Source organism: Manis pentadactyla, chromosome 3 (assembly GCF_030020395.1).
Source record: "Manis pentadactyla isolate mManPen7 chromosome 3, mManPen7.hap1, whole genome shotgun sequence".
Classification (NCBI taxonomy): Eukaryota; Metazoa; Chordata; class Mammalia; order Pholidota; family Manidae; genus Manis; species Manis pentadactyla.
This window is the reverse complement of record NC_080021.1, coordinates 130,175,824-130,247,912: the sequence shown is the minus strand read 5'-3', so window position 1 is coordinate 130,247,912 and position 72,089 is coordinate 130,175,824. Positions and strand designations below refer to the sequence as shown.

At 42.0% G+C, this 72,089-nt stretch overlaps 1 long non-coding RNA gene across 1 annotated transcript; it reads right to left on the bottom strand.

The window, feature by feature from the left end:
* Positions 1 to 20,368: 20,368 nt before the first annotated feature.
* On the bottom strand, positions 20,369 to 54,424 carry LOC130682950 (uncharacterized). Its single transcript, XR_008996427.1, has 2 exons — positions 54,314 to 54,424; positions 20,369 to 20,430 (listed from the first exon to the last, which is right to left on the bottom strand). It is a non-coding gene; the product is annotated as an uncharacterized LOC130682950 (long non-coding RNA).
* Positions 54,425 to 72,089: the final 17,665 nt, after the last annotated feature.

The window sequence follows — 72,089 nt, the reverse complement described above, 5'->3', positions numbered from 1 at the left end:
AACTTGGCTTCTAACACCTTTCTCCAATAAAAGGATCAGGGCTCATTGGAGAAATGGCTGATTCCAGGGCTGAGACAGGGAATATATAAGAAGAGCTTGGAGCATTCTGTACATAATTTTTTAAAACTGGGGCTTGGGAGAGAAGCATGGCAAGGAACCAGCCTGAAGGAGCTCCCACCAGTTGATGTTGGAACAATTTTAGCAACAAAGATAAACAATGATAGTACTTGATTATTCCCCAAAAGATAAAATAAATAGCTATGAGTTCATGTGTATATAAATAAATGATTGACTACATGAGTAAAGGGGGAGGGGAGGAACACATCTTCCTTATAGCCCATGAACACAGAAGGACCTAGGGAAAACGAAACCCCGTGGGAACGCCACAGTAACACAGCTGCAGGCAAGGGCACACTTGGAGGAGAAGCAGGAACACCAAGAGAGCCTCTGAGTGTCCACCCCAAATGTGTCCTGATTGCTGTGCTAGTAGTTCTTCAGCATTCCTCCCTCTGGGAGGCGACGCTGCATTGGCCTCCCCTGTGGAAAAGGAAAGTAGTGGCTTTACAGTGGAGAGACCTGGCAGACACCCCCCCACCAGGTGACCCAGGCGAACAGCACAGGTGACAAGGGATGGTGGCATCACATTCTGTGTGAAGTGGGGACACAAACCCATTGCCTCTGTGATATTCTCCCTGAAATCTGTGACTTCAGTGTCATCATCAGAAAACACCTGGCAGGCCCAATTTGAGGGAAGCCCAGTAACATTCTTGGCTGCTATTATTCAAGAGTCAAGGTCACGAGGAGCAGTCCCGGACTGGAGGACAATTAGGACGTAATGCTGTCTGCAGCATGGAATTGACATGGGATCCTTGTAGCGAGAAAAAAAGCCACTAGTGGGAAACCTGGGTTATCTGCAGAGTCTGCAGTTTAGTGAACAGTGTGGTGGTGTGTGCCTGCTCCTGCCCTTGACAGGTGCATCATGTATTGTGAGATGCTGGCTTAGAGGAAGTTGGGGGAGGACCAGGGATTCTTGGATATATCTTTGCAACTGCTCTGTAAACTTCAAATTACTTCAAAATAAAAAGTTAAATTACTAGAAAAGATGGAGCTGCTGGCCTTCTCGACCCTCAGACATCAAGTTTAAGCACAGCATGCCAACGCCCAGTGAGACCCAGACCGTCCAGTGGCAGGCAGCAGTATCTGCTGCTCCATAGTCTTTGGGGACACCAGGCGGCTCGTACGGGTGAAGGCCACCATCCTCCTCTGAGGCGGGGGTGGGGGGACAGAAAAGGAGGCTGAGGAGCAGGCTTGTTTGGATGCCTCAAAGCTGAGTCACGGCTGAACCAGGCTTCTTCTGCTGGTGAATTCCAACAGACCAAACAGCATATGGGTTATTCCTCTGTCTGGAGAAGAATCAGCCCAGACTGGAGACACCTGTAACTCAAGCTGATCACAGATCGGAACTGGCTGGTTCTGAACTGTGGCTGCCGTCTTCAGTTTGATCTCAGTGTCTTCCTCTTCGCCTCCCCTGATGCAGTCCCCGTGCCCAGCTGGAGTGACCTGCTGCCCAGTGGCAGGCGCCCCGGGAGGCTGTGTGCTGCAGGCAGGAGTCCTCACCTATCTGGACAGGAGACAGCTGCAGGGGAGGATGCGCAATCTCACCCTGGGGGGACGGCACTGTCATTTCTAAGATTGACCAGCAAGTGGAAGGCTGTGCAGAGGGGACTGCAGTAGGATTGGGGTCATGGGCTTTCGTGATCTTTAGAGAGAGCCCCTGATGAATCTCAGATTTAGCAAGATTCCCTCTTTTTACTTCCTTCCCAGAGATTTTTAATGTGTATATGATTGTGTGCGTGTGTGTACAGAGCATCGACATAGACACTAATGTCAAGGCCTGTACTAGAAAGAGCCCACGATAGTAATCAGAAAGACCTGGTTCTAGTCCTGGTTTTACCAAAAAACTGTCTGTGGATAAACACTGGAACCTTTTTGGGTCTCTATCCTCCCTCTTAGCCAAGGGGGTTGGACAATAATAACTTTTAGGCCTTTTTTCCTATTATCCTGGTGACTGATGAGGTAGGGTTAACCCACATGTTCTCATGTAAAATTTCTCAGAATCTCCAGGATGGGAGTTGCCTGAACACTTATAAAATGATTCCAGTTAATGTCAACAGCCATCCCTTTCATAAAACAGAACTGTGGATATATTTTGATCCAGCAGATCTGTTTACTGCTGTCAGACAATATCACATGAGTTTCAAAGAATATCGGTCCAAATCTAAATGATCAGCTATGGCCTCCTTTCTTTTCCAAGACAAGAGGCAGTCCTCTAACTGCAGCAGAACACAACAGGAAAATTTGCGTGACTTATTCAGCTGAAAATTAACTGCCTTTCTCTCCCAGGACAGGCAGTGGGAGGCTCTGCTCTCTGGTAACCACCCCACCAGTCCTGTTGACCAGGGCTCCAAGGGGATGAGCCCCCAAGGGTTGTGCTGCCCCCAGTGCCACATGGGCTGGGATGACATAAGTGGGGGAGCAGATATGGGGCATGGGACCCCCTCTGGGCATGCACGGCGGAGCCAGCCTGGCTGTCGAGCTGAAAGGCGTTGGGTGCAGAGTGGCAAGGCGGCCTGACAGAAATCTGTGCGAACTCGGCAGACACTTCCTTAGTGACCTGGTTCCCCGCACACAGTGTGAGCTTCAGCTGTTACCTAGGGGCTCTAGGGTGTTCTCTGACTTCAGACACCACTCAGCAAACCACATACCGACAAATTTAAGGAGAAACATTCCAAAGCCATTCATGGATTTAATTGCTCATAGAATGCAGATGGATTGGAGAGATTAAGAAGGAACATATGTGGGCAGAATAAACTTTGCATTAATAAACACAGCACATGGAAGAACTGTTTGAAGCATTGGGAATAAGCACACCAGCCCTGCCCTTAATCCCTTATCGCAGCAGCAGGCAGCCACGGGGCACCGTGCACTGCTGGTCCGGCAGAGGAAAGCCCAGGCCTGGCCGCCACGGGGCAGAAGGCCTGGAGGGGTGAGTGTGCTGCGCAGAGGAGCCTCTCTGCCGAGCACCCAGGGGTGGCTTTCACAGCCCGCCACACTGGCCATTCACTTGCGCTGGCCTCCTTCCTGTTGGCACATGGCCTTTCTAACCAGATGAAAGGAGGATCCAGTGAGCACAAGCCTGAATCAGGAATTCTGTAATCCCTGTGTTGTTCAGGTGTCAACTGAATATATATCAAATACCTACAGTATTTTGGGAAGGATACCCAACAATTTTGCCAACCAATTTGAAAATTCAAATGAAATTGGATATTTCTTAAAGAGATTTCTTTTCCTATTTTGCCTATGCCCCTCTCTGCTACCCCACGGCAACCACCAGTCTGTTCTCTGCATTTTCCTTTTTTTTGTTTGTTCATTTGTTTTGTGTTTTAGATTCCACATATAAATGGAATCATACAGTATTTGTCTTTGTCTGACTTATTTCTCTACCCTCCAGGTCCATCCATATTATGGCAAATGGCAGGATTTTTCATTTTTATGGCTAATAGTCCATTGTGTACATTATGTATATCCCCAGAAGTGGAATTGCTGGGTCATATGATCATTTCTGTTTTGAACTTTCTGAGAAACTTCTGTACTACTTTCCATAGTGACTGCACCAATTTACATTCCCACCAACAGTATACGAGGTTGCCCTCTTCCCCACATCCTTGCCAACACTTGTTATTTCTTGTTAATATTGATATTAGCCACTCTGATGGGTATGAGGTGATATCTCCTTGTGGTTTTGATTTGCATTTCCCTAATGATTAATGATGCTGAGCATCTTTTCATGTGTCTATTGGTCATCTGTATGTCTTCTTTGGAGAAGGTCCTCTGCCCATTTTTTAATTGGATTTTTTTTGGTGTTTCTTAAAGGTATTTAAATTGAAAAGTTAACTGGAGAAGTCTTGGAAAGCCAGAGGAAGTTATTATAATAGAGAAATAAAAAAGAAGAAAACAGTCATGTGAAAAATATAATTTAAAAAAAAACAGATTATTTTATTTTGATTCTTCTAAATTTTCAAGAAACAGATTTTTCTTATACTTCTTATAGCATATAAATTTATGTATTACATAACAAATTATTCAATTATGTATACACACATATACATGTAGGGAGAGAGAAAGAAATTTCCATGAGGCTATCATAATTTGGATTCCAGAAGTAGGTGAAGATAACACACAAAATCAAAATCTATAGGCAATCTCTATTTCTTAAAATATATGCAAAAATCCTAAACTAGATATAAAAACAACAACAAACAGAAGCACAGTGAAACAACCATGCTTAATGACCAAAGGGCTTATCCTGGGAACTCAAAGTAGTTCATCATTAGGAGTTTTATTAATGAAATCCAATATATCGAGATAAGAACATCTTAAAAATACCAAGTAAACATGGCAATGGATTAAATTTAACATCTATTGTTACTGTTTAAACAAGCTACCAAATATAGAATTTCAGAACATGAATTCTACCAAACTTTTGAAGAATTAACACCAATCATTCTAAATTCTTTTTAACAACTGAAGGGGAAGGAACACTCCCAGGCTCATTTAGTGAGGCCATCATTGCCCTGATACCAAAGCCCAAAAGGGATGCTAAAAGAAAATAAAACTACAAGCCAATATCCTTAAAGAGCATAGATGCAAAAATTTTCAACAAAATACTAGTGAGCTGAAGTCAGTAGTACATTAAAATGATTATGTGCTGTGATCAAGGGGAATTTATCCCTGGGATGCAAGGATGGCTCAACATATGCAAATCAATAAATCTGATACACTGCATTAATAGAAAGATACAAATCCTATATATCCTGTCAATAAATGTGGAAAAAGTATTTGGCAAAATACAACATCCTTTTATTATAAAAATTCCCCATGAGTTTGGTATGGAGGAAGCATATCTCAGCATGACGGGGGCTGTGTTTGACAGGCCCATCATACTCATTGGTGAAAGGCTGAAAGGTTTTCTTCTAAGAATAGGAACAAGACAGGAGTGCCCACTCTCTCACCACTCCTTTTCATCCATGTTCAGGACACCCTACACAGTATACTGGGCAGGAAAGAGACAGAGAATGCATCCAAATCAGAATGCAAGAAGTAAAATTGTCTTCGCAAATGATATGGTCTTATATATAGAAAATTCTAGAGATTCCACCAAAAGACAATTGAAACTAGTCAATGAATTCTGTAAAGTTCCAGGATAGTCTGTTCATACCTGAAAAAAGAAGAAAACAATCTCATTTATAATTGCATCAACAACAATAAAATACTTGAGAATAAATTTAACGAAGTAGGTGAAAGTTCTGTACACTGAAAAATATAAGACTTTGATGTAAAAAATTAAAGAAGACACAAAAGCGGAAAGATACCTCACATTCATGTATTTGAAGAATTAATATTGTTGAGAGGTCTATACTACCCAAAGTGATCTACAGATCCAGTGCAATCCCTATCATAATCCTCAGTGGCATTTTTCACAGAAATTAAAAAAAACAACTCTTAAGAGTGGTTGAACACACATCAAATACTTAAACAAGATGCCACAGCACCCATATGAATTTGTGACACCAGTGTGGCCTTCATTAACCCATCATCCATCTCTAGGGTCTAAGAGGTGAGAAAGTTGGGCAGGGAAGGAAGAATTATTCAGGAAGCTGTCATCATGCCACACTGCATCACCCACGACAGGGGGAGGGCCTCCCACCTTCATGCTCCTCTTCAGCAAGGTGATGGGGCCTTTAAGAAACCACCCCAAGGGACTGACCTGCCCCTCCTGGACTTGAGAGCCATGAGACTGTTTTATGAACCTCATCAGAAAAAAACCTAAAGGCAAGAGATTGTGGCTGATGATGCTCTGCCTCCTGGAAAGATGGAGATGCAACCTTTGGTGCAAGCTGCTCTTTCACTGATTTGGGGACTAGCCAGTGGGAAGGAGGTGGCGCAAAGGTCACAGAACCCGTCTACACCTGAGCCAGATCCCTGCAGCTCTCCAGTGTGAGAAAGGGCAGGGTGGCAAAGAAGACAATGTTAAATGCACTGATATTTGGAGTTTTGATTATTGCATTTGACTGACCAATGCAAATGAGATGAGATTGTTCTTATGAATAAAACATACCAGAAAGCCATGGCACCTATGCAAAATGTTAACTGAGAGGTAAGCAAAGAAGGCACAGGTTCACAGAGTGAATTTTGGAGGTAGGTTTAAGAAAGAATAAAACCTCTCTGAGATTGCCCTGAACAAGTCCTTTTCATTTTGTAAACTGAAGGGAGTTTCACCTCTTGTTTGCTTTGGATGGGGTTGAGACAGAGCTGAGAGAACCTGAGGGTCAGGTGGGGCTCAGGGCCCCTGATGCAGAGAGAGGATGCTTCCCAAGGAGCACCCTTGGTCAGGCGACCTCACAAGAGGGCAGATGGTGTCACTGAACTTCGGGGGGCTGGTGCATGGATGTCCAGGGAGCAGACCCATCAGCATCGTCATATCAGAGCCCTGGGGTATCCAAAGGCCCCCATATTTCAGAAGTCACTCTCTGGGCTGTGAAGTCTTCTCTTGACTCTTGGCAAGGAGAAGGAAGGTCAGAGGCTTGGAGACAAGGAATCAACACATTGGTAAGAAAATTAAAACTTTATTTTTCCATTTCTGGGAGATTTCTTTTTAAATTTTAACCAAAACAAATAAAGCATGCTCTCTCCTCCAGCCTAAATTCCATTACCTGCAGTTGAGAGATAATACCAGTTATCTAAAATAAAGGATGCTGCACATAGATTTCAAAAAGAAAACCGACACTTTCCCTGAAAGTATGATAGTTGAATGTGGCAGAAAAAAAGAGTAAATGTTGCCTTTTGGGGTATAAGAAATGAGAGGAAGCAGAGGATAAGAAGGAAAAATAGTGTGAGAGAAGTAGAGATGTTGAAGTCAATTATAGTGCTATCCCTTTAAAAACCTTTGGCAGAGACAAAAGTAGTCTCTTGTTTGTTATCATTGCTCAGTGGTAACAGACATTGGTGCTATTCTCAGTCTCTGAGATGTTTTATTTAATTCCATTCACTATGATAACTTTCTTCAGTCACTGTAACATTTGATGCAGTTAAGATGAGGGAGATAGATGCTGAGAATACATTTTTAGAAGGATCCATAGAAAATATGTGTATATATTCTATTCATCTATACATACATATTAATGTTAAATATACATAAAAAGAAAGCTAATAACATAAAAAAGGAAGAAGAAAACATATTAACCCAAAAGTTAATTACATTACTACAATTTAGTATTCAGTTTGACTCTGAGTTTCCTGACAGAGTACAAGAAAAAAATCTGGCAGGTGAATTACACACAGCTCATTATCAGAGAGAAGAATTCCAGTTATCCATGAAAGAAACTTAATTTTTAAGGTCCTAACTCTATGTTTGTATACTTTACACAATGTTATATGTGTATATAATAGTTGTACCCCAATTAAGCTCAATTAAGTTCAGTGGAAAAAAAGAAATCCAGAATAAAATAAAACCTCTGAACCTGATATAATCCATGAAATATTACATTTAATGCTAATTTTTTAAATTTTCATAAATTTATAACTTTAAGTTTATATAACTTTAAACTTCACATAAATGCAGCAATGAGCTACAGTCCAATGTGCTTATTTTAGTGTCTCTTTTCTTTTTTTTTAGTTTAACTAGCTTTTCCTCCTCTCCACAACCTCTACCAACAGTTAAACTGTACCTACGGTACATAGCTTGTATATTTCCTTAATTTGTATTTATGAAAGGACAGGAAGATTTAAGATCAATGTTGACTGTACAAAAATTGTGTCATATTACCCATAACTTATTCATGCAAGTTCCCCTAAATCAGCTGGTATAAATCTACCTTTGTTTTAAATGAATAAAAATACATAGCATAGTATGGTTTTGCCATAATTTTTAAACTTTCCTGAGTGATGGCATTTGCTCTGTTTCTATATTTGTCTCACAATGTACTCTTGGATGATTTAAATTATATGTTATACTTAAAAATATTTACTGTGTGCATATAATTATATGTTATATAATATATAAATATATACTTTTAATATGTAAAAATAGCTATTCAATATATATGTACATATACATTAACAGACAGGTATTTATTCATACAGAGGAGGTTCATCTCATTGGAGGTGATCCCTGGGTGTCGAATTGATGGACCAAAAAGTCTGTGCATTATAACGTTAGTATGCCAGATGGTTTTCCAAATGGCCGTAAGAGATCACGTGCATCAACCCTATTCTGTCCTCCCCACAGAGGCATTTCTACCCTGAGGAATTCTGGTTGTGTAAAATGATATGCCACTTGTTTTGTTTTGAATTTCTCTATTTGCTAAATGGTTAATCTAGTTACTATTTAAATAATACCAACTTTGTTGTGCAATTTTTCACACATTTTCAGATTTATTAGTTTCTTTTATTCCTCTGATCTGTCTTTTCCTATGCAGATTCAGAGTTTCTATTGCATATTCTCATAATTCCTGAATGTAATGCTTTTAAAAAATGTTTGCTAGGTGCTCTATATTCCCGCATACCTATTATTCCCTTTGAATCTCAAATCATTTTATTAAACTCCAAAAACAGTAACCAACAGAGTACGACATCTTGCTATGGACTGACTGTGTCCCCCCAAAATTCATGTTTTGAAGCCTTAACCCCCAGTATGCCTTATTTGGAAATGTGTCCTGTAAGAAAGTAATTAAATGAGCTTAAAAAATAAATTTAATTATAATGGTGGGGCCCTGATCCCCTAGGATTAGCATCCTTACAAAATGGCATGGCAGAGAACTCTCCCTCCCCCTCTGTGCCCACGCACAGCCCTGCATGTGAGGCCACGCGAGGAGGTGGCCACCTGCGTGCTGGGGAGAGAGATCTCGCCAGAAACCAAATCGGCTGGGACCTTGATCTTGGACTTTCAGACTCCAGAACTGTGAGAAACAAATTCCAGTTATTTAAGCTTCTGTTGTTTTGTTATGGAAGCCCAAACAGACACATCCCATCCCACATGTTCTTCTAAGACTCAACCTGCAGCCTTCCTTCTATCCCCTGGAAGGTGAGGTATGACTGCCTCTCTTGAGGTTGGGCTGGCTTTAGGAACTTGCTTGTAACCAGTAGGATGTGGTAGTGAGAATGTGACCAGACTCGATGGCCTGGAGACATTGTGGTTATGGCTGGGAGTCTCCCAGGGCTTGGCCAGAAAAAGCCACGCGCTTCAGCCTGGTTTTCTAGAATCTCTTGCTCTCCAGATGCTCCCCTCCAAGTGCTCTGTTTTGGAACACAGCCTCCATGCTGTGAGAAACCCAAGCCACAGGGAGACATCATGTGTAGGCCCCAGGGCCGAGAGCCCAAGCTGAATTCCATCCTTGAGCCATTCCAGTCCTTGCTCCAGGCACGGGAGAAAGCTTCCAGATGGCCCAGCTCACACTATTCCAGGTCTTCTCAGCTGAAGCCCCAGAGTGTGTCTGAAGTCTGGCCACAGAATCTGTGAGCACAGTGAAATGGGTGGTTCAGGTGGGTGTTGTCTGCAGTGCTCAACAACCGGAACATGACATGCCTTGCTGTAAAATCTCCCCAGCGGTGGTTGTCTGGCTGGCCCTGTAGATTCTCCTCCCTGTGACTTGTGAGATGGGGGAGAAGCCACAATGAAGAGGGGAGAACTCTTCCCATGGATCAGCTGAAGACGTCTGGGAGCCCAGAGCCTTGCCTGCTCACTGCACTCCTTTGTCCCCACTTTATTCTCAGTGACTGAAGATCCAAATTGCTGCCTTTAACCACAAGTGCCTCTGAACTTCTAACACTGGTTACTTATGTTCAAGGCTAGTTTAATCATCATAGCCATATTGAAACTGTCAAAATGATCTTAGTGCTCCATGCTGGTCATTTAGTTCTAGTGAGACCAGCTTGTGGTCATTCCCACCAGACAGAAGCCAGGGTGCCTGCTAGGGAGTGAACTCACCAAATGGAGAGACAGGTAAAGCATGAGTCGGTTTCCTGTCCCATTAGAAAACAGTGGCTCAGCTCAGACACACTCTTGAGACTAGTTCCTTGCCTCTTGGTGGGTTGGCGATGTGTAGTCAGGCCTCCAGGCGGGAAAGGTGGTGCTCTGCAGTCACACTGCATAGGACACAGGCATCCTGCATGGTTCCATGTATGTAAAACTCTGGGAAATGCAGAATTTCCTGGTGTCTGAGCACCAGTGACAGTGACTGAAGGCGTATTAGTGTTTGCCTGGGGATAGGGATGGGGTGAGCTTGGGAGGTTTCACTAGGAGCAAGGGGCAACTTTTGGGGGTGATGAATGTGTTCCTTATCTTGACTATAGTGAGGGCTTCACAGTTGTATATGTATGTCAGAACTTTTCCCAGTTGTATGTTCTAAATGTGCATTTATATGCATATTTATATATATGCAGCTTATTGTACGCGAGTTATGCCTCCATCAAGCTGTGTGAAAGCATCGCCATCATAGCCAAGACCATGCCAGTGGACTTTCTGCTAGTCCCTTTTCATAAAAGAAGTAAAAATAGTGCAGAAGTATTCCTACCCACCACCCCTTGCCTCTTCCCTCCCCTACCATGTCATTTCCCAGCAAACCCATCAAGATTATTCATTTTCTGTGTGTATTTGTGTGTATAAGCATTAAAATTATACATTTCTTCTGTGAACTCAGAATATTTGCATAAATATTATCACACTCGGAAAAAATCCTAATATGTTATCACTGAAAGGGAAAAAAACATTTCTCCTTTGCATCTTCTTTCCAACCTTGGTGCACAAGCCGCCACCCTTGGATTGCTTTTCATGCACCCCTGGACCAGGAGCATTATTGCTTAAATGCCATGTGTTCTCCTGTGTTGCATTCTTTGTTTTTCTATAGTACATTCTCAAGAAATATTATTTTCAGAAATGCTTATGGATGGGAAATAAATGTTCTTGCATGTCTGAAGGTTTTCTCATTTTGTACTTATGTTTAACTGATACTTTGGCTGGGAATAGAATTTGAAGTTCTAAATCATTTTCCCAAGAACTCAAGTATCTCCATCATCTTCTAAAAACTAGTGTTCCTGATGAAAACTCTTCTGCTAATCTTGGTCTGCTTCCATTGCCGTTCACTTGCGTTTGGGTTTCAGCAGCTTTTAGTATCTTTGTCCTTTTCTGAGTTTTCTGAAATTGCTTTTATTTTCTCTCTCATAGTTCTCATTTCTTTGTAGTGGGCAATTTCATCAATTTTTCTTTTAGTTAGTTCTATTAAATTGTTTTATGCAGGTACCATGATTTTAATTTAATGAATTTATTCTATTTTCTGATTTTTCTCCTTCTGAACAGTAATCTTAATTTATGGATGCCATTTCTTCTCCCCTAACTCTTCTAGAGATTTAAAAGTATCTCTTCTTTTTTCTGGGTCACCTGTTTTCTCTCAGGACGGTTCTCTTTGCTTATCCTGCTCTGTTCTCCCCCTGCCCTACCCCCATTTTTCTTTCTTTTCCCCCTTTGGAGTATTTGTAAATAAAACATAGAGCTGAATACTTCAGGCAGTTCCCAAGGAGTTCCTTTACCATTATTCCTTTTGGGCCTTGCCCCGGGATTTGAGGCCTTCTAGCAAGCCTGAGTATGGGTGAGACATGCCGCCTGGCAGGTTTCTTTAAGGATATAAATCATGGTAAGGGGATTGGCTGGCATCCCCAAGCCTCAGATGCTGAAAGAAAGACCCTACCTTGGGGCACCTTCTATTTTAGAGCCTTGTCCCCTCCTACGTGGGTATTTCTGCCTTTAGTCTGGGAGTAAATACAGGTTCTGGGGAAGATTGGGAAAAACCTAACATGATCCTTACCATGAGTCTCAGCACTGCAGTGAATTCATCCCACTTGATAGATTTCAATTCCAGGATCATGCCCCAGATAAACCACATGCATTAAAATCTATTCTTGGGCCTAATGCTGCGGGAACCCAAACTAAGTCAATCTCCTAAATTCAATACTTGATCCCAGAATCTGTAGATTTCCTTTCTTTGATTCATCAAATTATGTGCTTGTAAATATTTTACCTATATCTTTGCATTTTTATGGGAAATTAGAATTTGTAGACTTCAGCACTGCCAGAACTACCATCTATTTTGTGACATCTTTAAATGTAGAAAATGTTTACTTAGCTTGAACTATGACCTTCCTTCTTGAATCTTGCATGCATTAACTCTAAACCTTCCCTCCACAGCGGATCCAGAGAAATAATTCCATGATCTTCTAGAGTCCAGTTACCTTTGACTTCTGGACAACTCTGGCTATTATGGAAGATTTCCCCTCTAAACCCCATTTACCAGCTAATGAAATGGTGTGCAGCATTCTGCCTATTCATCCAGTTAATTAAATGATGAGTGACAGAGTATCTATTTGATTACCAAGCAGTTTAGGAGAATACAAAATCCATAATCATGGTCCATGTCATTATAAAGTTCAGAGTCAGAAATACACACAAACAACAACCATGGTGTGTGAGATACAAGTTATGAGAAGATAGCAGAGTGCTGTGACAGCTCCAGGGAGGGACACAGTCCCCGTTAGAGCACAGGGAGGGCTCCTGAATGCAGAGGTGCAGAGTAGAGCTCTGCTCATTAAAGGGAGCAGGTCTTTCCCATCTCATCTGCCAGATCTATGGTTTTCAAAGAATTTTTAAAAGGAAGCAGAACACATTCTTTGAAGAGAATCTTGGGATGTCAAGTACATACAACCCAAGACATTCTGGACTCCACAGAGCAGAGTTGAGTGTCACTGTTCACTACAACAACTGGGACACCATCACCTCCTCCCCTGACCCAGATGCCCCCAACAAGGATGACCTGCAGCATGGCGACACGCTGAGGGGCCTGCCCCACAGTGAGTTTGTGGGACACAGACACCAATCCATAAGGTAGAGAATATCCTTCCTGCCACCCACTCTCATAGGCTGCACCATTCTAAAATACTAACAAAGAGCTGTAACAGCTGGTACCAAAATGCCCTTTTGAAAGGGACTGTATTTCCTTTCAAAGTTGCATGCACAACTAATGTGGGTCAGAGAAAGAACGAGCTGGCAAGAAACAGGAAAGCAGAGCTTGCTGAATTATTCTCCTTAGGAACATGAGATTTTGAAAATACATTTAAAATTTTATTTATTACTCTCGAGATGTTGGGGACAGAGAAGTCAGAATTGGGAAGAAAGAAAGGTGAGTTGCTGCTCTGGAGGCAAAAAAATCCCAGTTGGCTGCAATGGCAAAGAGACTGTATTTTTGAAGGAGCACAGATGTATAATATTAAGTTTTAAATTGTTTGTAAAGAATACTGGTGCAGGCAGTGGTAGCCAGAGTCAGCTCGTACTGGGTCATAAAAGCCTATTGTTGAATTGCTGTTACTTTTATTAACTGGTCATTAAACCAAGCAATTATTCATGATTAAATGACAGAAACTCCCAATAAAATAAAACATATTAGAAACAAAGTTAACAAATACTCAAAACTTACCACTTCCTAATTACTTTGCCACACTGTACATCTATGCTCTTAAGGTGAGCTTCATCTATGGCATATATGGGTTGCAAATACTGTATGATACTATAAGAAAGAATCATGTAGTGGCATAGTACACAGTGATTGCTTCCGGACTCAGCTTGGTGATGTCATGTTGGTAGCTTGAAGTATTTACACCACAGGATTTGGCAGAGGCTTCCAACCAGGGCATATTTTATTGGAGAGCAGGTTGTTAAACTTGTACCAGCACACTAGTGGGTCAAGGGCACATTGCCTGGAAGCAGCTGCTTAGAGTCCTTGATAGGTCACATACCAGCTGTGTGACCTGACCAGTTACTCAATCTCCTTCTGCTTCACTTTTCTCATGTGGTTGTTCTGAGAATTAAATGAATCAAAACATGTAAAGCACTTCGAACATTATCTGACAAATAGTGCCTAATGCAATTGTTACCCATTGTTGTGTTGTATTGGTATTGTGCTATTTTTATTTATGTAATAATAATACACATCTCCTATATAAATGCTTGACATCTTCCTAAACCCTCAGAAACACACAAAATCCTGGCTTTCCTCCAGGGAAGTCAAAGCCTACATTTCCCCCATTCACCCAATCTACACACACAGTTAAAGAATAGCTGCCAGCTGGGCACATAACTTCTACACAAAGATGACATTGCCCATCCAAACATTGAAACATTTGTTGTTCTAAACAATGTTTTCAAACCCAAAGTGTCACGGAACAGCAGCTTATAGCCTTTCTTAAAAGACAGCTGAGTGGCAGTTTTGCTGCTTGTGTCTTCATCCTCTCCTCCTCAATGGTAGCTGGATATGGACACAGTGGAAGGATCTGCAGCAGCTATTTTGAACGCTGAGGTGACTTTGTGAATGCAGGCTCCCCAATGAACAGCAATAAGGAAATTGTCTGGATCTCCTCGGACTCCACAGAGCAGTCTCTGCACCAGCCCTTTCCTGGGAAAGAGAACTAAGTGTCAGTGTTGTTGCTGTCCTTCTGCAGAGGGCATTCCTTGAGCCAGCAGACCTTTTCAGAAATCCAGAATCTCATTCTCCCTCAGGTCTGCTGAATGCTGAGAAATAAAATCTGCATTTAACACAGTTATCAGGGGGTTCTTCTGTACACTACAGTTTTAGAAGTGCAGGTTAAGCCACTATTATTTTGGCCATTCTAACTCTAAGCTGAGCCCTTAACTCTTAACTGTTTTTGCCCTTGTGGGACCAAATCTGTGTAGAGGAACCAGTGGAAAGGGAGGGTGCCTATCTGGGCTCTCAGGCTAAAATGGACAGTGAGATGCGGTGTGACAAAGAAAATGGATCAGGAGCAAGAAACTGGAAGCTGTGCCACTGGCAGGTACAAAGCTCGTGTCGGGGAGGCGGCTGCTGGCTTTTGCACGAGCCTTGGGTGGAGGATTGCCCCAGTCTTACCACCAGTCTGCCAGGAGACACCTGAGCAGGAGAGTGACCGTCTCACACCCTCGGAAGCAGCAGGCTGCCCACCCCCCCGCCCCCGGGGCCTGGATCTGGAAGCGCAATCGCGAAGGTTCAGCTGCTGCCTCTGGAGCAGCCGGAGCTGTCAGATCGGAGGAAACTCTGTGCTCATGTTCCGTCTTCTCTCAAGGCTGTTACATTCCTTTCCAGGTCACCCCCACCTTTTTATTCCCATCTCTATGTAGCAACAAACTGGCCTCTCCACTCTCTTTCTGACTCTTCAAGAAACGGTCCTGCTGCCATCTCGGTGTCTGTCTTGTCTTCCACAGAGTTCTGTCCCTCCAGCCAACATGCACATCGACTCCCTTTACTCTTTGGATTCCAGGGTTTCACAAGAGAAAAGTACGAAAGGGAAACCCCACTGGTTCCCATTATGCTAACTCTCGCTTGGGGGTGTTTTCAAGTGCAGCCTCTATTATTCCAGTACAGTGTGGACAGCAGACCGGGAGGTGACAGCCTCGGGACAGACAGTCTGCTCCTCACGGGTCCAAGGGACCGGGACAGGCCGTGCCATGAGGGACCACTCCGAGCTGGCGCAGCAGCATCAGGGTCGCTCAGGAGGCAGCGGCAGCGGCAGCGAGGGGAACGTGCAGACAAGAGCCTGTGCTGTGATCTTTCTGGGAAAACAGCTGAGGCCTAGTAAGCCTGCCGAGCAGATTTTGGGTCGGCTCCTGTGAATGGTCTCGTACAGCCTGCGCCACCTTGTCTGGGACCCACCCCGGGCTGACGAGGCCAGAGGAGTGCAGGCCGGGGCTGGAGGAGCCTCACCAGGGGTGTGCGCCCCCACGGGTGAGCCGGCACAGGAAGGGCGTGCCCCTGGGGGGGTGTTTGCTGTCTCAGGAGCCATTGGCCCTCGGAGGGGCGGTCCCGCCCTGGCCAGCCAGACCCCAGGAGCCAGAGCAGCAAGGATACAGGAAATAAGAAATAGAGTAAACCCAGGAAGGCTTAGAGGAGATGACAATTTGGCCTCAAAGAGGAGGATTTGCTTAAGAGGTAGAGAGAAAATTCTAAGCCGAATAAACACACAAATGCCTATGTTGGGGAAGATAGTAGTGAGGCTGGGAAGAAGGTGTCGGCTGCCTGCTCAGCGCTGCTGCCGAGCCTCTACCGCGTGGTGACCAGGGGCAGAGGCCCTGCTGGGAGGCTGAGCCTGAGACCTTCACAGCCTGCTGAGCTGCGGAAATGAACGGGGCACGGGGTGGGCTGGTGGGGGGTGTCCGGCTTCAGACTCAGGTGCCGTGACATCATGAGGGGTCTCCTGGCCTAAGGCTCAGAGGGTTCTGTGGGTCTCTGACATCTGTGGCTGAAAGCTGAGGGCAGGCAACAGCAAGGAACAGTCTCGGGCTGGTCCAAGCTGAGCAGAACGAAGCTGAAGGACGGAGGGAAGAGCTGAATCGTCATAGTTTAAAGAGATCATTGTGGCAGTAATGCATGAGATGGCCTGAAAGGAAAGAGAATAAAGACAAAATACTTAAAATAACATGAGTGGATGAGCATCCCGATGGTAAAAATAAAAAAGAATAGGGAAGTCTGGGGCTGGTATATAGATGGGCCACTCTGAATGGTGACACTGGGTAAGAAGGGGTACCAGCTGGAGCCCCTCGATAGGGACAGAGCTGGGACCTCGGGGGTGACCCACAGAGCAGGCTCTGCAGACAGCCACCCCCAGAAATCAGACGCCGCTCAGGCTGGGCCTCCAGGCATGTGGACATGCTCGCCCTGTGCACACAGGCAGGAGGGGACCATGCAGGGTGTCTGCTCGGGAGAAGGAAGGAGGCATTTGTGGCATGTGAGAGCCCACGTCGTCTGGGGGCGGGCAAGCTGCTGGATAAGTGAGCGCGGATCCTCACTGTTCCCAAAGGGCGCTTACAACATCGCATTTTTACCGGTGGCCACATTCAATTATTGCTATTGTGTTTATTCATGATTTAAGTATGAAGAAACCGAGGATGGAAGAGCTGGAGTTAAATTTCCTTGTGGCCCCACAGCCACCCCATACCGACGGAACTGGTGGCAGAGCATTCACTACGATCAATGTGCACCATGGTTTTAGGGCATCTGAAAGTTGCTCTTAATCTGGCCTCAAAATCTTTGCCTACAGTTTACATGGTCTGAAAAGCTCTTCCTGCATTAGCCAGGACTCCTTTTACTCCAGAATTTATAAATAGCACTGACAATTTTTACCAGGATGGAACATAGAACAGAACAGATAATCTCTGTAAGCATGGGGATTAACTTTTGTTTTTTTGTTTTTTAATCTTCAGAGCAGCTCTAGATCAAGTTTTTGTGAAGTTATGGCACCAGATTTCAGAGAAGAGGAGAAAGGTCGTCGCCAGGTGGCCCTTCGGTTCTTCTCAGAGGTGCAGTGGTGCGGGGACTTTCTGCCTTGGTGGGATGCACGCTGGTCTGACCGTGCATCAGGTCTGGCCCTTGCTCAAGCATCAGGAGAGCTCGTCCAAGGAGTCCTGTGACCCACCTGCTCTGAGCATCAGCTGTGCATGAGCAGTGACAGCCAACAGCCACAGCTTGGGCAGAGAGTGCGAAGCCCTGAGAGAGAGTGAGAGACAAAGTGTCCATGGGGAACTAGGGACCAAGGGCCCTTTTCTAGATGAACTGTTCAAATTGTATTATTATTTCAGAATATAAAATGGATGACTCTAGGCATAGGTTTTTAAAATATCAGCTCCCGAACAGCTTCCCAAGACCACTGGCTTCCACTGGGCCTTGCTCCCTGGCCCTGCAGGGCCTCCCTGCCTGGCTGCCCCAGCCCGGCCCACTCAGTCCATGTGGGGTCTCCCCGCGGGCGACCTTCCCAGGGCGGCTCCAGCCCTCCCCCGTGGCTGCAGCTGCCTGAGACTTGTGTCTGCAAAACCATCCTCACCAGGGCTGCCATAAGGCCCGAGGCTTCCAGATCCCAGAGTTTTCTGTTGGGTGACCCTGATGGCTCTGCTGTCACCTGCCTGGCTTGTGGGTCAGCTTCTGCCTGGTTTAATGTGCCTGAAGAAGGGCTTAGTTCTCAGGTGTTTGTTACCAGATTTGCCAGTGTTTTCTAGGTCAGCTGGATAATGGACCTCATCCACGGGCTGATTGTTACTGCTTTGTGTTTGAGGGCCTATTATGAGTTTCCTGGGGCTGCCATAACAAAGGACCACTGGGTGGCTTGAAACACAGAAATTAATTTCTCAGAGTTCTGGAGGCCAGAGTCTGAAATACAGCTGTCAGCAGGGCCATGCTCCCTCTTAAGTCTCTGGGTTGGAGGGTCCTTCCTGCCTCTTCCAGCTTCTGGTGACCCCAAGTGGTCCTTGGCTTGCGACTGTGTCACTCCAGCCTCTGACTATCATCACATGGCCGTCTGCTCCCTGTGTGTCTGTGTCTTCAAATAATGTGCCTGTGTGTGTAGGCATACACATGTGTATGTGCACAAGTACCTATGTGTGTGCATGTGCAGGCATGTGCATGTGCACGTGCACATGTGTGTATGTGTGTTATGTTTGCGTGTGTCTGTGTAGACAGCTCTGTATATCTGGGCATGTGTGAATGAGTTTGTCTGTGCATGTGTGCATGTTTGTGTGTATATAGTTCTGACTCTGAGCAACACAGGGTGTGGGGAGAAGGTGAGGAGCAGGATGGAGAGGAGGCGTCCCAGTGCTTCCTGCCAGGGGAGGGCGTTGCTGGTCTCCAGATGGCTGAGCCTGGCCTAATGCAAATTCATGGGCTAACTGCTTTGAGTGGGGTTCCAAGGCCCCAAATCCTGGTCTGGAAGGAGAAGACTGAGATGTAGAGCTGGAGTTCTGTGCCCAGGGACTCACGGGATGTCAGGAACCTCCGAGGCACAGAGGAGAAAGGTACCCCCTGACCATCTCAGCAGCAGTCCAGTGGCAGACATGGAGGACTGAGACATGGGCTCTCCATCCTACGTGATGTTTGCTTACTGGTCTGACTGGTGCTGGTAAAATGAATAAATCAGGTGGCTGTGACTCTGGGGAGGGTTTCCTAATAAAACACAGGCTGCCCAGTTTAAATTCGAATTTTAGGTAAAAAATTAGTATAATTATATCCCAAACACTGCCTGAGACATACCTATACTAAGACATTGTTCAGTGTCTCTCTGAAATTCCTCCTTAACTGGCAATCCTGTACTTCCATTTGCTAAGTCCAGCTGCCCTACCTGCGAGGCTCCATGGGGCATGAGGAGGCGGCCAGTGAGGGTGGGCTACTCCCATCCTTGTACCCCTTACCCAGCATCCATGCAGACCACCAGGGGTGAAGCCAATTCCTCTGTGCTGTCCAGGTGTCTGGGGCTTTAGCAGGGTGAGAACGGAGAGGGAGAGAAAAGGAAGCCCACTGAGCCCAGGCCCGTTCCTAGGGAGCCATGCAGCACCCCTGGGGTCCTGGCACAGGGTCATCCCATGCCCAGCTGGGGAAAGGGGTACCTCGTTGTGTGCCTAGGAGGGATGGCTGAGTACTTTGTCAGAGCTCACACCATTAGTAAGTGAAGGCAAGGAAAGAACCCAGGTCTCTTGCAACAAACATCACCTACTGGGTCATGTGCCCTATAGGCAAATCCTCCAAGTTTGCCCAGCTTGGAGACCAGCCAGGTCCCTAGCCCCTGCCTGGCTTCTCCACCCCAGTCATCAGTTGGGCAATGTCACAATTGTAAACGGGATGCAGAGAGTATCTGCCCTCGCTGGGGAGGTGTGCACTGTGGGAAGGGTACCCCATTGGGAAAATGTAGAATTCTTGCCTGGAAAAGTGATAGCTGGCTGGGAGGCAAAACAAAAGAATTGTCTGAAGACTTGATACTTAAGTCAAATGTCACAACTGAATACAAGTTACCCAGACAGCCTTGTGCTCAGCGCTTCCCTGTGAACCAGCAGGGATGGTGTACGGGGCATGAAGTGCCTACTCCTCAGTACACCACTCCTGACTCAGACACCACTGAGCCCCACAGTGCCCTTCTGTTTCTGCAGCTCACCTCCAAAGGGGGCTTCTTCCTTCAGGAACACTGCCTGCTGTGCAACCAGGTGTGGAGGGAGGGAAGCAATGGGAACAATTCACCGTGGCTTTGTCCTGAAGCACTTTCCTGTAGGCAGAACTTCCAGGCCACACTGATGACACAAATGTTTACTGAGGTATATTCTGTGCCATCATTTACCCTAAAGCACCTTGGGATAAAAAGATAAAGACAGACATGGTCCTTGTGCGGTGCACAGCACAGTAGGAGCAAAAATCTTCTAATCTTATCAGAAGAATTAGAACGCATGTGGGGAGGTTGCTTCCCCACGTTCACCAGAACCCTGACCTGGCATGGACCTGGCAGCAGAAGCTGATGCAGTTAACCCTGAGGAGGAAAGATAAATGTTGCATGAGAGGGGAAAAGGTTTGATGCCATCAATCTTTTTTTTTATTAATTTTATTTTGGTATCATTAATCTACAATTACAATTACATGAAGGACATTATGTTTACTAGGTTCCCCCCTTCACCAAGTCCCCCCCACATACCCGTTCACAGTCACTGTCCATCAACACAGTAAGATGCTGTAAAATCACTACTTGTCTTCTCTGTGTTGCACAGCCCTCCCCATGCTCCCCATGCACTATACATGTTAATCGTAATGCCCCCTTTCTTTTTTCCCGCCGTTATCCCTCCCTTCCCACCCGTCCTCCCCAGTCCCTTTCCCTTTGGTAACTGTTAGTCCATTCTTGGGTTCTGTGCTTCTGCTGCTGTTATGTTCCTTCAGTTTTCTTTTGTTCTTATACTCCACATATGAGTGAAATCATTTGGTACTTGTCTTTCTCCACCTGGCTTATTTCACTGAGCATAATACCCTCTAGCTCCATCCATGTTGTTGCAAGTGGTAGGATATGTTTTTTTCTTATAGCTGAGTAATATTCCATTGTGTATATGTACCACATCTTCTTTATCCATTCATTTACTGATGGACATTTAGGTTGCTTCCATATTTTGGCTATTATAAATAGTGCTGCAATAAACATAGGGGTGCATCTTTCTTTTTCAAACTGGAGTGCAGCATTCTTGGGGTAAATTCCTAGAAGTGGAATTCCTGGGTCAAATGGTATTTCTATTTTGAGCATTTTAAGGAACCTCCATACTGCTTTCCACAATGGTTGAACTAACTTACATTCCCACCAGCAGTGTAGGAGGGTTCCCCTTTCTCCACAACCTCGCCAACATTTGTTGTTATTTGTCTTTTGGATGGTAGCCATCCTTACTGGTGTGAGATGATTCTCATTGTGGTTTTATTTATTTATTTATTTATTTATTGGTGCCAAAGTATTTTTTATTTTATATTTATTTCTGTACAGCAAAGGAAACCATCAATAAAACAAAAAGGCCACCTACATACAGTATGGGAGAATATATTCATAAATGATATATCCAGTAACATACAAACATCCAAAATAACAAAGAACTCCTACAATTCAATCAAAAAATGTTTTAAATAGCCCAATTAAAAAATGGACAGAGACTTTTTTTAAATTTATTTCCATTTATTGGCATGAATGTTTTTATCATCTCATACACCTTTTTTTTTTGAGAGGGCATCTCTCATATTTATTGATCAAATTGTTGTTAACAACAATAAAATTCTGTCTAGGGGAGTCAATGCTCAATGCACAATCATTAATCCACCTCAAGCCTAATTCTCATCAGTTTCCAATCTTCTGAAGCACAACGAACAAGTTTTTACATGGTGAACAAATTCTTACATAGTGAATAAGTTCTGACATGGTGAACAGTAGAAGGGCAGCCATCACAGAAACTTTCGGTTTTGATCACACATTATGAACTACAAACAATCAGGTCAGATATGAATATTCGTTTGATTTTTATACTTGATTTATATGTGAATCCCACATTTCTTCCTTATTATTATTATTATTTTTTTTTTATTTTTAATAAAATGCTGAAGTGGTAGGTAGAAGCAAGATAAAGGTAGAAAACATAGTTTAGTGCTGTAAGAAAGCAAATGTAGATGATCAGGTGTGTGCCTATAGGCTAAGTATTAATCCAAGCTAGACAAGGGCAACAAAACATCCACGGATGCAGAAGATTTCTCTCAAAACAGGGAGGGTGAGGTTCTAAGCCTCACCTCTGTTGATCCCCAATTTCTCACCTGATGGCCCCCCTGCGACTGTGCCTGTCTTAGGTTGTTCCTCCCTTGAGGAATCTTACCCGTCTCTGGCTAACCAGTCATCTTCTGGGGCCATACAGGGAAATGTAAAGTTGGTACGTGAGAGAGAAGCCATATTGTTTGAAAAGGTTAGCTTTTTACTTCTTTGCATATTTATGCCCTGTGGCTTCTATGCCCAGCATTTGTCTTGAGGTATCTTTACCACTTGGAAGAATTATGATACTCGGTAAATTCGATATGAGGCACGAATTCTATTTAAGGGCTGTAATTAGGAAGGAAGAAGAAAAGCTATAGAAGTAGCAGGCGGAAGAAAACATGGGAAGATTGGTTATTTCTTTGACATATCTTCTTGTAGAGTAACATAAGCATGTATAGGTTTTAACAAACTACTAATTAAATTGCGCACACACATTAAAATAATAGGAATACAGTTACATAACCAAAGCAGACCTACAATTACCAGCCATCTCCAGTGAAACAAAGAAAACCAGTTAGGCACCCTAAGCATTTGTGAAAACTTATCTATGATATGATGGATATTGTCTAACTGAATTTGAATAGTTTGAGAAAAATCAGACAAATTAAAACAACACATTCCTGGGAACCGTTCACATTCCATATGTTCTTTTAACAGTAGATAGTCTGTAGTCTCAAGATTTTGGAGGACTGAAACTTGCACTTCTCCTAATTCTTGGTTGAGTTCCAACAGTATAGATCCAGTCAAATTTGTTATTTTACTGTATGCACAGACCATATCTCCTTCTTCATTCCAATGGCAATTCCAGAAACCAGTGGGATGAATGCAGCTACAACTGCAACAGCGCCAGGATGTTTGTTGATGTTTTTTAATGACCATCTTCTGGAATGACTCTTCCAGAGTATGTTGATGTTGGAACTTCTTCTTCATATCGTATCTTATTTCGTTTTCTGGGTAGCCAAGTTAGGCTTTGATCCTCTGTATAAACACAAACAGACCCTTTGCCCACACTTTGATATGCCCTTTATACCATTGTGAAGAACTTATTGGAGGTCACCACACAAGAACTTTTTTTTTTAAGAGAAAGGAATATTATCAGAAAAATGTACTTCCATAGCTGATCATCTTACACCCTTTAATTGATCAAAATTAAGGATATTTAAAGCATGCATTAATCATTGATTTACACTTAATATTATCCTATCAGGGAGTAATCCCCCTTTCTTTTTTTTTTTTGTTATCATTAATCTACAATTACATGAAGAATATTATGTTTACTAGGCTCTCCCCTATACCAGGTCCCCCCCATAAACCCCTTTACAGTCACTGTCCATCAGCATAGCAAAATGTTGTAGAATCCCTACTTGCCTTCTCTGAGTTGTACAGCCCTCCCTTTTCTCCTACCCCCCCATTCATACTAATCTTAATACCCCCCTACTTCTCCCCCCCTTATCCCTCCCTACCCACCCATCCTCCCCAGTCCCTTTCCCTTTGGTACCTGTTAGTCCATTCTTGAGTTCTGTGATTCTGCTGCTGTTTTGTTCCTTCAGTTTTTCCTTTGTTCTTATATTCCACAGATAAGTGAAATCATTTGGTATTTCTCTTTCTCCACTTGACTTGTTTCACTGAACATAATACCCTCCAGCTCCATCCATGTTGCTGCAAATGTTTGGATTTGCCCTTTTCTTATGGCTGAGGAGTATTCCATTGTGTATATGTACCACATCTTCTTTATCCATTCATCTTTATTGATGGACATTTAGGTTGCTTCCAATTCTTGGCTATTGTAAATAGTGCTGCGATAAACATAGGGGTGCATCTGTCTTTCTCAAACTTGATTGCTGCGTTCTTAGGGTAAATTCCTAGGAGTGGAATTCCTGGGTCAAATGGTAAGTCTGTTTTGAGCATTTTGATGTACCTCCATACTGCTTTCCACAATGGTTGAACTAACTTACATTCCCACCAGCAGTGTAGGAGGGTTCCCCTTTCTCCACAGCCTCGCCAACATTTGTTGTTATTTGTCTTTTGGATGGTAGCCATCCTTACTGGTGTGAGGTGATATCTCATTGTAGTTTTAATTTGCATTTCTCTGATAATTAGCGATGTGGAACATCTTTTCATATGTCTGTTGGCCATCTTTATTTCTTTTTTGGAGAACTGTCCGTTCAGTTCCTATGCCCATTTTTTAAGTGGATTGTTTGTTTTTTGTTTGTTGAGGTGGGTGAGCTCTTTATATATTTTGGACGTCAAGCCTTTATCGGATCTGTCATTTTCAAATATATTCTCCCATACTGTAGGGTTCCTTTTTGTTCTATTGATGTTGTTTTGCTGTACAGAAGCTTTTCAGCTTAATATAGTCCCACTTGTTCATGTTTGCTGTTGTTTTCCTTTCCCGGGGAGATATGTTCAAGAAGAGGTCACTCATGTTTATGTCTAAGAGGTTTTTGCCTATGTTTTCTTCCAGGAGTTTAATGGTTTCATGGCTTACATTCAGGTCTTTGATCCATTTTGAGTTTACTTTTGTATATGGGGTTAGACAACGGTCCAGTTTCATTCCCCTACATGTAGCTGTCCAGTTTTGCCAGCACCACCTGTTGAAGAGACTGTCATTTCGCCATTGTATATCCATGGCTCCTTTATCAAATATTAATTGACCATATATGTTTGGGTTAATGTCTGGAGTCTCTAATCTGTTCCACTGGTCTGTGGCTCTGTTCTTGTGCCAGTACCAAATTGTCTTGATTACTATGGCTTTGTAGTAGAGCTTGAAGTTGGGGAGTGAGATCCCCCCTACTTTATTCTTCTTTCTCAGGATTGCTTTGGCTATTCGGGGTCTTTGGTGTTTCCATATGAATTTTTTGAATTATTTGTTCCAGTTCATTGAAGAATGTTGCTGGTAATTTGATAGGGATTGCTTCAAATATGTATATTGCTTTGGGCAGGATGGCCATTTTGATGATATTAATTCTTCCTAGCCACGAGCATGGGATGAGTTTCCATTTGTTAGTGTCCCCTTTAATTTCTCTTAAGAGTGACTTGTAGTTTTCAGGGTATAGGTCTTTCACTTCTTTGGTTAGGTTTATTCCTAGGTATTTTATTATTTTTGATGCAGTTGTGAACGGAATTGTTTTCCTGATTTCCCTTCTATTGGTTCACTGTTAGTGTATAGGAAAGCTACAGATTTCTGTGTGTTAATTTTGTATCCTGCAACTTTGCTGTATTCTGATATCAGTTCTAGTAGTTTTAGAGTGGAGTCTTTAGGGTTTTTTATGTACAATATCATATCATCTGCAAATAGTGACAGTTTAACTTCTTCTTTACCAATCTGGATTCCTTGTATTTCTTTATTTTGTCTGATTGCCGTGGCTAGGACCTCCAGTACTATGTTAAATAACAGTGGGGAGAGTGGGCATCCCTGTCTAGTTTCTGATCGCACAGGAAAAGCTTTCAGCTTCTCGCTGTTCAGTATAATGTTGGCTGTGGGTTTATCATATATGGCCTTTATTATGTTGAGGTACTTGCCCTCTATTCCCATTTTACTGAGAGTTTTTATCATGAATGGATGTTGAATTTTGTCAAATGCTTTTTCAGCATCTATGGAGATGATCATGTGGTTTTTGTCTTTCTTTTTGTTGATGTGGTGGATGATGTTGATGGACTTTCGAATGTTGTCCCATTCTTGCATCCTTGGGATGAATCCCACTTGGTCATGGTGTACGATCCTTTTGATGTATTTTTGAATTCAGTTTGCTAATATTTTGTTGAGTATTTTTGCATCTATATTCATCAGGGATATTGGTCTGTAGTTTTCTTTTTTGGTGGGGTCTTTGCCTGGTTTTGGTATTAGGGTGATGTTGGCTTCATAGAATTCAGTTTGGGAGTATTCCCTCCTCTTCTATTTTTTGGAAAACTTTAAGGAGAATGGGTATTATGTCTTCTCTGTATGTCTGATAAAATTCTGAGGTAAATCCATCTGGCCCGGGGGTTTTGTTCTTTGGTAGTTTTTTGATTACTGCTTCAATTTCGTTGCCCGTAATTGGTCTTTTTAGATTTTCTGTTTCTTTCTGTGTCAGTCTTGGAAGGTTGTATTTTTCTAGGAAGTTGTCCATTTCTCCTAGGTTTCCCAGCTTGTTAGCATATAGGTTTTCATAGTACTCTCTAATAATTCTTTGTATTTCTGTGGGGTCTGTCGTGATCTTTCCTTTCTCGTTTCTGATTCTGTTGATGTGTGTTGACTCTCTTTTCCTCTTAATAAATCTGGCTAGAGGCTTTTCTATTTTGTTTATTTTCTCAAAGAATCAGCTCTTGGTTTCATTGAATTTTGCTATTGTTTTATTCTTCTCAATTTTATTTATTTCTTCTCTGATCTTTATTATGTCCCTCCTTCTGCTGACCTTAGGCCTCATTTGTTCTTCTTTTTCCAATTTTGATAATTGTGACATTAGACCATTCATTTGGGATTGTTCTTCATTCTTTAAATATGCCTGGATTGCTATATACTTTCCTCTTAAGACTGCTTTTGCTGTATCCCACAGTAGTTGGGGCTTTGTGTGGTTGTTGTCATTTGTTTCCATATATTGCTGGATCTCCATTTTAATCTGGTCATTGATCCATTGATTATTTAGGAGCATGTTGTTAAGCCTCCATGTGTTTTGTGAGCCTTTTTGCTTTCTTGGTACAATTTATTTCCAGTTTTATGCCTTTGTGGTCTGAAAAGTTGGTTGGTAGGATTTCAATCTTTTGGAATTTACTGAGGTTCTTTTTGTGGCCTAGTATGTGGTCTATTCTGGAGAATGTTCCATGTGCACTTGAGAAGAATGTGTATCCTGTTGCTTTTGGATGTAGAGTTCTGTAGATGTCTATTAAGTCCATCTGTTCTAGTGTGTTGTTCAGTGCCTCTGTGCCCTTACTTATTTTCTGTCTGGTGTATCTGTCCTTTGGATTGAGTGCTGCGTTGAAGTCTCCCAAAATCAATGCATTGCATTCTATTTCTTCCTTTAATTCTGTTAGTATTTGTTTCACATATGTTGGTGCTCGCTCCTGTATTGGGTACAAATATATTTATAATGGTTATATCCTCTTGTTGGACTGAGCCCTTTATCATTATGTAATGTCCTTCTTTATCTTTTGTTACCTTCTTTATTTTGAAATCTATTTTGTCTGATACTAGTATTGCAACACCTGCTTTTTTCTCTCTGTTGTTTGCCTGAAATATGTTTTTCCATCCCTTGACTTTAAGTCTGTGCATGTCTTTGAGTTTGAGGTGAGTCTCTTGTAAGCAGCATATGGATGGGTCTCACTTTTTAATCCATTCTATTACTCTGTGTCTTTTGATTGGTGCATTCAGTCCATTTACATTTAGGGTGATTATTGAAAGGTATGTACTTATTACCATTGCAGGCTTTAAGTTTGTGGTTACCAAAGGTTCAAGGTTAGCTTCTTTACTATCTTACTGTCTAACTTAACTCACTTATTGAGATATTATAAACACAGTCTGATGATTCTTTATTTCTCTCCCTTCTTATTCCTCCTCCTGCCTTCTTCATATGCTGGGTGTTTTGTTCTGTGCTCTTTTTAGGAGTGCTCCCATCTAGAGCAGTCCCTGTAAGATGCCCTGTAGAGGTGGTTTGTGGGAGGCAAATTCCCTCAACTTTTGCTTGTCTGGGAATTGCTTAATCCCTCCTTCATATTTAAATGATAATCGTGCTGGATACAGTATTCTTGGTTCAAGGCCCTTCTGTTTCATTGCATTAAGTATATCATGCCATTCTCTTCTGGCCTGTAAGGTTTCTGTTGAGAAGTCTGATGATAGTCTCATGGGTTTTCCTTTGTAGGTGACCTTTTTTTTCTCTCTGGCTGCCTTTAATACTTTTTCCTTGTCTTTGATCTTTGCCATTTTAATTATTATGTGTCTTGGTGTTGCCCTCCTTGGATCCCTTGTCATGGGAGTTCTGTGTACCTCTGTGGTCTGAGAGGCCATTTCCTCCCCTAGTTTGGGGAAGTTTTCAGCAATTATTTCTTCAAAGACACTTTCTAACCCTTTTTCTCTCTCTTCTTTTTCTGGTACCCCTATAATGCAGATATTGTTCTGTTTTGATCGTCACACAGTTCTCTTAAAATTCTTTCATTCCTGGAGATCCTTTTTTTCTCTCTCTGCATCAGCTTCTCTGCATTCCTGTTCTCTGTTTTCTAGTCCATTAATGGTCTGTTGCATCTCGTCCATTCTGCTTTGAAATCCTTCCAGAGATTGTTTTATTTCTGTATTCTCCCTCCTTAGTTCTTGCATATTTCTCTGCAAGTCCATCGGCATGCTTATGACTTTTGTTTTGAATTCTTTTTCAGGAAGACTGGTTAAATCTATCTCCCTAGTTTCCTTCTCAGGGGAAGATGTAGATGTCGAAGCTGTCTGGGTTAGTCTTGTCTGGATCAAATTTTTTTGCCTTTTCATGTTGATAGATGCAGTGGTATGCTATTGACGCATCTGTCAGCTGGGAGGGCCTAGACTTTTTCCAATTGCTTCTGGCCTTTCTTTACTTGGACAACTGCGACCCCTAGTGGCTTGTGTTGGGCAATTGCGTGTAGACTGGGTCTCTGTATCTTGCCCGGCCGGTATGGAGGAAGCTACCTTGTTGTGGGTGTGGCCAGCCTCAGGCTGCTGCTCTGCTATGGCGGAGTCCCGAAGGGGTAATGGACGGGGGGCTGTTTGGCTGTTCACCTCCGTGAGGGGTCTCAGAGCTGTTGCCCAGGGGGTTAGTGTGCCTGGATTTCCCTGGAATTTCCAGCTGCTAGACTGTGACCCGGGATGCTTCCGTCCAGCTGTGGGGTCCCTGTCCCTTTAAGACTTTCAAAAAGCACTCACTTTTCTTTGTCCCAGGAGCACCGGCTGCAGGACCCACTCACAGGTCTTACTGTCCTGCTTCCCTAGTTTCCGGCACCCCACGCATGCACTGTGTGTCTGTGCTCTGGTGTGGATGGCTAGGGCTGGGTGTTTAGCAGTCCTGGGCTCCTTCTCCCTCCCTGCTCTGACTCCTCTCCTCCTGCTGGGAGCTGGGGTGAGGGGCCTCGGGTCCCGCTGGGCTGCGCCTTGTATCTTACTCCTTTCACCAGGTGCTGGATTCTCGCAGGTGTGGATGTAGTCTGGCTGTTGTCCTGTGTCTTCTGGTCTCTTTTTAGGGATAGTTGTATTTGTTGTATTTTCAAAAATATGTATGTTTTTGGGAGGAGATTCCCACTGTCCTATTCATGTCTTCCTCAGTCCAATTTTGAGTTAGGTCTTCTTGACACATTTCACAGCTCCATGATACTGCTGCACCAAGGGCACAGACCTGGGGTCAGCAGATGGAGCTCAGGCAGCCATGCAGCCTCTCCCGGCATTCACAGCAGGGTCTGGCTGGACAGGAGGGAGAAGAAGCAGGGACAGCAGGCAGGTGGGCTGGCATGCTGACATGGGGCCACAGACCATGGCAGGGAAGGAAGCCAAAGATCCACATGAGCATTTTTAGAAAGATCTGGTCCTTGGTGGTAATGATGTATGAAACTTGAAAACAAACACCAAAAACACAATCTATGGCATCTCTCATCTGGTGGTAAAGGTCCAGACTTGGAAAGGGTGAAGGGTCCAAACACTTTGACAAGGAAAGGTACAGGGATAGTGGGACTGTCTGGGTCAGACACGGCTGGTGGCGGCCACCCTAGGGGATGCAGGTGCTGGCTTCAAGCGGGCTAACCCTCTGATGGCTAACTGCATCCCCTCAAGTTCATATGTTGAAGTCCTCACCCCCAGGACCTCAGAGTGTGACTCTGTTAAGAGACCAGATCTTAAGAAGGTAATTAAGGTTAATCAAGGCCATGTGGGTGGCCCCTAATCCACTGTGTCTTTGTGTCCTTGTGAGAAGAGGAGTTAGGACACAGACACACACAGATGGAAGACTGTGTGAGGACACAGGGAGAGGATGGCCATCTACACACCCAGGAGAGAGGCCACAAGAGAAACCCTCCAGCCTACGTGTTGGTCTCAGACTCCCAGCCTCCAGTCCTCTGAGAAAACATGTTTCTGTCGTTTAAGCTTCCCGGTCTGTGGTGCTTTGTCATGGCAGCCCTAGCAGGCTGACCTCCCTCTCATTCCCGCTGGAGGCCAGCATGACACCAAGCTGGGTTTGTAAAAGTACATCTTTAAGATTTTATTTTAGTTCAGAATATCAGGTTTTTAAATTTGATTAGCAAAAAAGTTTTTTACCCTTTGTTACATAACCAATTAATTATTGATGAAATGGAAGTAAGTAAATCCCAACAAATATTTTCCAGGTAAAGTAAATAATAAAATTCCCCTTAGGAGGTAGGAGGAGAAATAGAAGCTGGAAAAAATTCACTGTCATTTGGGAACATCACCTTGAGCAGATCAAGCTCTCTTAGTGATTACAATCTCTTCTCCAACACAACTTAATGTATGCTGTTGGTTTAATTAATGCTGCCTCACTCTTATAAATAGATTCCTCAGTCCCAAGGTTCACTCATTTCTTTGCATTGTGATATCCAGCTAAAGAAACAAATACCCTAATGAAAATATATTCATGTATTAAGTTTTGGTATGTTGGACAATGTTGCATCCCCCAGTTCTTCCGCTCTGTACCATCTTTTGAAACTGCTTTGAGAAACTGCAATCCCAGCATTACAAGATTTTTTCTTGGTTGCAAAATGAGCTTATTTAGCTTCTGTTATTGGGAAGATGGAGTAGATGTTTGTTTCCCTATTCCTCCCATGACATACAACTAAACACCCTGACCTTCTATAAACAACATCCTAAGAAGATTCTGGGGATGGAGAGAAGAAGGCAGTCCACCTGGGGACCTTGGGAGGCAAGCATCAACATGTTGGAAGTTCCTGGGTTTTCTTTTTCTTCAAATAACTCTGAATTAAAGCTGAAGAATGTGTACACAAAAATACCTCAACCAAATTCTGCTTTCTCTAATCAAACAGGGCACAGACTAGCAAAATAGAAACCTTTAAATAATAAATGATCTCCTCTTAGCCAAACACCACTAAAAACTGTGGCCAACCCCCATCCATGCCAGCAAAAGCTAAGTGGGAAGGCTTATCTTCCATCCCCTCTGGGGATCCCAAAACACACTGCCTCTACTTCCTCCACCAAAGCAGTGTCATTGAAAGCCAAATAAAATAGGATGTTTAAATAAAATTCAAATTCTCATGCCACAGGCCCCAAATTTCCAGGTTTGAATTAAAAGTTACTCATCATAGGAAGATTTCAAACTAAAAGAAAAAAGGTAACTAGTAGATCCTAGTGCCAAGGTAACAGGAATGTTAAAATTATCTGTCAAAGACTTTAAAAGTATCATCATAAAATATTCTTCAGGAAGGAACTGTACACATGCTTGAAACACATAAAATATTTGAAATTCTCAGTAAAAAAATAGAAGGTATAAAGAAGAACCTAATGAATTCTTAAAATTGGAAAACATAATAACCATAATAAAAAAATAAATGGCAGGGGGTGGAGCCAAGATGGCGGCGTGAGTAGAGCAGTGGAAATCTCCTCCCAAAACCACATATATCTATGAAAATATAACAAAGACAACTCTTCCTAGAATAGAGACCAGAGGACACAGGACAATATCCAGACCACATCCACACCTGTGATAACCCAGCGCCTCGCGAAGGGGGTAAGATACAAGCTCCGGCCCGGCGGGACATGAGCGCCCCTCCCCTCAGCTCCCAGTGGGAGCAGAGCAGGCAGAGCAGGAGGGAGAGGGAGCCCAGGACTGCCGAACACCCAGCCCCAGCCATCCGGACCAGAGCGCAGACACAGTGCGTGCACAGGGCCCTGGATTCTAGGGAAACAGGGCAGCAAGACCGGTGAGCAGATGCCTGAGGATGGCGCCGGAGAATAAAGAAAAACAAGCAGTCATTATTTATTTATTTATTTTATTTTTTAAGTTTTTTTTTTTTTTGTGGTCGTTGTTTTGTTTTGGCAGCTGCTTTTTGGAAGTCATAAAGGGGCAAGGCGGGACACTTAATGCAGAGGTAGGGAATCCAGAGATCTCTGGGCACCCTAATCCCCTGGGCTAAAGGGAGCACAGAGGCCCCTTACGGAGATAAACAGTCTCCTGGCCGCTCCCCCTCCAATGCGACTCCACTACTTTGGAGCAGCAGCCCAAGCCAGGCCACACCCACAGCAACAGCAGAGACAAACTCCATAGCAGCCGGGCAGAAAGCAGATGCCCTGTCTGTGCCAGCTGCCCAGCACAAGCCACTAGAGGTCGCTGTTCTCGCAGGAGAGTAGGGCCACAAACCAACAAGAAGGGAAGTTCTTCCAGCCGTCACTCGTCCCAGCTCTGCAAACTATTCCTCTCACCATGAAAAGACAAAATTACAGGCAAACCAAGATAACAGAGACTCCAGAGAAGGAGACAGACCTAACCAGTCTTCCTGACAAAGAATTCAAAATAAAAATCATAAACATTCTGACAGAGATGCAGAGAAATACGCAAGAGATATGGGACGAAGTCCGGAGAGAGATCACAGATGCCAGAAAGGAGATCACAGAAATGAAACAAACTCTGGAAGGGTTTATAAGCAGAATGGATAAGATGCAAGAGGCCATTGATGGAATTGAAACCAGAGAACAGGAACGCATAGAAGCTGACATAGAGAGAGACAAAAGGATCTCCAGGAATGAAACAATTATTAAGAGAATTGTGTGACCAATCCAAAAGGAACAATATCCGTATTATAGGGGTACCAGAAGAAGAAGAGAGAGGAAAAGGGATGGAAAGTATCTTGGAAGAAATAATTGCTGAAAACTTCCCCAAACTGGGGGAGGAAATAATCGAACAGACCACGGAAATACACAGAACCCCCAACAGAAAGGATCCAAGGAGGACAACACCAAGACACATAATAATTAAATGGCAAAGATCAAGGACAAGGAAAGAGTTTTAAAGGCAGCTAGAGAGAAAAAGGTCACCTAAAAAGGAAAAACCATCAGGCTAACATCAGACTTCTCGACAGAAACCCTACAGGCCAGAAGAGAATGGCATGATATATTTAATGCAATGAAACAGAAGGGCCTTGAACCAAAGATACTGGATCCAGCACAACTATCATTTAAATATGACGGCGGCATTAAACAATTCCCAGACAAGCAAAAGCTGAGGGAATTTGCTTCCCACAAACCACCTCTACAGGACATCTTACAGGGACTGCTCTAGAAGAGAGCACTCCTAGAAAGAACACAGAACAAAACACCCAGCATATGAAGAATGGAGGAGGAGGAATAAGAAGTAGAGAAGAAAAGAATCTCCAGACAGTGTATATAGCAGCTCAGTAAGCGAACTAAGTTAGGCAGTAAGATACTAAAGAGGCTAACTTTGAACCTTTGGTAACCACGAATTTAAAGCCTGCAATGGCAATAAGTACATATCTTTCAATAGTCACCCTAAATATAAATGGACTGAAGGTACCAATCAAAAGACACAGAGTAATAGAATGGATTAAAAAGCAAGACCCATCTATATGCTGCTTACAAAAAACTCACCTCAAACCCAAAGACATGTACAGACTAAAAGTCAAGGGATGGAAAAACATATTTCAGGAAAACAACAGCGAGAAGAAAGCAGGGGTTGCAGTACTAATATCAGACAAAATAGACTTAAAGACAAAGAAAGTAACAAGAGATAAAGAAGGACACTACATAATGATAAAGGGCTCAGTCAAACAAGAGGATATAACCATTCTAAATATATATGCACCCAAGACAGGAGCACCAGCATATGTGAAACGAATACTAACAGAACTAAAGTGGGATATAGACTGCAATGCATTCATTCTAGGAGACTTCAACACACCACTCACCCCAAAGGATAGATCCACTGGGCAGAAAATAAGTAAGGACACGGAAGCACTGAACAACACAGTAGAGCAGATGGACCTAATAGACATCTATAGAATTCTACATCCAAAAGCAGCGGGATATACATTCTTCTCAAGTGCACATGGAACATTCTCCAGAATAGACCACATACTAGGCCACAAAAAGAGCCTCAGAAAATTCCAAAAGATTGAAATCCTACCAACCAACTTTTCAGACCACAAAGGCATAAAACTAGAAATAAGCTGTACAAAGAAAGCAAAGAGGCTCACAAAACACATGGAGGCTTAACAACACGCTCCTAAATAATCAATGGATCAATGACCAAATCAAAATGGAGATCCAGCAATATATGGAAACAAATGACAACAACAACACTAAGCCCCAACTTCTGTGGGACACAGCAAAAGCAGTCATAAGAGGAAAGTATATAGCAATCCAAGCATATTTAAAAAAGGAAGAGCAATCCCAAATGAATGGTCTAATGTCACAATTATCGAAATTGGAAAAAGAAGAACAGATGAGGCCTAAGGTCAGCAGAAGGAGGGACATAATAAAGATCAGAGAAGAAATAAATAAAATTGAGAAGAATAAAACAATAGCAAAAATCAATGAAACCAAGAGCTGGTTCTTCGAGAAAATAAACAAAATAGATAAGCCTCTAGCCAGACTTATTAAGAAGAAAAGAGAGTCAACACAAATCAACAGTATCAGAAACGAGAAAGGAAAAATCACGACGGACCCCACGGAAATGCAAAGGATTATTGGAGAGTACTATGAAAACCTATATGCTAACAAGCTGGGAAACCTAGGAGAAATGGACAACTTCCTAGAAAAATATAACCTTCCAAGATTGACCCAGGAAGAAACAGAAAATCTAAACAGACCAATTACCAGTAACGAAATTGAAGCGGTAATCAAAAAACTACCAAAGAACAAAACCCCCAGGCCAGATGGATTTACCTTAGAATTTTATCAGACATACAGGGAAGACATAATAACCATTCTCCTTAAAGTTTTCCAAAAAATAGAGGAGGAGGGGATACTCCCAAACTCATTCTATGAAGCTAACATCACCCTAATACCAAAACCAGGCAAAGACCCCACCAAAAAAGAAAACTACAGACCAATATCCCTGATGAACGTAGATGCAAAAATACTCAACAAAATATTAGCAAACCGAATTCAAAAATACATCAAAAGGATCATACACCATGACCAAGTGGGATTCATCCCAGGGATGCAAGGAGGGTACAACATTCGAAAGTCCATCAACATCATCCACCACATCAACAAAAAGAAAGACAAAAACCACATGATCATCTCCATAGATGCTGAAAAAGCATTTGACAAAGTTCAACATCCATTCATGTTAAAAACTCTCAGCAAAATGGGAATAGAGGGCAAGTACCTCAACATAATAAAGGCCATCTATGATAAACCCACAGCCAACACTATATTGAACAGCGAGAAGCTGAAAGCATTTCCTCTGAGATTGGGAACTAGACAGGGATGCCCACTCTCTCCACTGTTATTTAACATAGTACTGGAGGTCCTAGCCACGGCAATCAGACAAAACAAAGAAATACAAGGAATCCAGATTGGTAAAGAAGAAGTTAAACTGTCACTATTTGCAGATGACATGATACTGTACATAAAAAACCCTAAAGACTCCACCCCAAAACTACTAGAACTGATATCGGAATACAGCAAAGTTGCAGGATACAAAATCAACACACAGAAATCTGTGGCTTTCCTATATACTAACAATGAACCAACAGAAAGAGAAATCAGGAAAACAACTCCATTCACAATTGCATCAAAAAAAATAAAATACCTAGGAATAAACCTAACCAAAGAAGTGAAAGACTTATACTCTGAAAACTACAAGTCACTCTTAAGAGAAATTAAAGGGGACACTAACAGATGGAAACGCATCCCATGCTCGTGGCTAGGAAGAATTAATATCGTCAAAATGGCCATCCTGCCCAAAGCAATATACAGATTTGATGCAATCCCTATGAAACTACCAGCAACATTCTTCAATGAACTGGAACAAATAATTCAAAAATTCATATGGAAACACCAAAGACCCCGAATAGCCAAAGCAATCCTGAGAAAGAAGAATAAAGTAGGGGGGATCTCACTCCCCAACTTCAAGCTCTACTACAAAGCCATAGTAATCAAGACAATTTGGTACTGGCACAAGAGCAGAGCCACAGACCAATGGAACAGACTAGAGAATCCAGACATTAACCCAGACATATATGGTCAATTAATATTTGATAAAGGAGCCATGGACATACAATGGCGAAATGACAGTCTCTTCAACAGGTTGTGCTGGCAAAACTGGACAGCTACATGTAGGAGAATGAAACTGTACCATTGTCTAACCCCATATACAAAAGTAAACTCAAAATGGATCATAGACATGAATGTAAGCCATGAAACCATTAAACTCCTGGAAGAAAACATAGGCAAAAACCTCTTAGACATAAACATGAGTGACCTCTTCTTGAACATATCTCCCCGGGCAAGGAAAACAACAGCAAAAATGAGTAAGTGGGACTATATTAAGCTGAAAAGCTTCTGTACAGCAAAAGACACCATCAATAGAACAAGAAGGATCCCTACAGTATGGGAGAATATATTTGAAAACTGACACATCCGATAAAGGCTTGACGTCCAGAATATATAAAGAGCTCACACGCCTCAACAAACAAAAAACAAATAACCCAATTAAAAAATGGGCAGAGGAACTGAACAGACAGTTCTCCAAAAAAGAAATACAGATGGCCAACAGACACATGAAAAGATGCTCCACATCGCTAATTATCAGAGAAATGCAAATTAAAACTACAATGAGGTATCACCTCACACCAGTAAGGATGGCTGCCATCCAAAAGACAAACAACAACAAATGTTGGCGAGGCTGTGGAGAAAGGGGAACCCTCCTACACTGCTGGTGGGAATGTAAGTTAGTTCAACCATTGTGGAAAGCAGTATGGAGGTACATCAAAATGCTCAAAACAGACTTACCATTTGACCCAGGAATTCCACTCCTAGGAATTTACCCTAAGAATGCAGCAATCAAGTTTGAGAAAGACAGATGCACCCCTATGTTTATTGCAGCACTATTTACAATAGCCAAGAATTGGAAGCAACCTAAATGTCCATCAATAGATGAATGGATAAAGAAGATGTGGTACATATACACAATGGAATACTACTCAGCCATAAGAAAATGGCAAATCCAATCATTTGCAGCAACATGGATGGAGCTGGAGGGTATTATGCTCAGTGAAACAAGCCAAGCGGAGAAAGAGAAATACCAAATGATTTCACTTATCTGTGGAATATAAGAACAATGGAAAAACTGAAGGAACAAAACAGCAGCAGAATCACAGAACTCAAGAATGGACTAACAGGTACGAAAGGGAAAGGGACTGGGGAGGATGGGTGGGTAGGGAGGGATAAGGGGGGGAGAAGTAGGGGGGTATTAAGATTAACATGCATGGGGGGGTAGGAGAAAAGGGAGGGCTATACAACACAGAGAAGGCAAGTAGTGATTCTACAACATTTTGCTATGCTGATGGACAGTGACTGTAAAGAGGTTTATAGGGGAGACCTGGTATAGGGGAGAGCCTAGTAAACATAATATTCATCATGTAAGTGTAGATTAGTGATACCAAAAACAAAGCTAAAAAAAAAAAAAGGGCAGTTCCTGTGTGGTAACCTCCAACGAGTTCTACACAAGGGTATAAAGGGCATATAAAAGTGTAGGCAAAGGGTCTGTTTGTGTTTATACAGAGGATCAAAGCCTAATTGGGCTACCCCGAAAATGAACTAAGATACAATATGAGAAAGAACTTCCAACATCTGCACTCTCTGGAAGACTCATGCCAGAAGATGATCATCAAAAAACCCCAAAAAAGATCCACGCACTGCTACAGCTGTAGATGCACTCATCCCACCAGTTCCTGGACTTGCCATGGGAATGAGGAAGGAGATATCTAAGCTGACCTGTGCATACAGTAAAACAACAAATTTGACTGGATCTATACTGTTGGAACTCAACCAAGAATTTGGAGAAGTGCAAATTGTAGCGCTCCAAAGTCTTACAACTACAGACTATTTACTGTTAAAAGAACATATGGCATGTGAACAGTCCCCAGGAATGGGTTGTTTTAATTTGTCTGATTTCTCTCAGACTGTTCAAGTTCAGTTGGACAATATCCACCATATCATAGATAAGTTTTCACAAATGCCTAAGGTGCCTAACTGGTTTTCTTGGTTTCACTGGAGATGGCTGGTAATTACAGATATGCTTTGGTTATGTAACTATACTCCTATTATGTTAATGTGTGTGCGCAATTTAAGTAGTAGCTTAAAACCTATACATGCTGAAGTTACTCTACAAGAAGATATGTCAAAGAAATAATCAATCTTCCCATGTTTTCTTCCGCCTGCTACTTCTATAGCTTTTCTTCTTCCTTCCTAATTACAACCCTTAAATAGAATTCGTGCCTCATATCAAATTTACCGAGTATCATAATTCTTCCAAGTGGTAAAGATACCTCAAGACAAATGCTGGGCATAGAAGCCACAGGGCATAAATATGCAAAGAAGTAAAAAGCTAACCTTTTCAAACAATAAGGCTTCCCTCTCACTTACCAACTTCACATTTCCCTGTATGGCCCCGGAAGATGACTGGTTAGCCAGAGACGGGTAAGATTTCTCAAGGGAGGAACAACCTAAGACAGGCACAGTTGCAGGGGGGCCATCAGGTGAGAAATTGGGGATCAACAGAGGTGAGGCTTACAACCTCACCCCCACTGTTCTGAGAGAAATCTTCTGCATACGTGGATGTTTTATTGCCCTGGTCTAGCTTGGATTAACACATAGTCTACAGGCACACACCTGATCATCTACATTTGCTCTCTTACAACACTAAACTATGTTTTCTACCTTTATCTTGTATCTACCTACCACTTCAGCATTTTATTAAAAATAATAATAATAAAGAGAGAAATGTGGTATCCACATATAAATCAAGTATAAAAACCAAATGAGTATTCATATTTGAACTGACTGTTTATAGTTCATAATGCATGAGCAAAACCGAAAGTTTCTGTGATGACTGCCCTTGTACTGTTCACTATGTAACTTATTCATTATGTAAGAATTTGTTCTCCATGTAAGAACTTGTTTGTTATGCCTCAGAAGATTGGAGACTGACGAAAATTAGGCTTGGGGTGGATTAATGATTGTGCATTGAGCATTGACTCCCCTATACAGAATTTTATTGTCGTTAACAACCATTTGATCAATAAATATGAGAGATGCCCTCACAACAACAACAACAAAAAAAAAAGGACAGACTTCCAATGGTAAAATAAATAAGTAACCGGGATGTAATGTATAGCATAAGGAATATAGTCAAGATATTGTAACAGCTTGGTAGGGTGATAGCTGGAACCTAGAATTATGTATATAAATGTTTTACCACTGTGTTGTACACTTGAAACTAATGTAATGTAATACTGTGTGTCAACTACCCTTCAATAAAAAATAATTATTTAAAAAAAAAAAAAGAAGCACTCTATAAAAAAAAAAAAAAAACCTTCAATAGCTTACCAGTACCCACAGAATAAATTCCAGTACAAGATATTTTTGCATCCTGACTTTAGTCTCTATCTTGTAGCCTCACCAGTGGCCATTCCAGCTCCCTACATACCCCACAATCCAGCTTTGCTGCCTTTATTATTAGTTCAGAGTGTGCCTCCTAACCTCACATTCACTCACCTTCCCCACCCATTGAATCTCCTGCAAAGCCTTTCTGTCCTCTATTGTTACACGGAAAAACTGGTCACTTCCTCTTTATGCTCCCACAGTATTCTGTTAATGATAATACAGATGCATGTATCACATTGTTTATCCATTCATACATATATTTAAGCACTGCTACAATATGTAAAGCACTCTGATAAGTGTTGGGGACCTAAAGGTGAATTGATTTTGTTCTTAACTCTCCCTGCCTACTCTGCTGGAATATCTGGTGAAGAATATCGCATTTTTTTAAAATTATTTGTTTACATGTCTCATTTTGGTCATCTACTTCAGCCTAATAGCATTCTTGACCCACAATAGTTGTTTTAATAAATATTTGCTGAATGAAAAAAAAAAATAAAACATATGGGATGTGAACAGTTCCCAGGAATGGGCTATTTTAATTTGTCTGATTTCTCTCAGATTGTTCAGGTACAGTTGGACAATATCCATCATATCATAGACAAATTTTCACAAATGCCTAGGGTACCTACCTGGTTTTCTTGGCCTCACTGGAGATGACTGGTAATTATAGATCTGCTTTGGTTATGTAACTGTATTCCAATTATGTTAATGTGTGTGTGCAATTTAATTAGTAGTTTAAAAACTATACATGCTTAAATTACTCTACAAGAAGATATAACAGGGAGGGGGCGGAAGATGGCGGCGTGAGTAGAGCAGCGGAAATCTCCTCCCAAAACAACATATATCTATGAAAATATAACAAAGACAACCCTTCCTAGAATAAAGACCAGAGGACACAGGACAATATCCAGACCACATCCGCACCTGAGAGAACCCAGCGCCTCGCGAAGGGGGTAAGATACAAGCCCCGGCCCCGCGGGAGCCGAGCGCCCCTCCCCCCAGCTCCCGGCGGGAGAAGAGCAGGCAGAGCGGGAGGGAGACGGAGCCCAGGGCTGCCGAACACCCAGCCCCAGCCATCCGGGCCAGAGTGCAGGGCCCTCGATACTGGGAAAACAGGGCAGCAAGAACAGTGAGCAGGCACTGGAGGCTGGGCGACAGAGGACATAAGAAAAGCGCGCGACCATTTTTTTTTTTGCTTTTTTGCTGCTTTGTTTTGGCGAGCGCTTTTTGGAAGTCTTAAAGGGACAGGGACCCCAATATTAGGGAAACAGGGCAGAAAGACCGGTGAGCAGAGGCCTGAGGCTGGCACCGGAGAATAAAGAAAAACGAACGACCACCTTTTCTTTTTTTTAATTAAAAAATTTTTTTTTTTTTTTAATTAAAAAAAATTTTTTTTCTTGTTTTTTTTTGTGGTCGTTGTTTTGTTTTGGCGGGTGCTTTTTGGAAGTCTTGAAGGGGCAGGGCGGGCCACTTAGTCCAGAGGTAGGGAATCCGGGATCTCTGGGCACCCTAACCCCTGGGCTGCAGGGAGCAGGGAGGCCCCTTACGGAGATAAATAGCCTCCCAGCAGCTCCTGCTCCAACGCGACTCCACCATTTTGGAGTAGCTGCCCGAGCCAGGCCACGCCCACAGCAACAGCGGAGATTAACTCCATAGCAGCCGGGCAGGAAGCAGAAGCCCTGTCTGCGCGCAGCTGCGCAGCACAAGCCACTAGAGGCCGCTGTTCTCCCAGGAGAGGAGGGCCACAAACCAACAAGAAAGGAAGTCCTTCCAGCCGTCACTCGTCCTAGTTTTGCAGACTATTCCTATCACCATGAAAAGGCAAAGCTACAGGCAGACAAAGATCACAGAGACAACACCAGAGAAGGAGACAGACCTAACCAGTCTTCCTGACAAAGAATTCAAAATAAGAATCATAAACATGCTGACAGAGATGCAGAGAAATACGCAAGAAAAATGGGATGAAGTCCGGAAAGAGATCACAGATGCCAGAAAGGAGATCGCAGAAATGAAACAAACTCTGGAAGGGTTTATAAGCAGAATGGATAGAATGCAAGAGGCCATTGATGGAATTGAAATCAGAGAACAGGAACGCATGGAAGCTGACATAGAGAGAGACAAAAGGATCTCCAGGAATGAAACAATATTAAGAGAACTGTGTGACCAATCTAAAAGGAGCAATATCCGTATTATAGGGGTCCCAGAAGAAGAAGAGAGAGGCAAAGAGATGGAAAGTATCTTAGAAGAAATAATTGCTGAAAACTTCCCCACACTGGGGGAGGAAGTAATCAAACAGACCACGGAAATACACAGAACCCCCAACAGAAAGGATCCAAGAAGGGCAACACCAAGACACATAATAATCAAAATGGCAAAGATCAAGGACAAGGAAAGAGTGTTAAAGGCAGCTAGAGAGAAAAAGGTCACCTATAAAGGGAAACCCATCAGGCTAACGTCAGATTTCTCAACAGAAACCCTACAGGCCAGAAGAGAATGGCATGATATATTTAATACAATGAAACAGAAGGGCCTTGAACCAAGGATACTGTATCCAGCACGACTATCATTCAAATATGACGGTGGGATTAAACAATTCCCAGACAAACAAAAGCTGAGGGAATTTGCTTTCCACAAACCACCTCTACAGAACATCTTACAGGGACTGCTCTAGATGGGAGCACTCCTAGAAGGAGCACAGCACAAAACACCCAACATATGAAGAATCGAGGAGGAGGAACAAGAAGGGAGAGAAGAAAAGAATCTCCAGACAGTGTATATAACAGCTCAATAAGCGAGCTAAGTTAGGCAGTAAGATACTAAAGAGGCTAACCTTGAACCTTTGGTAACCACGAATTTAAAGCCTGCAATGGCAATAAGTACATATCTTTCAATAGTCACCCTAAATGTTAATGGGTTGAATGCACCAATCAAAAGACACAGAGTAACAGAATGGATAAAAAAGCAAGACCCATCTATATGCTGCTTACAAGAAACTCACCTCAAACCCAAAGACATGTACAGACTAAAAGTCAAGGGATGGAAAAACATATTTCAAGCAAACAACAGTGAGAAGAAAGCAGGGGTTGCAGTACTAATATCAGACAAAATAGACTTCAAAACAAAGAAAGTAACAAGAGATAAAGAAGGACACTACATAATGATAAAGGGCTCAGTCAAACAAGAGGATATAACCATTCTAAATATATATGCACCCAAGACAGGAGCACCAGCATATGTGAAACAAATACTAACAGAACTAAAGGGGAATATAGACTGCAATGCATTCATTCTAGGAGACTTCAACACACCACTCACCCCAAAGGATAGATCCACTGGGCAGAAAATAAGTAAGGACACGGAAGCACTGAACAACACAGTAGAGCAGATGGACCTAATAGACATCTATAGAACTCTACATCCAAAAGCAGCGGGATATACATTCTTCTCAAGTGCACATGGAACATTCTCCAGAATAGACCACATACTAGGCCACAAAAAGAGCCTCAGAAAATTCCAAAAGATTGAAATCTTACCAACCAACTTTTCAGACCACAAAGGCATAAAACTAGAAATAAACTGTACAAAGAAAGCAAAGAGGCTCACAAACACATGGAGGCTTAACAACACGCTCCTAAATAATCAATGGATCAATGACCAAATCAAAATGGAGATCCAGCAATATATGGAAACAAATGACAACAACAACACTAAGCCCCAACTTCTGTGGGACACAGCAAAAGCAGTCATAAGAGGAAAGTATATAGCAATCCAAGCATATTTAAAAAAGGAAGAGCAATCCCAAATGAATGGTCTAATGTCACAATTATCGAAATTGGAAAAAGAAGAACAGATGAGGCCTAAGGTCAGCAGAAGGAGGGACATAATAAAGATCAGAGAAGAAATAAATAAAATTGAGAAGAATAAAACAATAGCAAAAATCAATGAAAACAAGAGCTGGTTCTTCGAGAAAATAAACAAAATAGATAAGCCTCTAGCCAGACTTATTAAGAAGAAAAGAGAGTCAACACAAATCAACAGTATCAGAAACGAGAAAGGAAAAATCACGACGGACCCCACGGAAATGCAAAGAATTATTGGAGAATACTATGAAAACCTATATGCTAACAAGCTGGGAAACCTAGGAGAAATGGACAACTTCCTAGAAAAATATAACCTTCCAAGATTGACCCAGGAAGAAACAGAAAATCTAAACAGACCAATTACCAGCAACGAAATTGAAGAGGTAATCAAAAAACTACCAAAGAACAAAACCCCCGGGCCAGATGGATTTACCTCGGAATTTTATCAGACATACAGGGAAGACATAATACCCATTCTCCTTAAAGTTTTCCAAAAAATAGAGGAGGAGGGGATACTCCCAAACTCATTCTATGAAGCTAACATCACCCTAATACCAAAACCAGGCAAAGACCCCACCAAAAAAGAAAACTACAGACCAATATCCCTGATGAACGTAGATGCAAAAATACTCAACAAAATATTAGCAAACCGAATTCAAAAATACATCAAAAGGATCATACACCATGACCAAGTGGGATTCATTCCAGGGATGCAAGGATGGTACAACATTCGAAAGTCCATCAACATCATCCACCACATCAACAAAAAGAAAGACAAAAACCACATGATCATCTCCATAGATGCTGAAAAAGCATTTGACAAAGTTCAACATCCATTCATGTTAAAAACTCTCAGCAAAATGGGAATAGAGGGCAAGTACCTCAACATAATAAAGGCCATCTATGATAAACCCACAGCCAACATTATATTGAACAGCGAGAAGCTGAAAGCATTTCCTCTGAGATCGGGAACTAGACAGGGATGCCCACTCTCTCCACTGTTATTTAACATAGTACTGGAGGTCCTAGCCACGGCAATCAGACAAAATAAAGAAATACAAGGAATCCAGATTGGTAAAGAAGAAGTTAAACTGTCACTATTTGCAGATGACATGATACTGTACATAAAAAACCCTAAAGACTCCACCCCAAAACTACTAGAACTGATATCGGAATACAGCAAAGTTGCAGGATACAAAATCAACACACAGAAATCTGTGGCTTTCCTATATACTAACAATGAACCAACAGAGAGAGAAATCAGGAAAACAACTCCATTCACAATTGCATCAAAAAAAATAAAATACCTAGGAATAAACCTAACCAAAGAAGTGAAAGACTTATACTCTGAAAACTACAAGTCACTCTTAAGAGAAATTAAAGGGGACACTAACAGATGGAAACTCATCCCATGCTCGTGGCTAGGAAGAATTAATATCGTTAAAATGGCCATCCTGCCCAAAGCAATATACAGATTTGATGCAATCCCTATGAAACTACCAGCAACATTCTTCAATGAACTGGAACAAATAATTCAAAAATTCATATGGAAACACCAAAGACCCCGAATAGCCAAAGCAATCCTGAGAAAGAAGAATAAAGTAGGGGGGATCTCACTCCCCAACTTCAAGCTCTACTATAAAGCCATAGTAATCAAGACAATTTGGTACTGGCACAAGAGCAGAGCCACAGACCAATGGAACAGACTAGAGAATCCAGACATTAAGCCAGACATATATGGTCAATTAATATTTGATAAAGGAGCCATGGACATACAATGGCCAAATGACAGTCTCTTCAACAGGGGGTGCTGGCAAAACTGGACAGCTACATGTAGGAGAATGAAACTGGACCATTGTCTAACCCCATATACAAAAGTAAACTCAAAATGGATCAAAGACCTGAATGTAAGCCATGAAACCATTAAACTCTTGGAAGAAAACATAGGCGAAAACCTCTTAGACATAAACATGAGTGACCTCTTCTTGAACATATCTCCCCGGGCAAGGAAAACAACAGCAAAAATGAGTAAGTGGGACTATATTAAGCTGAAAAGCTTCTGTACAGCAAAAGACACCATCAATAGAACAAGAAGGATCCCTACAGTATGGGAGAATATATTTGAAAATGACACATCCGATAAAGGCTTGACGTCCAGAATATATAAGGAGCTCTCACGCCTCAACAAACAAAAAACAAATAACCCAATTAAAAAATGGGCAGAGGAACTGAACAGACAGTTCTCCAAAAAAGAAATACAGATGGCCAACAGACACATGAAAAGATGCTCCACATCGCTAATTATCAGAGAAATGCAAATTAAAACTACAATGAGGTATCACCTCACACCAGTAAGGATGGCTGCCATCCAAAAGACAAACAACAACAAATGTTGGCGAGGCTGTGGAGAAAGGGGAACCCTCCTACACTGCTGGTGGGAATGTAAGTTAGTTCAACCATTGTGGAAAGCAGTATGGAGGTACATCAAAATGCTCAAAACAGACTTACCATTTGACCCAGGAATTCCACTCCTAGGAATTTACCCTAAGAATGCAGCAATCAAGTTTGAGAAAGACAGATGCACCCCTATGTTTATTGCAGCACTATTTACAATAGCCAAGAATTGGAAGCAACCTAAATGTCCATCAATAGATGAATGGATAAAGAAGATGTGGTACATATACACAATGGAATACTACTCAGCTATAAGAAAAGGGCAAATCCAATCATTTGCAGCAACATGGATGGAGCTGGAGGGTATTATGCTCAGTGAAACAAGCCAAGCAGAGAAAGAGAAATACCAAATGATTTCACTTATCTGTGGAATATAAGAACAAAGGAAAAACTGAAGGAACAAAACAGCAGCAGAATCACAGAACTCAAGAATGGACTAACAGGTACCAAAGGGAAAGGGACTGGGGAGGATGGGTGGGTAGGGAGGGATAAGGGGGGGAGAAGTAGGGGGGCATTAAGATTAACATGCATGGGGGGGTAGGAGAAAAGGGAGGGCTGTACAACACAGAGAAGGCAAGTAGTGATTCTACAACATTTTGCTATGCTGATGGACAGTGACTGTAAAGGGGTTTATAGGGGAGACCTGGTATAGGGGAGAGCCTAGTAAACATAATATTCGTCATGTAAGTGTAGATTAGTGATAGCAAAAAAAAAAAGGGCAGTTCCTGTGTGGTAACCTCCAACGAGTTCTACACAAGGGTATAAAGGGCATATAAAAGTGTAGGCAAAGGGTCTGTTTGTGTTTATACAGAGGATCAAAGCCTAATTGGGCTGCCCCGAAAATGAACTAAGATACGATATGAAAAAGAACTTCCAACATCTGCACCCTCTGGAAGACTCATGCCAGAAGATGATCATCAAAAAACCCCAACAAAGATCCACGCACTGCTACAGCTGTAGATGCACTCATCCCACCAGTTCCTGGACCTGCCATGGGAATGAGGAAGGAGATATCTAAGCTGGCCTGTGCATACAGTAAAACAACAAAATTGGACTGGATCTATACTGTTGGAACTCAACCAAGAATTTGGAGAAGTGCAAATTGTAGCGCTCCAAAGTCTTACAACTACGAACTATTTATTGTTAAAAGAACATATGGCATGTGAACAGTCCCCAGGAATGGGTTGTTTTAATTTGTCTGATTTCTCTCAGACTGTTCAAGTTCATTTGGACAATATCCACCATATCATAGATAAGTTTTCACAAATGCTTAAGGTGCCTAACTGGTTTTCTTGGTTTCACTGGAGATGGCTGGTAATTACAGGTATGCTTTGGTTATGTAACTATACTCCTATTATGTTAATGTGTGTGTGCAATTTAAGTAGTAGCTTAAAACCTATACATGCTGAAGTTACTCTACAAGAAGATATATCAAAGAAATAATCAATCTTCCCATGTTTTCTTCCGCCTGCTACTTCTATAGCTTTTCTTCTTCCTTCCTAATTACAACCCTTAAATAGAATTCGTGCCTCATATCAAATTTACCGAGTATCATAATTCTTCCAAGTGGTAAAGATACCTCAAGACAAATGCTGGGCACAGAAGCCACAGGGCATAAATATGCAAAGAAGTAAAAAGCTAACTTTTTCAAACAATAAGGCTTCTCTCTCACTTACCAACTTCACATTTCCCTGTATGGCCCCGGAAGATGACTGGTTAGCCAGAGACGGGTAAGATTCCTCAAGGGAGGAACAACCTAAGACAGGCACAGTCGCAGGGGGGCCATCAGGTGAGAAATTGGGGATCAACAGAGGTGAGGCTTAGAACCTCACACCCCCGTTCTGAGAGAAATCTTCTGCATACGTGGATGTTTTATTGCCCTGGTCTAGCTTGGATTAACACATAGTCTACAGGCACACACCTGATCATCTACATGTGCTCTCTTACAACACTAAACTATGTTTTCTACCTTTATCTTGTATCTACCTACCACTTCAGCATTTTATTAAAAATAATAATAATAAAGAGAGAAATGTGGTATCCACATATAAATCAAGTATAAAAACCAAATCAGTATTCATATTTGAACTGACTGTTTATAGTTCATAATGCATGAGCAAAACCGAAAGTTTCTGTGATGACTGCCCTTGTACTGTTCACTATGTAACTTATTCATTATGTAAGAATTTGTTCTACATGTAAAAACTTGTTTGTTATGCCTCAGAAGATTGGAGACTGACAAAAATTAGGCTTGGGGTGGAATAATGATTGTGCATTGAGCATTGACTCCCCTATACAGAATTTTATTGTCGTTAACAACCATTTGATCAATAAATATGAGAGATGCCCTCACAAAAAAAAAAAAGGACAGACTTCCAATGGTAAAATAAATTAGTAACCGGGATGTAATGTATAGCATAAGGAATATAGTCAAGATATTGTAACAGCCTGGTAGGGTGATAGCTGGAACCTAGAATTATGTATATAAATGTTCTACCACTGTGTTGTACACTTGAAACTCATGTAATGTAATACTGTGTGTCAACTACCCTTCAATAAAAAATAATTATTATAAAAAAATAAAAAAAAAAAAAAAAAAAAAGAAGATATAACAAAGAAATAATCAATCTTCCCATGTTTTCTTCTGTCTGCTACCTCTAAAGATTTTCTTCTTCCTTCCTAATTACAACCCTTAAATAGAATTCGTGCCTCATATAGAATTTACTGAGTATCATAATTCCTCCAAGTGCTAAAGATACCTCAAGACAAATGCTGGGCATAGAAGCCACAGGACATAAATCTGCAAAGAAGTAAAAAGCTAACCTTTTCAAACAATATGGCTTCTCTCTCACTTAGCAACTTTACATCTACCTGTATGGCCCCGGAAGATGACTGGTTAGCCAGAGACGGGTAAGATTCCTAAGGGAGGAACAACCTAAGACAAGCACAGTTGCAGGGAGGCCATCAGGTGAGAAATTGGGGATCAACAGAGGTGAGGTTTAGAACCTCTCCCCCCGTTTTGAGAGAAATCTTCTGCATCCGTGGATGTTTTATTGCCCTTGTATAGCTTGGATTAACACAGTCTACAGGCACACACCTGATGATCTACATTTGCTCTCTTACAACACTAAACTAAGTTTTCTACCTTTATCCTACATCTACCTACCACTTCAGCATTTTATTAAAAATAATAATAATAATAATGATAATAAAGGGAGAAATGTGGGATCCACATATAAATCAAGTATAAAAATCAAACGAATATTCATATTTGACCTGATTGTTCATAGTTCATAATGCGTGATCAAAACCAAAAGTTTCTGTGATGACTGCCCTTGCACTGTTCACCATGTAAGAACTTATTCACTATGTAAGAATTTGTTCACCATGTAAGAACTTATTCGTTATACTTTAGAAGATTGGAGACTGTTGAGAAGTAGGCATGAGGTTGATTAATGATTGTGCATTGAGTCCCCTATACAGAATTTTATTGTTGTTAACAACCATTTGATCAATAAATATAAGATATGCCCTCTGAAAAAAAATAATAAAATAAAAAAATAAATGGCAGCACAGTAGCAGAATGGAGGCAACAAAAGAAAGAATCAGTGAGTGGAAAATAGAGCAATAGAAATAGCTCAATTTGAGCAAGAGAGAAAAATACAGGTAGTCAAAAATAAGCAGAGTCTCAGGACTTGTGGGACTATTGCAAAATATCTAACATTTGTACTATTTAAGCACTGGAAGGAGAGGAGAAAAAATATAGAACTGTCAAGGTAATCAAAGAAATGATGGCTGAAAATTTCCTTTATTGGAAAAAAATATACCACCAATATACATACAGATTTGAGAATCTGAAAGAATCCAAGCAGTATACACTCAAAGAAATCCAAGCCAAGACACATAATAGTCAAATATATGAAAAATAAAAATAAAGAACACATGTTGAAAGCAGTGAGAAAGAAATGACACCTCACCAATAGTGAAAAACAATTTTTATGATAATGGATTCCTCATCAGAAACCATAGAGACCAAAAGGAAGTCGCACAATGTTTTTCAACTGCTGGAAGAAAAGAATTGTCAACCCAGAATCCTACCTTCTATTTATGAATCCTGTACAAGAACGCATCTTATATATTATTTCTATATTTGAATATAGGGAAAATCAAGACATTTTCACATAAAAGAAACTAATATAATTTGTTGCAATCAGAACTACCCTAGAAGAATGGCTAAAGGAAGTCCTATAAACAGAAAAGAAACAATAAAAAAAGGAACCTGGGATATCAGGGAAGAGGGAAAAACATGGTATGCAAAAGTATGAATAAATATAAGAGACTACCCTGCTCTTGAGTTTTCTAAACAATGTTTGACAGTTTAAGCAAAGATTATAACACTCTCTGATATGATTCTAAATGTATTTAAAGGAAATATTTAAGGCAGTCATATTTTAAGTGGAGGTGTGTGTGTAATTTTTTTACACCTCACTTGAACTAGTAAAATGACAACACTAGTACATATGTATGTATAATGTAATATCTAGAACAACTGCTAAGTAAAAGCTATATAAAAAGATACACTCAAAATATAATAGTTAAATGCAAACAAAATCATTAAAAATGTTTCAGTAACCCACAGAAAGGCCAGAAAAAGAAAACAGAGAAAGGAACAACTGAGAAAAACATAAAAAGTAATAAAATGGTAGATATAAGCCAACATACCAGTAATTACACTAAATATAAATGGTCTAAACACATCAAATAAAGATGGAAATTAATGGAGTAGACTGAAAAAGATAACCCAACTATATGCTATCTATAAGAAGCTGTCTACACTTCAAATAGCTGGTATAAGCATTTTGAAAATAAAAGAATAGAGAAAATGCAAATATTCATGAAAGCAGCAATGGCTACATTAATATCAGATAAAGCAGACTTCAGAGCAAAGACAATCACCACCGAGACAGTCATTCCATAATGATAAAAACACCAACCCAACAGGAAAATACAGTTATATTAAATTTATATGCACTCAGCAACAGAGCCCAAAAATATGTGAAGCATAAGCTAATAGAAGCCCACAATTATAGAGATTTCAACATTCCTTTCTCAATTTCAACATTCCTCTCTACACAATCAACAGAACTAGACAAAAAACCAGCAACACCATCAACCAATTGGATCTAGTGCACTTTTCTAGAACAGTCTACTCAACAACAGTAGGATACATACTTTCCTGAAGTGTCCACACGATCTATACCAAAAAGTCAATGTTGTGGGCCATAAAAAAACCTTAAAAAATTAAAAGAATGTAAATTATATAGAGTATGTTCTCTGACCACAATGGAATAAAACTAGAAATTGAAAAACAATGGTAAGAAGGAAATCTCCAAATACTTACAAACTAAATGATACCCTTCTAAGTAATCTATGGGTTGGAGAAGAAGTCTCAGGAGAAATAAAAATGCACTGAATCAAATGAAAATGAAAACACAATATATCAAAATTTATGGAACACCACTAGAGCAGTGATGAGAGGGAATATTGGATTAAATGGATTAATTAAATGGATATATTAGAGAAGACAAAAGGTTTCAAATCAGTAATCTAAACTCTCACCTCAAGTGTCTAGAGAAAGAATAAAATAAATCCAAAGCAAAATGAAGGGAGAAAATGGTAAAGAGCAGAAATCGATAAAATAAAAAGCAGAAAAATTATAAAGCAAATCAATGAAACAAAGGACTGGATCTTTGAAAAAATCAATAAAATTGACAAACTTAAAGCAACTCTAACAAATAAGAGATGACACAGATTACCAATATTAAGCATAAAACAGAGGGTGTCATTTCAGAATCTACAGATATTAAAAGGGCAGTAAGAATGCTATGAACAATACTACACACACACATTTGACAACTTGGAGGAAATGGAACAATTTCTTGAAAAGCATAAGTTGCCACAACTCACCTAATATGAAATACATCATTTGAATAGCCCTATTTCTCTTAATACTGAACTAGTAATTTTGAAAATCCCCAAAAAGAAATATCTAGGCCCAGATAGTTTTATTGAAAAGTTCTTCGAAATATCTTTAAATTACTACACATTATACACAATCTCTTCCCAAAAATAGAAGAGAAAATAAGACTTCCAAATTAATTTTATGGATCTAACATTACCTTGACATGAAAACTAGTAAGAGTATGCAAAAGAAAACCACAGACCAATATTCTTCATAAATACAAGTGCAAAAACCTTTAATAAAATGTTTGCAAATATAATTCAGCAATATATAAAACTGATTGTACACCACAAACAAGTGGGTTTTGTCCCAGGGAATAGAAGGCTATCTCAATACTCACAGGTCAATTACTGTAATCCACCATATTAACAAGCTAAAGAAGAAAATTCACCTGGTTACATCAGTTGATGCAGAATAAACATTTGACAAAACTCAATATCCATTCATGATTTAAAATAAAACACTCTCAGAATATAGTAATAGGAATGAAAGTTCCTCAACTCAGTAAACAGTATCTACAAAAGTCCTACAGGTCACACTATACTTAGTGATGAGATACTGAATGCTTCTTCTCTAAGACTGTGAACAAGACAAGGATGTCTGCTCTCAGATTCTTATTCAATCTAGTGTTGGGAATTACAGCCACTGCAATAAGGCAAGAAAGGGGAAAAAACAGTGTACTAAGCAGAAAGAAAGAAATAAAACCATTCCCATTCTAGAGAACATGATTTTCTACTTCAAAAATTCCATGGAATCTATGAAAACACACCTTGAGCTAATAAAAGAGCTGAGCAATATTGCAGGATAAAAGATAAACATATGAAAATCAGCTGTGCTTCTCTGCACTAGCAATAAACATGTGACCACTGAGATGAAGATATGACACCATTTATAATAACCAAAAGAAATGAAATGTTAAAGTACAAATCCAACAAAAACATGTATAGGACTTGTATTACAAAACATTGATGGGAGAAATCAAAGATCTAAATAAATGGAGAGCAAGATCATGCTTAGAGATGTGAAGACTCCACACAGGGAGGTCACTTTTTCCCAAATTGATCTATAGGCTTAACACAACTTTGTTCAAACTCCCAGAAGATGTTTTGTTGATATTTACAATATTATTCTAAAATTTACACGGGAAAGCAAAGAAAGATAGATTAGTGGACTGGAAGAGAGAACCCAGAAATAGACTTATACAAATACACCCAACTGGTGTTTGATAAATGTGCAAAAGGAATTCAATAGAGGAAAGACAGCCTTTTTAACAAATGGTTCTGGAGCATTTAGAAATCCTTAGGCAAAACATGAACTTTCACTAAATTCTTACAGTTTATATTAAACTTAACTCAAAATGGTTCATGAACATAAATGTATATAACATTCAGAAGAAAAAGAAGGAAAAAAATTCAGTATCTAAAGTAGGAAAAGATTTCTTAAACTTGACACTAAAGTCTGCTGCAAAGAACAGGAAGGCTTGTTAAATTGGAGCTCATCAAAATTAAACACTCTTGCTCTGCAAATGATCCTCATAAGAGGATGAGAAAAGCTATAGACTGGGTGAAAATATTTGCAAACCACCTATCTGACAAGGGGCTAATATCTGGGATACATAAAAAGCTCTTAAAACTGAACAGTAAAAAAAAAAATCTAGTTGGAAATAGACAGAAAGCCATTTCACAAAAAGAATATTGTGTATATCATTAGCTTTTAGGGAAATGTACAATAAGACACAATGAGATATCACTGTACAACTGTCAGAATGGCTTAAAACAAAGAACCCCAAAATGGTGTTCTTCATAGCAAATGTATGTGAAGATGTTGAGGCCCTGGATTTCATACATTCCTGGTGGGAGGTACCAACATCCTGGAGAGCGCCACTGGGACCCAGCAGGGGCGGAAGTGGGTGTTAGCCTCCCAGGAAGGACTCCAGGAGGGCTGCTCAGGTCCTGGCACCTCTCACCCCTTCCCAGATGGCTACTACTGTGGGAGCAGGGTCCTTCCTCTGAGCCAGGGTCTTCGTGCCCACGGCCACTGGCTGCAGTGGAGCACAGCCTCGGAAAGCCGGTAGCTACAGTCTTAGGGAAAAAGCATTCAGCCACAGGTTGGTGATGAATGGCTGACTGGCTAATGTTAAGTGGTGTCCATATCGGACATGACCCCTCCACTGACCTGTCATGGAGAGAAGTGGAGGCTCTGTGTCCAGTCCAGCCATGGAATCTGAGTGCTCTCATCCACTGGCCCCAGGCCTTTGGGCAAATGACTCAATCCTGCAAGTGCAGTTTCCCAGATTTACTCCTGGAGGGAAAACAGCTCCCCCTCCATAGAGCTCATGTGAGGCTAAGTCAGGTGACACAGGGATGGCACAGGGAGACACTTGGCCCACGCATGGCTTACAGGGACATTCAACAGCCCTGCCTCTTAATACAGCCCCAGTGAGGGCAAGCCAGGCTCCCCTGGCTGAGCTGCTGGTTACAGAGCATGGCGAACGGCTGCCGCTCCCCAGGCGTCCCTGGGACAGTGGGCTCTGGGCTTCTTTCCTCTCACCCCCTCCACCAGGCCTTTCCCCCACGCTCTCCCAGGCCGCCCTTGGCAGGCAGAGGTGCACGTTCCTGATGGGGATGAAGACCGGCTCCGGCAGAGGGGGCTCTGCTCCCACCAGGACTGGGCTCCCTCAGGAGGGCCACATGACAGGAACCTATCCCGTTTCTGCGCACGGCCTCCCCTCCACCCACTAGAGGAGTCTGTCCCACCTTCCCCGGGTGGTTCCTTGTCAGGAAAGAGAGAAGCCAGGTCCCAAAGCACATGCCACCTGCTGTAACTCACCGCCAACCTCTGTTTGCAGCAATGTCTTGATCGTGGTCGGCAGCTTCTAAAAGGGCCTCCAGGGAGGGGCCCCTGGAGTCTCTCTCTCACCCTCTCTGGCTTTTTGCTTGCTTACTCTGCAGGAAGCCAGCTGCCCCCTGCCAGCTGTCCCATGAGGGCTCCAGCCCACGGCCAGTGAAGAACCCAGGCCTTCACCCCACCGTGTGCCAAGGCCAGAATCCCGCCCATAGCCACGAGAGTGAGCCTGGAAAGGGCTCCTTCTCTAATCCTGAGGGGGCTGCAGGCCCACCAGCACCCAGGCTGCAGATCGGAGACCCAGGACCTGACCCACAGAACCTGGGGTGTAATGGAGGTGTGCGGTTTAAAGCCGCTGAGATTTGTTAGGCAGCAAAAGACTGATTTTATTGTATTAGATCTGAAGCCACCCCCAAAGCTTCAGGTTAATCCTTTATTCCCACTGAAACACTCTCATTAGCACAGATAAATACTGCATGAGAAACTGACCTGAAACTTTATAGCCTAAGCAACAATCCCAAGTGTAGGACATGGTACCTCAGTTACGAAACAGTTACTCTTTGATTTCATTCACAGCCCCTGCGGCATCCTACTGCTTCCTTAATCTAGTTTTCTACTTTTCATTCTTTTAAATGAGGGTTGGCTTCTGGGAAAAAAAAAACTGAGTGCCTCCTCTTAGAATATTCCCAGCTGGCAGTGAATGAGAATGAGGTGTGAGGTTCCGGGCCCAGGTGTTTGTGTGCGTGCACCCAGGGCAGGCTGTGTGGTTTCTCGGTGACTCACCCGCAGTCCTTTCTCTGAGGCCTCAAGGGACGATTGAACCGGAGGCTGACTATCAAAGCGCCCTCTGTCCTCGAGGCATACAGCAGAGGGGGCGGCTGTCCCGGGGCGGCTCACAGCCATGCTGTGCTTTCATTGTTGCCCCAGACTTAGGTGTTCCGATTTATCCTTTTGATGAGTTTTTTTAATCCCACTTTTTGCTGTCATTTCCTCCACATTGTCACAGTGCAAACGAAAGCACACCAATCACCAGGGATCCTTTTGTGTCTCCTGTCACCTGGGGGTCCGCACCTAACCGATTTTAAATGATTAGTTTTCTGTGTTCAACCACAAAAGAGGATAGGAGAGCGCCTCCTGACCGTGTAAACCAGTGTCCAAAGATTACTAGTACAGACACTTGTTCTTCTTTTGTTTTTTTGTTATTTTTTATTAAGGTATTATTGATATACACTCTTACAAAGGTTTCACATGAAAAAACAATGTGGTTACTACATTTACGCATATTCTCAAGTCCCCACCCATACCCCAATGCAGTCACTGTCCATCAGAGTAGCAAGATGCCACAGATCCACTATGTGCCTTCTCTGTGCTGCACTGTTGTCCCCATGACCCCCCACACCATGTGTACTAAATATAATACCCCTCAATCCCCTTCTCCCTCCCTCCCCACCTGCCCTCCCACACCCCTCCCCTTTGGTAACCACTAGTTCCTTCTTGGAGTCTCTGAGTCTGCTGCTATTTTGTTCCTTCAGTTTTGCTTCATTGTTATACTCCACAAATGAGGGAAATCATTTGGCACTTGTCTTTCTCCACCTGACTTATTACACTGAGCATAATACCCTCTAGCTCCATCCATGTTGCTGCAAATGGTAGGATTTGTTATGGCTGAATAGTATTCCATTGCGTCTATGTACCACATCTTCTTTATCCATTCATCTACTGAATGGACACTTAGGTTGCTTCCATATCTTGGCTGTTGTAAAAAGTGCTGTGATAAACTAGGGATGCATATGTCTTTTTGAACCTGAGAAGTTGTATTCTTTGGGTAAATTTCAAGGAGTGGGATTCCCAGGTCAAATGGTATTTCTATTTTTAGTTTTTTGAGGAACCTCCATATTACTTTCCACAAATGGTTGAACTAGCTCACCTTCCCACCAGCAGTGTAGGAGGGTTTCCCTTTCTCCGCATCCTCCCCAGCATTTGTTGTTCTTAGTCTTTTCTATGCTGGTCATCCTTACTGGTGTGAGGTGATATCTCAATGTGGTTTTAATTTGCATTTCCCTAATGATTAGTGATGTGGAGCATCATTTCATGTGCCTGTTGGCCATCTGGATTTCTTCTTTGGAGAACTGTCTCTTCATTTCCTCTGCCCATTTTTTAATTGGGTATTTGCTTTTTGGGTGTTGAGGCATTTAAGTTCTTTATTTATTTTGGATGTTAAACCCTCAAACATTTGTTTTTAATAGTGGTAAAATATGCATGACATAAAATCTACCATTGTAACCATTTTCAGTGCTCAGTCCAGTGTCACTAAGCACATTCCACATCATTATGGAACCATCACCACCGTCCACCTCCAGAACTTCTCATCTTCCCCAGTCTGTCCCCATTAACCACTAACTCCCCACCCCCTCCCCCGGGCAGTGGCGCCCACCACCCTGCTTTCTCTGTGAATCTGACAATTCTAGGTCCCTCATACAGTGTCTGTCCTTTTATGACTGGCTTCTCTCACTCAGCATAGGGTCCTCAAGGTTCATCCATGTTGTAGCAGGTGCCAGAATTTCCTTTTTTAGGCTGGATAATAATCCATTCCATCCTGTATACATGGTATGTACATACCATATTTTGTATAGTCATACATCAGTGGACATTTAGGTTGTTTCCATTTGTGGGCTACTGTGAATAATGCTGGTGTTAAGAAGGGTTATTTTCACAGATATCTTGACCAGAAATAAAATATGGTTCAGTGCCGTCCTCCAACCCAGGGCCACAGAGACCCTCCAGCCCTCATGCCTGACTGAGGAGTAATAGCAAGACAAAGGCCATGTAGGAGATGCACCTGGTTTGACTTTGTCTTTTCTTGCCTTTCTTCTTTTTCCTGTCTATCACTCTGCTGCGGTCCAGGGCACTGAGCTGGAAGGTGGGTGGAAAGATAGACCCTGTCAGAAAGGGTGTTTGAGGAATGACTTTGAGTGTCTCACAAAAACACCCAAACTAAACATGATCAAGTCATTCAAGACACTTTTACTTTATTCCAAACTTACACTAAAGTAAATGTTGAATCCCTTAAGACAACGGAGAAGCAGCTGTGACAACAGCCCAGTTAAGTTTAAAAGTCCATCATAACATGACAGCAAATGACAGTGTGGCTCCAGGTTGGACCCTGGAACTGAAGGATAATAATAGAAAAACTGATGAAATGCAAATAAAATCCACAGTTCAGTAATAGTAATGTACCAGTGTCAATTTCTTAGTTTTGGTATATGCACCATGATAATGTAAGATATTACTGATGAGGGTACATGAGAACTCTGTAATATTTTTGTAACTTTTCTGTTAAATCTAAAATTTTTCTAAAATAATTTTATTTGAAAAAATGAAGTCCCAGATGTCCACAATCCTATCCTTTAATCAAATTGATGCTTTTTTTCACCTTTCCCTGAATTTTACTCTAATTATCATACTTACTCATTTTTACATATACGAACATACTAAACAGACATTAGAACCTGCACTTTCGGTGAACAATGCGCATGCTTACGTTTCTCCACTTAGGCCAGTATCTCCCTTTCTTGTTCCCCCAGCCCCATTCTTCTAACACCATCATGGAACCAGGGTTAACGTCCTGGTGCCTGACTCTCACAGCTTTGGACTGTCCTGTCCCTCCTCTATGAACGTGTCCACACACATACATCGACAGCAAATGTCTGTCCCTGTTGAGCTTTACAAAGAAGGCTTCATGAGATATTAATATCTGTGCAACTTCTTTCCTTCTTTCACGGCAGACATCCCTACAGTTCCATAGGTGTGGCTCTAACTCAGTATGTTTAATATCTGAATAATATTCCATGAGTGTATGCAGCCGGTTTATCCAAACATGCAGTTTTGAGCTGCAGTATAAGTCACACCTGTTCCCAAGGGCAAGTGGTTTTACTTCATCAGAGTAGAGGAGCAGCGCTGGCACAGCTGCCGGGACTCCGTGTGGGCCTAAGTGACAAAGACAGTGTATGAAATGCTCTTCACATCCTCACCAACAGTGGATTGCATTCATATAGTTTTTGCCAATATGCTGGACAAAAGTTGATATAATTTCCTTACTTTAATTTGCTTTATATCTATCAATTGGTGTGTACTCCTAATGTGGATGTTTATATGATTCACGTATTTTCTTGTAAACTTTTTTACTTTTATTATCAGTTTGCTAAAGTTCTTGACATGTTGCTGGTATTAACCCTTTGTTTTAGCTAGAATAAATGTTTTCCCAGTTAATCATAACCTTTGACTTTGTTTGGACCATCTTGTAAATTAAAGGAGAATAAAAAAAAATTCTATAGTCAAATATGTGTAGCTTGGAGAGCAAAAATATGAAGTTGATTTTTTCCTTATACCACACATGTCAAATCTTTCTCCTCGGGTTAGGCTACAGAAGGTATCTGAGACGCTATGAGGACCACTAGGGCCATCTTCAGGTGGTTGTCACCTGCCTGATGACTGGGGACTGAAACGTCCCTTTCAGCCCCAGCTCTTACTCAAGGCAGAGTTTCCCGACCACCAGGGACAGGACTGACCCTTGGAACTTGCCCTCGGGCATAGTGGGCCTGGCCTTTCTCCCAGTGTGGGTGGGGTGTCCCAGGATGGAGGGAGGGGTGTGGGAAGAGGGTGCCACCTTATCTTTTCCTTATCTCACTGGCAACATTTTAGTGGGATGTTGGTACCACTGGTTGGATGTGACCACATTCTGATTCTCTTTTTACAGTGGTAAAATATAAATAATGAAATACATCATGTTAACTACTTTCAAGTGCACAGATCAACAGCATTAGGTGTTTCTGTTTGCACAGCCATCACCACCATCCATCTCCAGAACTTCCCAAACTGAAGCTCCTGCTCACGAAACAGCCGCCCCGCCCAGTCCCCGGCACCCAGCATTCTCTCCATCTCTGCGGATGGGGTCCAGCTCTCTTACTGACAGCTCCCGTGGGTTCCCAGAAGACGGCCACGTGTCCCTGTGGCCCCAGCAGAGTCAAGTGCTGCAGGTGCTGCCCCAGCTGTTGGGTACCCTTTCCTGAGACACGTCAGGGGGGCTCCCGCTCATGATTTACCTCTGCCCTCAGGGCACCTCTAACCAGCTCCTGACTCAGATTTCACCAAGCCAGGGTCAGGCCCCCCAAGGGGCTCACGTACCCAGTTTTCTGGGGGTTGTCCATCTCCCTCATGTGGCACGTGCTGGGGGCATTGCCCCCTGGCAGGCACAGCACTCTGCAGACATCTGCCTCAGGACCCTGGCTTCCTTTCCCGCCTGGAGCAGGTCTGGGAGCAGCACACCCTGGAAAGCCCATCCTCTCTCATAAGACCTGGGCCCTTGGTTCTCAGCTTCACAGAGCCTGAAATCCTCGGAGTTCTGATAACAGCCACTCCCACGGCTACACCTTCCCTTATGAGAACAGGTGGAGCATCCTGGGGCAGGTGAACACCCTGGATAACAGGTGAGCATCCTGGGTGAGGTGAACACCCTGGAGAACAGGTGAGCATCCTGGGTGAGGTCAACACCCTGGAGAACAGGTGAGCATCCTGGGGAAGGTGAACACCCTGGAGAACAGGTGAGCATCCTGGGTGAGGTGAACACCCTGGAGAACAGGTGAGCATCCTGGGGCAGGTGAACACCCTGGAGAACAGGTGAGCATCCTGGGTGAGGTGAACACCCTGGAGAACAGGTGAGCATCTTGGGTGAGGTGAACACCCTGGAGAACAGGTGAACATCGTGGGGCAGGTGAGCACCCTGGAGAACAGGTGAGCATCCTGGGGCAGGTGAACACCCTGGAGAACAGGTGAGCATCCTGGGGCAGGTGAACACCCTGGAGAACAGGTGAGCATCCTGGGGAAGGTGAACACCCTGGAGAACAGGTGAGCATCCTGGGTGAGGTGAACACCCAGGAGAACAGGTGAACATCCTGGGTGAAGTGAGCACCCTGGAGAACAGGTGAGCATCTTGGGTTAGGTGAACACCCTGTAGAACAGGTGAGCATCCTGGGGCAGGTGAACACCCTGGAGAACAGGTGAGCATCCTGGGGCAAAATTATGGAAAGCTTTTTCACAAGTGATTGGCTGTGACAGATTCTGCCATCTCATTGGGCCTGTGGTGACCCCATGTCCTGCCCATTCCTCTTCGTTCTGGGGCTCCAGCTCTTGCAAATGAGCCTATGCTCCCATCCCAACCTGCATTCCTTCACTGAAGGCCAGCTGGGCACACTGACCTGGAGGACATGGGTGAGAGGGCTCCTGGGACAATCAGATTCAGAGGGGCAGGACAACACCCTCCTTACAGCCTTACAGCACTGTAATGAGAGAAATGTGCTCGGGGACCTATATTTCACCCAGGCCTATGTGGGTTAACTGAGTCCTTCCTAACAGATGCCATCTTGTATTGCAGAAGCAAAGTTAAATCCTTTCAGATGAAAACCAGTCCCCATTATAATCAGGGAGAAGGGAGGGACAGTTTAGTTGAATTTTAAAGCAACCGATTGGGAGTTTTCCATGAAGGAAAGACTCATGAAGCCTATTCTTTGTAATGTACAGTTCTTGAGGGTGAGTCTGGGAAACCCTGAACTTTATGACAGATTAGGGGTGTGCTGAGTGTCACAGCTCTCACAAGGAATTTGCTTCAAATGCAATGGTTGCTCTTAAATGGATAAACGGTCATAGGCTGATCTTCAGCAATCCATGGAAATGAAGACTAGGACTGGTACTGACTGTGGAGCAATATGAACATCTTTATTCACATCATAGTTTAAAATAAAAAATTAATAGCTATATTGTAAACAGTAGCTTCAAATATTTAGACAACTGCATTTTTATTTCATCCTACTTGTGTGATTTGCCACTTAAAACTATTACAAATGTGTATTTAAAAGCACAGACAAGATAAAGTGGACAGTGAAAAATGTAAACCTGGATAATGACAGCTGTGTGACCTTGAGTATGGGTGACCTTGAGCAAATCACTACACTTCTCTGAGAATTAGGATCGTCATCACCAAACAAAAACACTGCCCCGTCGAGTTGTCAGGGTGATCCAGTGAGATAAGGCATGTGAAAATATTATGAGTTGTAAATGTAATTACTTGTGATATTATTAGCCATGGTGATACTAATAATTACATTGTCAACATGATATATTTAACTTCCACCAGACCTCCCAGCCTCACTGGTAAACACAGACACGTGAAGGTACCCACCTTGCTGGGCCTGAAGTGAAAACAAAACAAAGCCTGCATTTCTCTCTGAGGTGAACACCTTCACTTGGAGTGCTGGATGTGTTGACAGCCATCAGTGCAGCCAGTTTACAGGAGGGAAAAGTCAGGCATGATGTTTCAACTTACCAAGACAAAGCAGCAGGTCACCTGTCTGAACGGTGTACCTTTCAGCAGGGCACTGACGTCACAGAAACACAAGTCTGGAAAATGTCTTCCTGTTGAAAGTGCAGTTTCCCAAAGCAATCAACACACTGTAAACATTCTGGGTTTTTCTAAGGATACAACACTTCACACTGTGAAGATGCAGCCCAAGCTGGGAGATGGTAGCTACTGACAATGAGAAGCAGAGACAGGTTTCTTTCTTCAGCTCCATCCCCCTGGGAGTGTGAATGGTCTTGCTATGTGTTGACAGTGGTTCATCTTAGTGGTTCCATTTGTTCATGGGCTTTGTAGATGGCTTGAGAGGCTGGACCTCATAGATTATGTAGGGCCATTTGCTCATTTTACAGATGATTAAACTGAGGCCCGGGGGGCCATGTGACTTAGTAACCTTGAGGCCACGCTGCTCTGAGTCTCTGACTGTACACAGGGTCAGTCAATACAAAGTCAGTGTTGGATTTTAAGAGACAAAAGAAAACAAAGACCATAAAACCCTGGAAGGCCTGAGTCATAAAGACTCAGAAAGGAAGTGGCAGGTATGGTATAAGGTCTGGTCTTGCCATGAAGCCTTTGCTCTGATGCTGCGCCAGCCTGAAGCAGTGGTGGAGAGCTGGGATGCTGGTGGCTGGGGCCTTCCTGCCACCTGCCAGGGTTGCTGTGGGGACAATGTTGGCAGCTGTATTTAGGGCCACGGAGGGCTGGTTGGAGTGGCAACTTGGAGCCCCCCAACCAATGGCCTAATGCAAAACCTGACAACACCCCGTATCCCTCAGAGGAAAATTATGCATATCTTGAAGTTTCAAATCTGGTTTAACTGCACAAAAGCAACTTCATGTTGGTCCCAGAGGAGTATGTCATGATGGTCAGTTGCATTAGGGTGCTGGGCACCCAGCAGAGATGCCCAGCAGCCAGGAGAGGAGCTGGGCAGCCAAAGCCCAAGACAGGCTGCAGTACGTGGCCCGTGGCTGACCTGCAGCAATCTCATGTGGCCTGCTTTGTTCCTCCTCTTTCTTACCCTGCAGCCTGCGATGGAACCCCCTTGCAGTTTCGTGGGTGAGTGAGACAGTAGGTTTCTCCCCAAAGTCTGGGTTTGATTTTGGTTTTTATGTATTAAACAGGCAAAACTTTTGTGCTTCTAACCAAAGAAAATCAGTGTCTACATCTACCAAAAGGTGTATTTCCAGAAGGCCAAGAGTCAGTCACTCTATAAAGCACAGATCATTTTTAACTGAGTACTGCTGGCTGACTCAGGAGGACTTGGGAAGCTCCCTCCTCAGGGAGAATTGCCCTTAATCCATCATGTTACTCGGTTAGCTTTCTGCATACTGAATTTTCCTGAAGCCGGACGTCCCTGGAATGGGTACCCGGTCTGAATGGGCAGCGACCTGCCCAAAGAGCCCTGCCTGCTGGGTCAGCAGAGACAGAGCCTCCAGGAACTAACCACCCACCCGTGGGGCCAGGGTAGAGCAGGCAGTCATGGGAGGCAGTATGGCCTCAGCAACCCCAAGCAGCCTCCAACTGCCCAACACAACACTGCCCCGCACGGCAGAAGGGAGATTTTTATCTTCTGTGAAAACTGCGGCCAGCCAGTCACCCTCTGGACTTCATGGTAGCAGGATGGCCACCTGGGCAGGGGGCTATTGGCACTTTGTGGAAATTCTCAGTACTCAGACTACCGTAACACCTTGCATTCCACCAATGGCCAGGGGTTTGGGTGGCCTGGAGCGAGGCTGGGTGCCTAGAGAGGGGAGAGAGGGCATCTACCCCTTCTCACCCCAGAGAAGGGCCACTGGGTGTGCTCCCTACAGAGGCTCTCCTTGTTATTTTAAAAATATGATTAAACATAAAAATACAAACAAAACCTGCAGAGCCTGGGCTGTTTTAAGTATAGACTTGCAGTGTTAGCATCCAGTCCTATTCACCCTCTGACTGTTCACTGCATCTGCACTTAACAAATATTTACTCTGAGCCAGGCAGCCCCAGACGAAAGGGTGTGGCACCCTTTCCTGTGGGGCAAGTGGTCTGATGAGGAGACAGACGGTGAGCAGTGTTGACACGGTGCCAATGGGGTGTAATAAACACGTGCCAGGACAATTGAGAGCACGTTGGGGGAACCCCTGAGTCTGTCCATAGGCAGGGGTGTCAGAGAAGCTGCACAGGGGCTGTGGGCTTGAGAAGGGGCAAGCCGTCACAGAAGCAGCAATGGAAGCTCAGGAGGCAGCTCAGGAAACTCTGCACCTTGTGCATCTCGGAAGCCAGGGCATAAGGTGGCGGGGAGGTGGGAGGCGCCTCAGGTGAGCAGCATGGGCCCTGCCGATGGGCAGGTATCCAAGGGCTTTGAGCAGGTGGTTTCAACACTGCACAAGCAGGGGCTTTCTTCAGGCCTGGAAGGGGCACAGGCAGCTGTGTGGGAGGCAGGGTGCCCAGAAAGGAGGCTGTGCCAGACCGGAAGGCAAAGGTTTGAACCTAGGCCCTCATTTTGTGCAGACCAGCTCTGATACCCTGATCAACAGAATAATATCAAGACACATCTTCAATTAGAAACTTTCTAGAAGCCACATTTATAACATAAAAAGAAACAGGTGGAATTGTTTTTTTATAATAAAAGCAATTTTATCCAATGTAGTCAAAATATTATTATTTCAACATACAATCAGTACAGAAAGCCACTAATGAGTTATTTTTCATTATTTCTTCCAAACTTGGTCTTTAAAACTCTGTGTGCATCTTACACATATATTATGTCTCAACTGTGACCAGCCACATTTCAAGGGTCAATAACCACATGTGGCTGGTGCCAGCCGTGTGGGGCAGTACAGGTCTGAGATAGCCCAGTATGCATCAGAGATTTATATTCCCTATTCTGGCCATGATTACTCTTATTGCCATACTTGCTGAGATTCCTTTTTTGAAAGGATCAAAATGGAAGTGTCCACTTTCAAAAGGCCTCTTAACCCCTAAGACTTCAACTGCAGGACACAGGGCTAGGTTGGTGGGAAGTTGTCTTAAAATAAGCATGCATCCTGCAATTCTCTTTGATTTCCAAAACTTGAAGGGGAGGGAAGAGAATGGGACAATTTGCATTTTAATAAGCACTGCCTCTTGCAAAATGATTCTCAACATTCCTAATAAATGCCTCCCAATAATGATAATTATCCAGAGGTGCTGGGCCAGCATTCACTGATGAATGCCCTCCCAGGCAAGCCCTGTTTTGACTGTCTTAAAGCAAAGTTTTTAAGTAATGTGGCCATGGACATGGGTTTGTGTAACTTGTTTCCCAGGAGAGCAGCCTAAGTAAGTCCTACCAGGCCACAAGTGGGATTGGTTTAGGACCAGGTATGGAGTACAGGAAATTTGTAGTCAATTTTCAGTACTTCTGATCTCAGGAGGGACACTCGTTGTCTTTTTTTAGAAGCACAATGCAGGCAGGCAGGACAGCAGCAGCCTGACATGGCTTCTACGTGTGTTGTCTCCACCACACTGATCCCCATCCCATGACTAATGTTTCACCCAGCCCAGGACACATCAGTTTGGCTGATGATCTGATTCCTGAACATTTGCCACAGCTCACCCCCTCAAGTCCTTTTTCAGGCTTGTACCTGGATGGTGGAATTCCCATCCTAAGCCCATACAGTCTCTAGCTCCTGTCCAGTACTCAGTTTGACAACAGTGTAGTGGGATTTGCATGCATAAGTAACCCTTTTGCACACCCTGCAGAAATTGCACACCCTGTAGAAATTACAGTATTGAGAGATGTTTGCTTCCTTTGACTCAACACGTGCCAAGCACTGAACTCAGTGCTCTGTGTGGATGAGCCCAGTAAGTCTTTCCCAGAGGCCCATGAAATCCACATCATTAATATCTGCACCAAACAGATATGGAAGCCAGGGAGGATGGTGAACTTGCTCTGCTTCTCAGCAACACCTCCCGAAGCAGGCTGATTCCACAAGAGGATCCCTCAACTGCTGCACTATATGGCCTCCTTCATTCAGCTATGGTGGATTTCCTGTCCTGTATGGTTATGAGAAGTATACACTGTGGTAGGCAGAACTCTGAAATGACCCCCAAGATTCCCACCCCCTCATATGTACTCCCTGAATAATCTCCAACTGCAAGTGAGGGTGCAACCTGGGAATATGATGGGACTTAACTCTGAAGATTAGATTTCCAAACATTTGACTTTGAGTGGGTCAGAAAGGAGATTATCCAGGTGGACCTGATCTAAACAGGTGAGCCTAAAAAAGTCTGGGCCCATCCTGAAGGAAGAGAGATTCTAAGTATGAGAAAAATCTATGGAGGGGAGCAGATAGCAAGAACCTAAGGACACTCTGTAGGACCTGAGAGGCCAAAGCTGACAGCCAGCCAGAGAACAGGGACCTCAGTCCTACAACCACAAGGAGCTGAATTCTCCCAACAACTACATGAACATGAATGGGGACCCTGAGCTCCAGAAATGAACACAGGCCAGCTGACATCTTGAAGGCAGCCTTAGGAAACCCTGGAAAGGTGATCCATCTGCATTCCTGACCCACAGAAACTGAGATAATAAATACATGCTGCTTAAGCCAGTAGGTTTTCCTTTTCTTGTCTTCCTGCATTCGCTAGGACTTCCAGTATGACATTGACAAGGAGTGATAAGAAGGGACATGTTGGCCTTGTTCTTGATCTTATCAATTGAAGTTCTTCATCACTAATTACAATGTAGGTGTAAGTTTTTGTAGATGATCATCAGGTTGAGGAAGTCCCCTCTAGTCCTATTTTGCTGAGAGGTTTTATCATAAATGGGTGTTAGATTTTGTAAAATGTTTTTCTTCATCTATTGATATAATTATATGATTTTTTATTTAGCCTATTGAGGTGATGGATTACTTTAATTGATTTTCAACTGTTGAACCAGACTTGCACATCTGGGATAAATTCTACTTGGTCATGGTGTATGGTTCTCTGTATTTTACATTATTTTGATATTTTTTATTGAAGTATAGTTAATATATAATATTATATTAGTTTTAAATGTACAACATAGTGATTTGAGAGTTTTATACATTATTAAATGCTCACCCAACCAGTGTAGTTACTATCTGTCAACATAGAATGTTAAGAACCATTGGCTATGCTGTGCTTTCACCCCACGACTAACTTATATTATGGTTGTGATTTTGTGCCTTTTCATTTCCTTCACCTATTTTACCCACCCACCCCAACTCCTCCCCCATTGTAGCCACCAGTCACTTCTCAGTGTCTGTTAATCTATTGTTGTTTTGTTTGTTTGGGTTTGGTTTTAGATTCTACGTATAGTTGAAATCACGGTATTTGTCTTTCTCTGCCTGGCTTATTTCACGTACCATAATATCCTCTAGGTCAATCCATGTTGTTGAAAATGGCAGGATTTCTTTTCTTTTATATGTTTGAATAGTATTCCATTGTGTATATGAACCACATCTTCTTTACCTATTCATCTGTTGTTGGACACTTTGGTTTCTTCTATATCTTGGCCTTCATAAAGAATATGGCAATAACATAGGGGAGCATGTATCTTTTTGAATCAGATATTGTTTTCTTCAGGTAGATTCCTAGAAGTGGGATTTCTAGGTTGTTTGGTATTTCTATTTTTAGTTTTTTAAATTCAACTTACTAACATTTTGTTGAAAATTTTTGCATCTATGTTCACGAACAATATTAGTCTGTCATTTTTTCTTGTAATGTCTTTGTCTGGTTTTGGTGTTACAGTAATGCTTGTCCCATAGAATGAATTAGGAAGTATTATTTCTGTGTCTATTCCCTGGAAGAGATTGTAGAGAATTGGTAGCATTTCTTCCTTAAATGTTTAGTAGAACTCACAGATGAACTCACAGGCTTGGCTGTTTCTGTTTAGGAAGGTTATTAATTGTAAATTAAATTTATTTAATATCTATAGGACTCTTTAGATAGTCTATTTCTTCTTTTGTCAAATTGTGTTCTTCAAGGAATTGTCCACTTCATCAAGGTTATCAAATTTGTGGGCCTAGAATTTCTCATACTATTCTCTCATTATCCCTTTAATGTCTACGGTATTTTAAGTGGTTTGATATTAATAATTTGCTCTCTTTCTTTTCTTAGCCTAGCTAAAGGCTTATCAATTTTATTGATCTTTTCAAAGGACCATCTTCAGGTTTTGTTGATTTCCTCAATTTAGTTTCTATTTTCAATTTTGATCTCTGCTCTCATTTTTGTTATTTCTCTTCTGCTTACTTTGGATTTAATTTTTCTCTTCTTTTCCTAATGTCCCAAGGTGAAACTTAGATTGCTGATTTCAGATCTTTTCTAGTATATGCATCCAATGCTATAAATTGTCTTATCAATACTACTTTCACTGAATCCCACATATTTTTATAAGTTGTATTTTCATTTTCATTGAGTCAAAATATTTTTACTCCCTCTTGAGGTTTCTTCTTTGACCCATGTGTTATTCAGAAGTATGTGGTTCAATCTCAACATATTTTCTGATTTTCCTATTTTTCTATTATTAATTTCTAGTTTAATACCATTGTGATCTGATAGCATACATTGTATGATTTCTATTCATTTACTTTTGTTAAGGTATGTTTTATGGCCAGACTGTGATCTATCTTGGTGAATGTTCCATGTGAACTTGAGCAGAATATGTATTGTGCTGTTATGGGCTGAAGTAAATGATAAATGTCAGTTATATCCAATTGGTTAATGGCACTGTTGAATTCAACCATGTCCCTGATTTCTGCCTGCTATATCTGTCACTTATTCACAGAGGAGTGCCGAAGTCTCCAACTTAATAATAGACTCATCTATTTCTCCTTGCAGGTCTATCTGTTTTTGTGTCTATTTTGATGTTCTGTTGCTAGGCATATACACTTTAAGGATGATTATGTCTTCTTGGAGTATTGACCCCATTACATAATGCCCTCCTTATCTCTGATAACTCTCCTTGTTCTGAAGTCTCCTCTGTTTGAAATTAATATAGCTGCTCACACTTTCTTTTGATTAGTGTTAGCATGCTGTGTCTTTCTCCATTCCTTTACTTTTGATCTATATGTGTCTTTATATTTAAAGTGGATTTCTTGTAGCAACATGGAGTTGGATCATGTATTTTGATCCACTCTAACAATCTCTGTCCTTCAGTTGGTGCCTTTAGATGACTGAAATTCAAAGTGATTATTGCTATAGTTGGATTAACATCTAACATATCTATTACTGTTTTCTGTATGCTGCTTTTGTCCTTTGTTCCTATTTTTGTCCTTCACTCTTTTTCTGCCTTTTATGGTTTTAAATGAGGATTTTATATGATTCCATTTTCTCTTCTTAGCATATCAGTTGTACTTTTTCTTTAATTTTTTTAGTGGATGCTGTAGTGTTTGCAATATACATTTACAACTGATCTAAGTCCAGTTTCAAATAATACTGTACCACTTCATGGGTAGTAGAAATATCTTATAATTAGAAAATAATCTTAATTCTTTTCTCCTGTACCTTGTATCATTGCTACCAGTCATTTCACTTACATCTAAGCATATATATACTGATGATATATACATAAACATACATAATCAAGCACATGGTTGCTGTTATTATTTTGAACAAACTGTTACCTGCTAGATCAATTAAGAATAAGAAAAATAAAGTTTTTACTTCACCTTGACTGATTCCTTCTTTGATGTTCTTGCTTTCTTCAAGTAGATGTGAGTTTCTGACCTATGTCATTCTCCTTCTAGCTAAAGGACCTCAACATTTCTTCCAAGGCAACAAATTCCCTCAATTTTTGTTTGTCTGAGAAAGTCTTTATCCCTCCTTCGCTTCTGTAGGATAATTTCACAGAGTACAGAATTCTAAGTAATTCTTTTCTCAGCGCTTTAGATATTTCACTCCAGTCTTCTGTCTTCCACGGTTTCTGAGGAGCCAGATGTAAGTCTTACCTTTCTTCCTCTACAGGTCAGGTGCTTTTCCCCTCTGCCTTTTTCAGGATTTTTCTTTATCATAGATTTTCTGTAACTTGAATATAACATATGTAGGTATAGTTTTGGTTTGTGTGTGTGGTTTTTTTTTTAAATTTTATCTCGATTGTTGTTCTCTGAGCTTCCTGCCTCTGTGGTTTGGTGTCTGATTTTAATTTGGGGGAAATTCTCAGTCACTGTTTCTTCAAATAATTCCTCTATTCTTTTCCCTCCTTCTTCTCTGTTTGGTGTTCCCACTACAGGTGCATTATACCTTTTGTAGTTATTCCACAGTTCTTGTATATTTTGTTCAATATTTTTTCAGTCTTTTTTCTCTTTGCCTTTTGGTTTTGGAAGTTTCTATTAACATATCCTTAAGTTCATAGGTTCTTTCCTTGGCGGTGTCCAGTCTACTAATGAACCTGTCAAGGGCATCCTTCACTTCTGTTAAAGTGTTTTTGACCTCTGGCATTTCTTTTTGACTCCTTCTTAGAATATTCCTCTCTCTGCTTTTAAAGTAAACTTTTTTGGATGAATCACTTCAGATTTGCAAAATGTTTCAAAGAGAGAGCAGATAATTCTCATATACCCTTCAGTCGGTTTTTGGTTGTTCTGGTGTTGAGACGTATGTCACCATATTTCATTTCTCAAAACAAAGAGACCAATATTCATGCATCACCATTAGTTCTTCCCAGGCTGTGCTCAGTCTCTGCTCAGTTCCTTTAATGTCTTTTTCTGTTTCAAGTTCCAGGCCAGAGCACCACATCACATCTGTCGGCAGTCTCCTTTGTCTCCTCACATATGTTGTGGTTTCTTAGCCATTCTTTGTTTCTCATGACATTGACAACTTTGAGAGGTGGTGGTCATATATTTTGTAGAATGTGCCCCACATGGGTTTGTGATGTTTTTCTTGTGACTAGACATTTCATGGGTTTGAGGGAAGAACAGCACCAAGGTGCAGTGTCCTCACCATCTCACCGTATCAGGGGGTACATGACAGCCATATGTCATCCCTGTAGATGGTAATCTTCATCATTTTCTTAAGGCAATTATTGAAAAAAGTGTGTGCTAAATTCTGTTATCACATTCTCCTTTCTATGATTTTGGTGTTTCTGCAATTAGTATGACTATTAAACACACAAATCCAGTTTAGCCAGTTGTCATTTCTATAAGAAATACTATTCAGAATATTGCCATGAAATGTATACCATCAACTGACCCACCAGTTGACTATGGAGCTCAGCCTTGGAGGAAGGATGGGCGCGATGGCTGGAAAGGGGATCATTGGGATAAAAGGAGAAATGGCAGATGGCATAGGGATGGAGAAAATATGTTAATTTGGTATCTGAAGTTACAGCTGCCAAGTTTCCACTGTTAATAATGGATTTTGGAGCCATTTTTTTTGCATGCTTTCTAGACCCAATGTGTGAGGCCTCTGTAATTCTCCAATTCTTATCTAGATGCATATCCAGAGAAGGAGAGCTACCAGTTCAATTGTTGGTCCAATTTAGCAAACAAATTAGCCACAGATCCTGGAACGGAATATAGATCTCCTTATTCTTATTTCACAACTTACAGTCGGTGGGTTTGACTATCAAACTTAGCTTCTTAAATGAAGTGGTGCTGACCTGCACTGGTTCTCCCAAATAACCCCACCCTTCCTGAGACTGTGTTTAGAAAAGAAAGGGAAATGAGTGGCTTGTGTTCAAAGATGGCTCCTTCTGCAAAGCTACTCTACATTGAAGATCAG